At 43.3% G+C, this 72,089-nt stretch overlaps 2 protein-coding genes across 2 annotated transcripts; both read left to right on the top strand.

Moving 5' to 3' along the window:
* Positions 1 to 14,732: 14,732 nt before the first annotated feature.
* LOC120438780 lies at positions 14,733 to 28,974 on the top strand. Its single transcript, XM_039609208.1, has 3 exons — positions 14,733 to 15,025; positions 15,146 to 16,229; positions 26,854 to 28,974. Exons 2-3 carry the CDS (start codon positions 15,148 to 15,150, stop codon positions 28,112 to 28,114), a joined length of 2,343 nt encoding a protein of 780 aa, XP_039465142.1. The 5' UTR covers positions 14,733 to 15,025; positions 15,146 to 15,147; the 3' UTR covers positions 28,115 to 28,974.
* A 29,806-nt stretch (positions 28,975 to 58,780) lies between these two features.
* LOC120435003 (protein NLRC3-like) lies at positions 58,781 to 66,410 on the top strand. Its single transcript, XM_039603704.1, has 3 exons — positions 58,781 to 58,810; positions 63,740 to 65,514; positions 66,026 to 66,410. The coding sequence occupies exons 1-3, from the start codon at positions 58,781 to 58,783 to the stop codon at positions 66,408 to 66,410; spliced, it is 2,190 nt and encodes a 729-aa protein (XP_039459638.1).
* The last annotated feature ends 5,679 nt before the right edge of the window (positions 66,411 to 72,089 follow it).

The raw sequence follows: 72,089 nt of genomic DNA on the forward strand, positions 1-72,089 counted from the left end.
CTAGCAAGATACTAATTACATACTACGTTGAGTCTAGTTGCAGCCCACTTTACCTTCCACATTTAACTTTGTCTAAGACTGGCTTCTGTAGCAATAGACATTAGAATTTTTCGTTGATGCGGCCATAATTCCAGTACATTGAATAGAGGTTTTGAAGTGGTTTATGGTGTCGGTGAGTCCCCGTTGATGCGGCCATGAAATTAGTATAAGATTAAGGGTAAGCAGATGCTGGCTTACGGTGTCGGTTAAGCGCCAGCTACGCAGGATGCGTAACGCATCCGCAGGTTTTGGTTTATGATGCGGCGTGTTCTGGTGATGCGGTCGTAAGTGCAGTAGTGAAGGGTTGCTGGTTTCAGCACATTGAATAGAGGCTAGACGGTGGTTTGTGGTGTCGGTTAAGCCTCGAGGGCTGCGGTCATAAAATTATAAGTAAAATATTTACTTCACCCCGATTAAAGGTAAAGCAGACCTGGCTTATGGTGTCGGTTTTGAGCATTGGGGACGTATGCATCACTTTTGTTTTATGATGCGATTTTGCCCCATTGTGGCGGTCATAAGCGCAGAGAAAGGGGTACTTGGTCTATGGTGCGGTGGTGCTTCGGAATAGTTCTAACAGTTGAGCTCAGAGGTTTCTGTGTAAATTTCCGCTGGTGAAGCGCGCTCTGGGTGTTGTTCTGTGTCTGAGAAGCGCTCTGGGTGTGTTTCTGTGTGTGAAGCGTGAACACCGTAACAGTGACGGTTGATGTGTGATTAGGAGGACACTAGAGTAAAGACACATTTTAGGATCAAAGGTTGATACCTAGTGTACCTGTGGAAATTAATTTTGTTCATGGTGTGGCGACCCCCCTGTCTGTGGACGCACAGGCCGGTCCAGCGTCGTCTGGGTGCCGAGGTGGTGACTTGGGAACTGAGGACTCCCGCATAGCTACAGAATAACACTGGAACAGCCGTGTAAACACGGGTTCACATTTATTCTGGACTAGACCAAGACACATTTTGCGATCAAAGGTTGAGCTCTAGAGTAGTCGAAAATAAAAAGGTTGAATTCCTCGTTTCAGTGGTTGAAATTGTTGTGTGCCTGTCCCCTGACGAGTGTGAAATTAAACAAAGAGGGAATTTGGAGCCACATAGAGATAGACGGGCTTAATTGGGTGTATTACTCTGTGGTGTAATAAAAATAAAAAATAAAAAAAAGGAGAGAGAGGAATGTGTTCGGAGACTGGCGTGCAGTTTGCGCTGTCAAGGTGGGCATGTTGCCTGCTTATCTGTTTAACAATGATGACAATGATATTAAATAAATCTCTTAGTGTGTTAATACAGGAAGCTACGGACCTGGACCAACTGCCCCCACAAGCACAGCGGCCGAAGCAAAATTATAGTAATGGGAACCACACCCAGCACGAATCAGCAGCTGTGAAACCAACAGCAGCGAGGTGAGAATTAGAGGAGAAATTAAATCTGTAAGAGTACACAAAATTGGGTTGAAATTTGGGGCCAACGGACTTGTGGAGGTTGGGAAGGCGTCCGGAGCATCACAACAAAAGGTGAAACAAAAACACACACAAGTAGAGAAATGTGAGAGAAAGGCTCCTTTTAAGGTAACGCCCTGTTGAAGAAAAAGTTAAAAATAACCTGCCTACAAATGCACACTCACGCAATGAAGAAACAGCTTACACTCATGAACACGTGAAGATTTTCCAGCAAGGTTAAAGCAGCAAAAATTAACATACACCTGTTGTTAAATGATGAAGTTTATGTATTACTAACAAATAAACCCTCTGGGTTGCAGGACAACAATTAAACTTCAAAAAGAAAATAAAGAGACTGGTATGATCAACCAGTGATTAAACAACAAATTTAGTGGTTAAGAGTCAAATTGTGAGATGTTTTCTGCTGATTGAACAACACAAGTGATTACTGACGGAAGGAAAATTCTCCTTTGTGAATTTAAAAATTTTGAACATGTGCATGTTGTCCTGTCAACTTGGTGGGTTATGAGTTGATTATATCGTGAGGAAAAGAAGAAGAAAAAAAGGGGGAGAGAAGGCTGACACAGGGCCTGACCCGGTGTTTCTCCCCTCTCTTTGTAACACAGCCAACACAACATCATTTTCCTGTTCGTACACTTCTGTTTGTTTTTGTTTTGTTTTGTTTTTGTTTTTTCTTCTCTTTATGTTTGATTACAGGCTGCTTTGCCGGCCCTGAAAGCCGAGGCTGACCTGGACTCCTGCTCTCCCCTCTACCATCTTCGACGTGACCCTGACCAAATGCTGCAGCAGCTGGACCCACAACAACAACCTGAAAATGTCAACAGTGCTGCAGGAAAGCGATCTCATGCAGCAGAGACGGAGAGCACTAAACCTAAGGCCCGTTTCACTACACGGGGGAAAATTCCCAAACAGCTTCAGCTGACAGAGCTGTGACGAGACGCCCGCCAAGCCCGAATGACAAGTAAGGCCGAGCAAAAGAATGCTGACCTTAACAATTCTGCATTAACACTGTGCAGGACAGTGATGGACCAACACGGCGGCAAAAAGGGCGTGACCGAGACAGGAGGAGCAACTGAGGTCAGAAGGCACCTCAGAATGGACAAAAACACAGAAGAAGATGCAGGTTTCACCTGCGGTGAGCATGGACACTGGAGAAAAGGACTGCCCCAATTGGGGTCAGAACAAGGATGGACAGAACTTTGAACAGCAGCAGCAGCAATGGTCGCAAACAGACTGAAAAGGAGGAGGGCAGGACCCCAGGACATGCTTCAGGCTGTGGTTTACCCAAAACACCAGAACAGGAAAGTGATGAACACAAACACAAACACACACACACACACACACACACACACACCTAAGTCGAAATGCTGAATCACTGAGAAGTGATCCACACACCTACATACACACGCTGATGCAATGAAGAATGCTTTGCTAACAAATGCTTATGCTGATATGCAAAATGCTGCACACAAACATCCAAATACATAATTTTTAGAAGAAGCCATTGATTACTTAGAATGTGTTTTATCTCACCCAGAGGGCATTTATGTAGATTTAAGGAACAAGGACTAAAATTGTCTGGTTATGACAACAACAACAATGTCTGTGCGTGATGTCTGTTTATGGCTCAAGGCCTCGACTGAATTGTTTATTGTGCTTCACACAGCCCTGGTAAGGAACAGTGGCACAGAGTGAAAATGATGAATTAATAGAGTAAGTTTTAAGTCGGAGTACCGCATTTTCTGTGATTGAGATTTAATTGAAGGAGGAACAAAAGGTGTTACGGCACCTGAGCTTCTCATTCCCACACAATATTGTCCCAGGAGAAGCAAAAACTTTCCTGTGAATTTCTGGCTGATTTTTGGGTTTTGCTTAGCACTAGTTTGATTTTATTAGTGAGTTTTGGCTTGTGTTCTTTCTCTAAGAGAGAGAGAGATGGTTTTATGCTTGGACATGTCTGCAATGGGCCCTAGTATGTGTTATTTTATTAGTATTTTGTTGGTTATGTCTGTCTTCGTTTTTGTTACAGTGCACTGAGATAAGAACATCTGAGAGGTGTGATCCACCGGTGGTGAGATTTTGATATTTGGTGAGTTTATGATTTAATAATCAGCTCTTTAAACCAGGCCTGAAAGATTGAAATTTAAAGCGCTATAAAATATTATTACTGTAAACAGTCGCAGAGTGTGCTTCTCCATGATTGTAATTGGCTTGGGAGAAATTCACTTATATGGGACACTGATTGCGTGGTAAGTCCTGAGTCTAAAAGGATTGCAGCGAGTCAATCCAGTTCAAAAAAACAAGGAACTGTTTTCCTTTAAAATGATGACGTCATCTTGCTGGTGATGGATGCTCGAATAGGTCGCGCGTGAGACTTCACTATCAGCAAAATCTGGTAAGAATGGGTGTGAAAGAATGCATGTGACTGGACTGTGATGGACTGACTTGATACTGAGACAAAGACTGCACGGACTTTAGGATTAGTAAATGCCGACCAACAATTCACCCAGCCAGCAAGAGAAGGGTGGATGCTTCGCTTTGTTTTGTTTTATTTTTCCAGGAGCAGGAGGATAAGAGAGACTGGAGGAGGAGACTGTAGCTTCACATGAGAGTGTGGAACTGCAGATTTAACCCGTTGGTTGCTAATTTTGAGTTACTGATGGTTGCATTAAGAAAATTGTGCTTTATTAGCTGTGTTTTGATTAAGGCATCATATTATATTATTGGGAATGCCAAATGCTACAGTGGAGAAAACTTTTGATATGACTCATGACTGGAATATGCTACTATTAGCCACAGCAGGCCACTGTAAAAAAGTCAATTAAGGTTTATAGAGGAAAATCGCCAAAACTTTAACAATATTTATGAATAACAGGGGAATGGTAGACTTGTCACATTCAAAATAGAGATATATAATAACAAAAACTGGTCCACGAAATTTAGGTTCTTTCTTGAAATAGTCAATAATTCAAAACCGACAGGGGCATTTGATAGGATGTGGTACTGCAAAAGAATAAGATCAAAGTAAAGAAAGAAAATATTGTGTTCAGCTTTGACAAATTCAAATTAAAATGTACCATTAAACTCTGAGGATCAATATGAAATAAAAACATATGCAAACTTTGTATGAAGCACATGACTGATAACTGTTCTGTCCTGAGTTTTTGTTTCCTATAGCACCCGCTTGACCACACCAACAGTTTTCCGCCACCAAAGGAGGGTAATTGCGAATATTCGAGGGAAGAGTATCACCAAAAGTGGGAAAGGTAAGCCCCGATGGGGGTGATAACACCATAAATTTCGTTTATGGTCAAAATTTTTCAAATTTTGACAACAAGCATAAAATTTTCCAAAACTTAGAGACAGAACAGAGTTCTGGATAGACATAATTTGGCAAACCACATAAGGATGGAGTTGGACATCCACAGGGTGGAAATGGGTTGGTGTGACCAAGGTGTGGTTTGGCTTGTTGTATGTACATTTCAAAATGTTACAGCTCTGGATGGATCAGTTACCAGGGCATGGAAGGATGACAGACTTTATTACATAAGGAGAAGGGAATTTTCTGGGATTGAAGATCCTCAGGGTGAGTGGTTGACTAAAGTATGCATAAAATAATCATTTTGTTATTGAATGTTAATTGATTGATAATTGGCCACATTTACAGCTGTGTTGACTTGTTGTGGACGCAGTCTACTTCATGTTTAAGGATTCTAATTAACAGATTGAAAACAGTGACACTAAGAGAATAATATGCAGTGCCACACTATCAGATGCCAGTGATGGTTGGGCTTTGTGATGAATTAGGATGATGAATTCGACAATGAGGGAAAAACAGTGGGTAAAAAGGGAGTGACAAATGTGTAGTGCATATTAACACACAGGTTTTGTTTTCAGGTAGTTCTGCGGATGCAGCCTCTGGGCGGAGCCAGGAGTTTAACAGATCTAACATGATAATTAAATTGATTTTATTCCCTAACACAGGATGACAAGGCTGGAGCAATAATACTGGGGAGGAGAATTTCTGATACTTTCGGAAATATGATGTCACTAACCTTTTTAATTTTCTAGCTCCGGTGAATTGACACATGGGAGTGTGTCAAAAAGGGGGAAGTTGAGAAGTTGAGTTTTAACATCAAACAATGGTTATATGAAAATTTTTATGACTTTATTTGTGTGGTTAATAATTTAGGTATGGTAAAACTTAAGCTTATAATGTGTTAGACTTAGAAATGGTTCATTAATCTTTGATTTCTTTTACTAAATACACACATTGCAAATGTGCTCATAATGAGCTGGCACTCAGTCTTTTGAAGGTCGTAAGCTTCATTCGGCGTTATTGTTCGGATTGATATATTGCAGGTATTGACTTTGAGTGCAGAGGGGTAAATGCAAACACGCTTACACACATAGACTATGATTAGAATAAGTCCCTGGGTCAGAGAGTCCTGAACATGATATGCTAAACCAAACCAAATTTGCATCACTAGATGAACAATGGATAACAACAGTAGATATTAAGGCTAGGCAGAGAGGTGTTTTAGTTTTTTGCTTTACAGAGAAAGGAACGGACACCAGACGAGGTCACGGAGATACGAGGATCCTTTGCAGCAGAGACAGACGTGGGGACTGCCGAGACAGCAACTGGGGTCAAGTGTCATGGTGGTTGGGCTCGAGAACATGGATCCCATAAACACAGCAATAACCATGAAGGGGTTGGCGAAAATCTAGGAACACCAGACCAACGAGGTTCGGGAGGCTCTTGGTAAAAAGGGGGACACGGCTGTGACCCCAGAATACACAGATCACTGTTTGAAAATCGGGGCAGAATAATCCCCTGATCTGTGCACCAACTAAAGGGTGGTCGAACCCCTGAGGTCGAAGAAAGAAGAGAAGTAGTGAATCACCCAATTGGAAGATACTGGTAGCTGCAGCAATAAAATAAAAGTTCACCAAAATAAAGCTGTGGGAGAACTGGGGAATGATGGGAGTGTCATCTGTAACTGCTGTTATTGTTGTAAATCTAGTTTTTCGTGCATCTGAACTGCGCAAACACAGAGGTCATCCTATATATGGTCCACCCGTTAAAGGGGGATAGAGGGCCTCAGGACCAAGAAGAACTGGACCTTGCAACGCTGGAGTGTATGTTATAAGTGATCTCTTAAAAAAGAGATCAAAAGGGGGAATTGTGAGATTATTCTGTTATCATATGTTACCTTATATATGTAATCAAAGTAGTTGAATTATGATACTGCTGTAGGTCATATTATACCCCTTAATATAGAGTGTGTGATCAGTATGTAGTTTTAGTTTGCATTATACTTCTGACTTAAAAGAGTGTGAAAATCATTAGATCTATTGGATTGACCTGTACTACTCGACACTGTTGAATGTGTTACACTGTTTCTTGACATATTATACTGCTGAATCATGAAGAGAATGTTGGGTGCAGAAGGCCTTGTTGTTCTGATAGCAGAAGAGACTGACCACATTCCATACCCCCACCTTTGCTGAGAGTGTAAAGACAAGGAGCCGAGGTCATAACTTAGACAGAAAGAATGTGAATGTTTAGGCTTTTACGAGTAGGTGGGGGCCACTAGAGAGTATAAGAAGCTGAGTAACCCGTCACCATTTTGAGACTTGCTGTGACCCTCTGCAGGCAGGTCTCCCCATCATGATGGTTTATGCTCAAAAGTGTTGAATTGTATGAAAATAAATAATGGTTGATTGAGCATTTATACACCGAGCATTGTCCTTCCTTCAGCCCAAAGATTAAAACAACTGGGAGATTTTAACACTATGTAGCTTTAATTTAAACTGGATGAAAACTTTAGGAGTTACAGCTCTATTTTGAGTACCACGTCCCCTGCCCCCCAAAATTAGTTAAAGACGCCAAGATTTTTTACTTTTTTTACTCATTTCATATTTAGAAATGAGTATATCGGATGGAGAACTGAATCACTGTTAAATATATATGTAAACATGAAACAATCTTTTAAAAACCTCCACTACATCATAACTCTTCTTTCAGCAGATGGTTTTAAAGTATCTGAGTAATAAGGAGTAATATGATGGTTGAAAGAAACTCTCATGCTGTCATCCAAAATCACATGCTGTCACATCCAAAATACAGCACTATTGTTCTACAAGAACTATTTTTACTTTGACTCTAACAAAGCTTTTGTTTTTAAATAACTTCTTTCATTGATATCATCATATTTTAATGGCTTCCTTAAACATATACTGTATTTTCTCAAAGTTGCACACAAGACCTTGAAGTTGGGCCTTATCAAACAATCAGACTCCCCACCATGAAAAAGGCTCCGACTGGAAGGCTCAGGCTACAGCTGAAGATGTTACTGAGATTTTATCACAGAGAGACAGCACTATAATCTTAAACTGAAATCTGTGGGAGATTTCCCTGAAAGTAAAGATGGGTGTAAAAGAAGAACTCCCAAAAAACTTTAGAACTTACTGTGTGGCAGACAGCAGATTCTTGAAGTATTTTAAATCAGTGTTTTTCCATACACGCAGTTTTTAGTACCATTAAAATTAATGTTAATTTAGGTCATGCTTCAGAAAGCTGCCCAAATAAGCACCCAGAGGGGTTTTAAGATGGCTGCCACGCTGCTGCACTTCCTTCTAGAAGGACTTTGGTTTGAGCTAGTGAGGTTCAAACTGTCGGCGGCTTTTTCATGAGCACATCACATCAATGACAACTTTCCATTGGTGTTATTCCCACTATTACAGCACACAGTCAGAACGCAGTGAAGCGGTTATTTAAGGGAACAGGAAGTTACGTCATATGTCTCATATGTCACATTAATTATTATCAGCATCAATGACACAATCTATTTTGCTCAATACGGCTCAGTTTTTATGACTCTGTGCAGCTTTGGAGACAAATCTTGAACTGTGACTTCATGTGTGAGCTGTCAGTATCAGCAGTCTGACACTGTGTGTTTAAACAGTTTGAATGCTGTGATTTCAAAGTTTCCTGATAAATTGAAAAATTGAAATGATAAAGGAAAAGTGCCAGATTAAGAAATGTTGCTGCACAGATGACACTGAGCTGGAAATTAAAACTGCAAGTGTAGTTGTGTAGCTGTGAGGGACTAACTACAGCGGGATTGCAGTGAATCCCTCAAAGTCTCCATAAATCCATCTACAGGATCACTGGAGACTGACAGCAGCACTCAGAGGCAATCAGCAGGGGGCGCTCACTGAGTCCTGTTACATACTTTCCATGAATTCTGGAGAATATTTAACAGACAAACATGAACTCTGATCCTTCATAAAACAACTTCAGAGTCAAACTGTAGTCCAGCGTCTGAAGCAGGTTCTCATATCAGGACTCCAGTTTGATAGTTTGACTGTGAGCCTGTTCAGGGTCCACATGAACACTGAGTGTGACGAAACATCACAGCACAGTCACACTTCCTCTGTTAAAGAGGATCAAACAGTGGCAGATGTGTGAGAAACGTTTCATGATGTTGGTACTGACCTGCAGCGCAGTCTGATGAAGACGTCCACACAGACTGTTAGTCTGATGTGATGTGAGGAGAACAAATCTCTACCCGCACACTCTGTTTGAAAGGCTCTGAGCTGGATGTTGGAGACTTTGGAGTCTTTATCCAACACCAGACGTCAGAGATGAAACAAGACTGCATGTGTTCTCTGCAGAAACATGCTAACAAACAAACAAGCTGCTCTGTGATGAAGAGGAGACCTCAGAGACTGGAATGAATCAAAGTTGCACTTACTCAGCTTCTTCCCATCAACTTCTTCAGTCTGCAGCTCTCTGCTGTCTGTAGCAGGTCTGTGTAGAAACAGAGAAGATCCTTTGCTTCTTCTCCCTCAGTCTGAAGTTGCAGCTCACAGGACAAAGATCAGCTACCACACTCTAATATAACGCCCACACTGTATATAGCATTTCGCTAATAATTGTCTAGAGTAGATGTGGGTGTCTCTGCAAGCTTAAACAGTTTAAAACAGCCATTAAACAGTAAATCATAAAAGAGTCTTAAGCTGCAGCTCTCAGGTCAAAGCTCAGTTGCTGCACCCTGATATCAGTTTATAGGTTTAAATAAATCATTACCCTGAAACAAAAGTTAATCATGATCTTTTCCCTCTGAATGCATTTCACTTTGGGGTTCTCATCCTTGCAGGAGTTTTCAGGTCCAAAGGGGAATCCACAGACTCCCTGTGGGATGCAGAAACCAGCAAGAACCTTTCCGTGCATCAATGTCTCTGGAAAACTTCCACAAAATTTCCAGGATTATCCGTTTTGATAACCGAGACGACAGACCAGCTCGACGGCAGAGAGACAAGCTAGCTGTCTTCAGGACAGTGTGGGATAAGTGGCTGCACCACCTCCCCTTGTTTTACAACCCTGGGCCTAATGTCACCATTTATGAGCAGCTGATCCCATTTAGTTGTGAAACATATTGCTTCACGTGTAAATGTGTTGTGTCTTTCCACTCACTCCACTTGATTATAACTGATATAATTTTTTTATAACATTTTATAAAAAAAAAATAAAAAAAACGAGAAGCACATTAATTCATAAATGTGATCTAACAAAGGTAAAGGGAAAAAATTAACCATGTTTGCTGTTCATATGGCTTGTAATTGGGATGAAGTAAAGATCTGTTGAGTAATTTAACATAAAATTGTTTGATAGTGTTAATTTGGAAAGCCAAAACTCTAGCGGGTCCACCAGACCCATGAACACTGGCTGAGTAACAAAAATATGAACACCACACAAGGGTTAAAAGAGCCAAGAGCCTTTCTTTCCACTTCCTCCATGTAAAGGTTGGCTAGAAATTTGAAGTATGTAGTGGTGAGGCAGAGGTCTAACAGTGTGCAGGTCTGATCGGGTGTGAAGTTGGTCCTGTCTTCCAAGGAGCTGTCTTCTTGTAGTCGTTTTCTGACAGTCTCCACTGCCTTCGTGGTGGGTATGCAAGTGAAGAGAGAGACTACATCAAAGGAAACCATGGTTTCATTTGGATCCAGGGTAAGTTTCTGGACCTTGTCAGTGAAGTCGGTGGAGTTCTTGATGTGATGTGAGGTGTTCCCCAGAAGAGGTGCAAGGATGGTAGCAAGGTGTTTTGAAATGTTGTAAGTGGCTGAGTTTATGCTGCTGACAATGGGTCTGAGTCGGACTCCTTCTTTGGAGTCCCACTCCTTCTCCTTTCTTTGTGGTTCTTAGGAAGTCTGTAAATGCAGGGTATGGCATCCCCTGGATATAGGCAATGATATGTAGGGCAGTCAATGATTTTGTCCTTTTCAAGGTCTTGAAGGGAAGTGTGAGTACAAGAAAATAAATGATTTGAATTGTGTTCAGGTTTCTTTAGATGATAGGGTAGATCAGAGGAATAGGAAAGGATTTGGGTGTGTAATTGTGTAGAGAGAGAGGAAATTTACTGACAGTGGGGGTCTGCCTGTCATAAAAGGAAATAGGCAGCCATAGCTGGGGGTGGATAGGTATGTACAGAATAGGGTAAAAGCAGACAGATGTCATGAGCAATGTTTCAGTAAGATGTTGGTTTCATGAATCGTGTTTCTCATTACTGATCATGTGTCCACCATCCACTTGCACATGCTTACGTAGCACATATACATACACACACCCTAAGTATCAGCACAGGCTGGTACCGGACAGACACACACACACCTCTACACAGTCTGGACATGAGTTGCTGTTGTTGCCATATAAGGGAATCCCCAGGGTTTTATAGCATGTTTTGAAGCTCATGGGGACCACCGCCCCCCGAAGGGTGAGGCTGTATATGTGTAGGACTGAGGGACTGCCCCTCAGATCTGCTTGTTACATTGAATGATCCCCCTCTGCGCAGAATTTTGGTTTAACCCTTAGATGCACACGTGGGGTCAAAAATGACCCCATGGGTTGTTTTTCTTCAAAATCTTTAAAATGCAAAGTTGTAATATATTCATATTCCAGGTATTCCTCATAAAACATGTTTGTAACATGAGACCATTTGCATTTTTATTTATTTTTTCATTAATTTAAAAAAAATGCAGTTTTTGTATCACTACCCCACTCTTCCACAAGTGGGGTCAAAAATGACCCCAAGCAGTTCCTGTGGAATCTTCTATGAAACTTTCATTCTTAGCAACTCTGACTTACCCACTTACACTTCTGATGGATCAAGAATTATTTTTTTACACAGTAACATACATGATTTATAGTCAGGGCTGCACATAAGTGGTATGCAGGTGCGCATTTGCTGTCAAAATAAAAGACGCGTACCAGATAAGAAGTTGGAACGCTCGTTTGCGTACATTAGATGTTCTGGAGGAGGACAGACATTTGTTCAGAACTCTTAAAGATGTCGAAGAAGCAAGCTCCATAAGCAATTACTTTGGTGTTCCTCCACCGCAAAAGAAGTGCGTATTCTCTGAATTTCCAGGAATACTTTTATTTTGACAGCGAATGCGCACCTGCATACCACTTATGTGCAGCCCTGACTATAAACATATCATGTATGTTACTGTGTAAAAAAATAATTCATTTTGTGTGATTTCTATTGCTGTTATAAACCAACATTTAAAAATGTGTGCAGTTATAACAGTTTTTATATAATATTATTCCACTTGCCACAAATGCCAGTGCGATGGGGAAACAGCGACTGACACCAGTTTTATGTACTATTAATATTTATTAATATTGTGTAAAACTGTGTAAAACTTGTTCTGCTGTAGGATGCTGTGCAGAGTGGTGTGTGGCGAGCCATTTGCACTGTCCTGACACCATTATGTTTCCATTCAGGAAATAAATCTGCAATGATCAACCAGAGACTCTGTCTTCTTAAAAAAAATACAACACAACACAGAGTGGAGGAGTTTATTTGGGCCAGCCTGTTACAGCATGGTGAAGCAGAAACTGGTTACACAGTGATTTGTGTGTAGCTTTGGAGACAAGACTCAGTTTACATTGCTGATGAAACTATGCAAACATCTCTCAGGTTTTTAAACAAGAAAATTATCTGAGTAAGGACAGCATGGGAACAATGATCAGGTCTCCAGAGTGTTTCTAAACTGAGAAGTTTCACTGTGGATCCACTTCATGTGAACATCAGGTGAACTCCTCTGCTGTGGATCAGAGTTACATGTCCTCTAATTCAACAAAGCAGAGTTTGAGCAGCAGACTGTGAATGAGTCTCAGAGTCAAACACCATGAGCTCTGACAGCTGATTGGTGCTGATTACAGCTGTCAGGTGATGTTTTAGTTTCACTCATAATTAAACAACTTCAATTCAAACTGAGGAGACAAAACAGTCCAAATGTGGATTAAACATGTGATTCATGCGTCTCCAGGAATAAAGTCAGACTGTTTAAAAATCAGACTGTCAGAGAAACAGAAACATGGAGGTGTGCTCATGACAGCGTCTGATTCCTGATGTCACAGAAACTTTGGATTATTCAGCAGAGCTGATGTGGAGCTGAGATCTGCATCAACATCAATGTTACATATTAAACTGAGACAGTCACAGATATCATGTGTGAACATCATGTGATCCTAAAGTGTCTGAGTGACCATAAAAGAGCTTTAATACATACTGAGGTTGGAGTTTGCAGAGAGCTGACTGTATCAGACTGATTGCTGTTCCTAATGTTCTGTCAGTTTCTTGCTTTTTGTGTTTTGTTATTGGAAGGTCTTAAATGTCAGAGTCAGCAGGTGAGATCAGGTTTCTGTGATTCCTGATGTAGATCATGTGACCTGGTTTCTAGGTTACCTGACAGGTCAGAGGTCAGCGACTGTAACTCAGTTACTTCTGTTAATGTGAACTCACTGAGTGTTTGTGGTTTACCTCTCAGACTGACTGAAGTCCACAAGAAGATGATGATGGAGGAAGAGGAGGACAGAGCAGAGTCTGCAGGATCCAGCTGTCCGTCTGTGAGGAGTGACCGGTCCAAAGATCGAAATCCAGACTTCAGTGGTGAACCTGGACCAACGAGGTCAGAGAGCTGAACTCACTGAGTAACAGAAATAATTCTGCACTGACATTATAATCAGTGTTGATTCTGGTTGATTTTCTGTGTTTGTGAGCTGAGAGGAAACGAAAATGAATTTGTAACAAAAATCAGTTTTGTCCAGTTTTCCTGTAAAAAGCTGAACTCTAATCTAAGAGGATGTTACTGACAGGAAACAGCTGCATTATCTGCAGTCTGTGTGATCACAGCTGCTTCAATCATGTTTGTGTCTGCAGAGGTCAGAGGTCACAGTCTGCAGGGTCCAGCTGTCCGTCTGTGAGGAGTGACCGGTCCAAAGGTCTACCTCCACAGTTCAGTGGTGAACCTGGACCAACGAGGTCAGAGAGCTGTGATGACTCCTTTACATGTTTGTGTTTCCTGGATAAATCTGACCTGAAACATCCTCAGATTGTTACAAAGATTCATTAAAAAGAAAACAATGAAAGAGAAAAGATCCAAATGTTAGACTTGGTCATTTGCTGTTTGAGGACAGTGATGCTCATATCTGTGGGGAAAGTGTGACCTGAGTGGGTTCATGTTTGTCTTTAAAGAGCTGCTCTGATTCTCTTTGTGTCTGATCTGTTAAACAGTCTGAGAGGTCACACAGAGACCCAGCAGCTAAAGCCTGGATCATACTGGCTGCTGTTGATGAGACTCCATCAGGACAACACTGAACCACAGTGGTGTGGATGTAGTGGATAAATCCCACCATACTGTTCATGGAAATCAATCAGTGCAACTTTACACTGTATTACCAAAAGTACTGACTCGTCTGCCTTCAAACATGTAAACTTGAGTGACATCATACTCTGAATCCACAGCACTTAATATGATGTCAGCCAAGAGTTCAACATATAACAGCTTAAACTGTTCTAAAAAGGTTTTTCACAGGTTTAAAAGTGTTTACGGGCATTTTTAACATTTGGACTGTGCTCATGATATCAGGCTAACACAGGAGTACCCAGTTTAGTTTCATTTTGTGGCTTTTAGTTTCTACTTTTCTTTTCAATATAGGCCGTGTTAAGCATTTGTTCTTGAATGTTCATGAGAAAAAAAGCCTCAAGCTGTGAACTCAGTGATGATGAAATTACTGTAATGTTGTGAAGGATTTGACATGTAGCTGATATCAGTACAGCAGTGTACTCACTTCAGTTCCTGGGCTCAGAGCCTCATGCCAGAGATAAAGATCACAGATGCAGGAACAAACTGCAAGTCTCAGTGGGCGGAGTCAGAACTCCCCTTTGTTCGTTCCTCTTAACTCGTTCCTCTGAGCACGTTCAAACTTTTATCCACTTTGTTTTTCTTTAAGGTGGAGGTTTGAATCCAGGAGTTCATTCTGAGCTGTTGTCGTCATGCTGATCAGATTCCCAGTGAACCTGTTTAACCTGTGAGGGTTTCATGGGCTGTTTTCTAAAGAGTTGATTTGTTCTACTCAAATGAGGAAGTGGTTGGAGACGATGTGGTCAGTGCTTCAGTAGAAAGTAAAAAAAAGAAGAGACTGTTTCTTTCATTTACACCGCTCAGTCTTCATACAGAAGGTACAGTTGCATTTTTTCAGTATCATTGTTGCTTTTTTGTATATTGAACTCTGATAATGATAAATGAGGATTATATTGACTTTATACTGTGGTAATATTAGCTCTCCTTGTATACTGCAGACATGGCTGCAGCATCGGCTCTGGTGACGGAGGACAGTCTTCTTTGTCCGGTCTGTCTGAGTGTGTTCACTAAACCTGTGTCGATTCCCTGTGGACACAACTTCTGTTTGGACTGTATAACAGACTACTGGAGCACTCTGTCTGTACTGCAATGTCCACTGTGCAAAGAGAAGTTTTACACTAGGCCATTGCTTCGGGTTAACCCTGTCATTGCTGAAATGGCAGAAAAGGTTAAAAAATCTGTTCAAGAAATGTTTTTGAGTTCAGCTGAAGAAGCAGGAAATGAGGACGTGCTCTGTGATTACTGCACAGGGTCCAAGGTCAGCGCCCAGAAGTCCTGTTTAATTTGTTTAGTGTCCTACTGTCAAAAACATCTGGAGCCTCATCAGAGGATTTCAGCTTTGAAGAAACACAAGCTGATCGATCCAGTTAAGGACCTGGAGAGCAGAATATGTCGGGATCACGGTGAGCCTTTGGAGCTAATCTGCAGACTGGATCAAATGTTTCTGTGCCAGTCCTGTAAATGCGGTGACCATAAAACACATGAAACAGTGACTCTGGAGGACGAGGCTGAAATGAGGAAAACCCAGCTGAGATTAGAAAATAACACCATGGATCAGATGATCCAGGAACGTGAGCAGAAAATCCAGGAGGTTCAACAGTCAGTGAAGACCAGCAGAAGTAAAGCTGAGGAGGCATTACTGTACAGCAGGAAGGTGATGACTGCTTTGGTGGAGTACATAAAGACAGAGTTCACCAGACTGTCTGAGGCGATCGAGATGAAGCAGAAAATAAATGAGACGGAGGCAGAAAGCTTTATTAATGAGCTGGAGGGAGAAATTACACACATGAAGAAGAAGAAACTGCAGTTTCATGAAGCTTTGCTCATCAGAGACGACTTCAGGTTCCTGGAGAACGTCCTCCCTCTTACCTACAATAAACCCCAGCTGAAGGACTGGTCTGCTGTGACTGTAACCAGTGACCAGTTTATGATTCAGGAGACCCTGGCTGAGCTGGAGACAGCAGTCAGAGAACAAGTCAGCACGCTGTGTGATATAAACTTCAGAGATGGAAAAAAACAGAGGTATGATCTGAATTTTTTGATGACTTGATCCAGATACGGGTTCTCCTCGAAACACGGTGAGGTCACTCAATCAAAATCAGTCAGTCCCTTCATCTTGCAACCCCTTTTTGTATATGAACTTTTGTTTATTCAGTAAAAATAAAGAATAGTTTATCTCATATCTGAAAAATAAGTGGTAAACTTTATAAGTATTATAAAGAGGTATTACATAATAAAGGGACTGTAGAGAATTATTGTGTTTGTCTGTTAGAGAAGGAGCTCCGCTGGCTGGTTGTTAAATAGTGAAGAGGGTGGTCAGGTTTATGGACTGGTTCTTATACAGCGCTTTTCGATTTGACCACTTTAAGTGCTTTATACAACGTTCCTCTTTCACCTATTTTTACAAGCTTTGTTGTTTTTGCTACCTAAGAGCTCACTCTGATTGTAACATCGGAGAGCAACCTGCGGTTCAGATATTTTTTGGAGTCCAAATCCTTCTCTGAATTATAATCCAACACATCAATTACGATGATGATTATCATGATGATGAGGAGGAATAGAGTCAAATCCAAGTCCAACATGGATGATTTCCCCTCAGTGCTGCTGCTGAAATTTCCAACAGTGAATTTTTGGAATCCTTTGAACTGCTCATCTTGCAGGGCGCTGGAGACTGACCCAGAACGCCTTCATATTATGGTTTCAATGTTTTTACTGTATGAGTAGTCTGTTAAATTAAGTAATCTACGTGTATTTGTTGATGAGTGCCTACCTTTTATGAAACCAGTTTGGTCAGGATGAATTAAAAGGGGGGTTGTTTTCTCTAATCTCTTTGAGAGAGCTTTGCAGATTATTTTAAGGTCTACATTAATAAGAGATATTGGACGATAGCTTGAGGCAAATACAGGGTCTTTGCCTGGTTTTAGTAAGAGACTGATATTTGCAGAGTTCATATTTGGTGGTAGTCTACCATTTTCTTTGGTTTCCTGCAACATTCTGTAAAAAACTGGTGCCAGAATCGTCCAGAATTCTTTGTAGAATTCTGCAGGAAAGCCGTCTGGACCTGGAGCCTTATTATTGGGCATACTTATCAGGGCTTCCTGGAGTTCACCTGGCGTCAGTGGCGAATCCAGTGCCATTGCTTGGGTGTCTAATAATTTTGGAAGAGTTATGTTGTCCAGAAACTGATCAATTTCGTTTTTAGATGGGTTTATTTGTGGTGTATATAAAGTTTCATAGAAATCCCTAAAAAGTTTTGTTTATTTTTTTAAGATCATATATTGTATTCCCAGATAAATCTTTAACAGCACATATGGTTGTTTTTTCTTTATTGATTTTTAACTGGTTAGCAAGAAATTGTCCGGATTTGTTACCGTGTTCATAATTTTGCAGGCAAAGTCTTTGTACTAAGAATTTAGTCTTTTTATTAATAATTTCATTTAATTCTAGTACTGTGAAATTAATATTTTTATGTATTAGAATTGCTACTCCTCTTTGTCTAGAATTATAACAGGCTGAGAACACATCAGGAAACTCAGGTGTTTTAAGTTTATTCAAACCTGTGACAGGCATGTAGGTTTCTTGTAATAAAACAACGTCTGCCTGTAGTTTTTTAAGTTGGTTAAGTATTTTTAAGCTTTTTTCCCTAGAGCCAGCTCCATGCACATTCCATGAGACAAACCTTAGCGTGCCCATAGTTGTGTGTTTGTGGCTAATGACATACGCTGTGTGTCTTGCTTAGACGGGTGAGGAAAATGGAAACACATCATATTTTTTTGTAAATAAAGAGAAGAAAATGCGCAGCGAGAAGCTCCATAGGTCTGACTATGTGTGTGCATAATAACTAATATGAGCAAATGTGTGCGTGTGTCCTATATCTGTGTGCGCTGTGTGGCTGTTGTAAATGTGTTGCCTTTAAACGCATGTGTGTGCGTGATCGTGCAGAGTGAGCATGTAGAGATAGAGGGTGTTGTTTGTGGATGGATAGGGAAACAGGCGATCGCCGCAGTGATGGAAAAGAGAGGCAAGGAAACCAAAGAGCAAGGTGAGCGACAAGAGAGAGAAAGAGGGAGAAAAGAAATAAAAATGGAAACATTCCAATTAAGGCATTGGCGGAGAGTGACGGTGACGTTATACTAGATTAGCAAACTGATATTACAAAGTTAAACAGATGTTAATGCAAGAGAGTGTGAGCGAAAAGAATAATGTAGCGGATTCTTATCTGGTGTGCGGTCAATACAGCCATGGAGTGGTGCCGGGGTCGCGGTAGAGCTGTCTGTCCACGTAGAGCTGGTCCACGGCGATGACAGCCCGGGAGCCTTTCTGGATAAAACTACGTCGGACTGGGAAGAGGACCCTGCGTCGTTCTAGGATCTCTCTGGGGAACTGGTCGTTCACGCTGAAGTCCGTTCCTTTCAGCTCTCTGCTGCGACTCTTCACCTGCTCTTTCTGCTTAAAGTGGCCGAATTTGGCAACAATAGGACGCGGTCTCCCGCTTCCTGTCTTCGAAGCCCCGATGCGATGCACTCTTTCAAACCCTATGTTTTTCACCGTGTCCTCCGGCAGCTTCAGGTGGGTTTTAATAAAGCTTCTCACAGTCGTTTCCGGGTCCTCTCCGGCAGACTCTGGAATGCCAGAAAACACAAGATTATCTCTCATGCTACGGGCTTGTAGATCGATAACGGTCTCTTTTATTTTTTTATTTTCTATGTTTAATTGGGTCACATTTTCGGTTAGAGATTTGACCGAGTCCCGTAGCGTGGCATTTTCCGCAGCAAGTGTTTCCACCTGCTGCTGGCTGAATTCCAGGAATTCTCTCAGAGATTTAAATTCCCGGTGTAAGATCTCCACCAGGGACAGCCTAGCATCAAAACTGGACAATCGCTTATCGATTGACTCCAGGATGTCTATGATGTCTTTGCCGGCAGGCGATTTTGTGCCGGGGGAGTCTGCCGGGCGACATCTTTTAGATGACGACGTCTCAACTTTGGCCGGGGAAGACGCACTCTGAGCCTTCTTCATGACCAGGTGGTGGAAGCACCGGTCGATGTAATCTTGGAGAGCGTCCAAACTCTCCATGATAGAACAGATGTTGTTAGTTATATGACAATTGATTAGTATATTTGGTAATACTGAAGCTTAAAGAAACTTTGTTCAATTCTAAACTACCATTCGCTTTAATTTTCCGCCAAAATCTCCGGCGTCTGACGTCAGTTACAACATGAGTCGCTTACCTTACCTTGTTCGTCACTTCCGTCACTTACCTCCTCCCCGTCCTCACTTACCTCCTCCCCGTCTTGCGGGGTCTTGCGGTCCGATATGGCACAGTTCCCAAACCAGACAGTGATACAGCCACTCAGGATACTCTCGATAGTTCCTCTATAGAAGGTGGTCAGGATCGGTGGTGGAAGCTGGGCCCTTCTCAGTCTTCTCAGAAAGAAGAGACGCTGAGATTGAAGAGTTCACTTGGATGAGTGACGAAATGTTTCTCCCACTGAAAACTCTACAGGGAGTGCAGAATTATTAGGCAAATGAGTATTTTGTCCACATCATCCTCTTCATGCATGTTGTCTTACTCCAAGCTTGGAAAAGATGGCGCCGGTGTGTGTGGCTTGCCGTCTGTCACTGCCAGTGTTATGTTTGTTTGTTTTGATTTTATTGACTATTGTAATAAATGCCAACTCTCTCTTGGTGTATGATCGCCTAACCCTATTGGATCTCCGACCTTCTGCCAAAGGCTGGGCAAAGTGGAACCAAGCTGGACATAAAACTTTGCCCCCGCTAATATCGGAGATCCCGGCTCACCTGTGCCGTGTTCCAGATCCACCACTCCGGCATAAGTGCCGTCGCCGGGGTCGCCGGGGTCGCCGGGCTGGCTTCCTGGTGAAGCTGAAAGCTTCTTTAAGGTATTCTCTTAAGCCCTTATCCAGAAAACAAGGAGCGGTGCCAAACCTCCGTTTCTCTCGGCGATCGTTGGATCCTGTCTGTACCTGGCTGGTACCTGTCCTCGGCCTGGATGGGACGTCCCAGTCCCGAAAACCCTGCTCTCCTCGTCCCCGCCGGCGTGGTGTGAATCTGCGGAACCTGCGGCCTCTGTGTCGGGCTTCTGGGGACGGCTAGCGGCGGGATCCGCCGCTCACCGCCAGGATTGGCCTGGTAAATGCTAGGTCCCTAGCGAATAAAGCGTTTATTCTGAAGGATTTTTTCACATCCCGAGGACTGGATTTTCTCTGTGTGTGCGAGGCGTGGCTGGCGCCGGTGAGTGCAGCATCTTCTCAGATCTTCTACCTGGCGATTGCTGCTATTTTAATTCCCGCGTATGTTGGGCGAGGAGGAGGAATAGCTACGATCTTTAAAAGTCATTTTAAATGTAAGCAGCTATCAACCCCGTCGTTCACCAGCTTTGAACTGTCTGTGTTTGAGTTGGGCTGCTCTCACACAGTGTTGTGTGTGGTGGTTTATCGGCCTCCAAAATACAATAAGGACTTTGTGGGTGATTTTGCTGACTTCTTGGCTGAATTCATGCCAAAATATGATCGTGTTCTTATTGTTGGGGATTTTAATATTCACGTGTGTTGTCCTGATATGCCCATGGCGAAGGGCTTTTTAAACCTTATTGATTCGTTTAATCTGGTGCAATGTGTGACAGGTCCCACACATGAACGTGGACACACACTTGATCTTGTTTTATCTCATGGCTTTTCTGTTTTTAACATAGAGATTTGTGATGCTGTGTTTTCTGACCACAGTCCTGTGATGTTTGAAGTTCCTCTTGCCTGTGCCACAGTTAAACCTCGCGCTGCTGCTCAGCGCTGTCGTGTTTTTAACTCCTCCAGTGCTGAACACTTTTCAACAGTCTTTGACCACATCTGTCAGATCCCGGATTTTTTGTGCAGCCAGACTGAGGAACTGAGCTCATGGTTTTATTCCACCTGTCGGACTGCTTTGGACACTGTGGCTCCATTAAAAACCAGGCTGCCTAAAACTAAATCTGAGCCCTGGCTGAACAACATGACCCGAGCTGTCAGATGCGATTGCCGTCGAGCTGAGCGCAAGTGGAAAAAGGACAAACTACAGGTGTCATTCCAGATGCTGAAGGACTGTTGGCGTCAATATCAAAGAACTGTAAAAGATGCCAAAAGAAAACACTTATCTGACATTATTTTGTCAAACTGCCACAACCCTCGTGTTTTATTTAAAACTATTAACTCTGTTCTTAGTGCACCATATACTGACTGTATCGAGCCCTCATCAGAAGCCTGTGAAAATTTTTTACACTTTTTTATTGAGAAGGTCTCCTCTACAAGGGCTCAAATCTGTCCTTGTGCTCATGACCTCTCAGTCTCTGTTTCCTGCTCTGCTGTCTTTGACAGGTTTGAGCCTGTGACTCTGTCCTTTCTAAAGGAGACTGTTGGTCGTCTTAAACCTGCAGGGTCTCCAAATGATGCTGTCCCTCCTCGACTTTTAAAAGAGGTGTTACCTACAGTTGGTCCTTTGGTTCTTGAGCTGGTAAACCATAGTCTGATGTCAGGCGTTGTCCCTAAAGATTTTAAGCATGCAGTAGTCAAACCCTGATTAAAAACCTGCTCTTGATCCTACGGTTCTTGCAAATTACAGGCCTATCTCCCAACTACCTTTTCTTTCTAAAATTCTTGAAAAGGTAGTTTACAGCCAAATAATGGCCTTCCTGGAAAAGCAAAATGTGTTAGAGGTTTTCCAATCTGGTTTTAAACCCTTTCATAGCACTGAATCAGCCCTTTTAAAAGTTTTTAATGACATATTTTTAGCAACTGATGCTGGGGACTGTGTTGTTCTTGTGCTTTTAGATTTGACAGCTGCGTTTGATACTGTGGATCATGCCATTTTATTCTCTCGTTTGGAGCACTGGGTGGGCATTAGGGGCACAGCACTGGAGTGGTTTAGGTCCTACTTGGCGGGGCAAACTTTTTGTGTCAGTCTCGGTGACTATGTGTCGTCCTCCGCTCCTCTCTTGTGTGGTGTCCCACAGGGCTCAGTTCTAGGCCCCCTCCTCTTCTCTTTATATCTGCTTCCTCTTGGTTCTGTACTGAGAAAGCACGGCATTGCTTTCCAGTTTTATGCTGATGACTGTCAGATCTATGTCCCTCTAAAGAAAAAAGGCAGATACCTTACACAGCCATTACTTCAGTGTCTCGACGACATTAAGGCTTGGATGTCTGTTAACTTTTTAAAATTCAATGATAAAAAGACAGAGGTGATGGTTTTTGGTAGCCCCACTGAGACCCCCAATGTGTATGTAGATTCCTTGGCCCAGTATGTTAAGCCAACTGTCACAAACCTGGGGGTCAAAGTGGACTGTGATCTGAAGTTTGAAAATCAGATTAAGGCAGTGGTAAAATCTAGCTTCTTTCACCTGAGGCAGTTGGCAAAAATAAAGCCAATTCTTTCACGGCAGCACTTTGAGACAGTGATCCACGCCTTTGTTAGCACTCGGCTGGATTACTGTAATGCACTTTATATTGGGGTCAGTGCATCATATATTAGCTATCTACAGAGGGTGCAAAATGCCGCAGCTCGTCTTTTAACTGGCACTCGAAAGTTTGAGCACATTTCCCCTGTTTTAGCTTCACTTCACTGGCTGCCTATTTCTTTTAGGATTCATTTTAAAATTCTTTTATTTGCTTTTAAAGCTCTCCATGGCCTCGCCCCATCTTATCTCTCTGAGCTGCTACAGCCTTATACACCCACCCGCTCTCTCAGGTCAGCTGATCAGCTGCTCCTGAATGTACCCAGGACTGGGCGTAAACTTAGAGGAGATCGTGCTTTTGCTGTAGCAGCTCCAAAACTGTGGAACGAGCTTCCTTTAGAGATTAGACAGGCCACTTCTTTACCTGTTTTTAAGTCACTCTTGAAAACCCACCTCTTTACCCTGGCCTTTGACACCACGTGAGATGTTGGTTTTTATTTTTATTTTTATTTTATTTTTATTTCAGTTGTTTTTAGGTGATTCGATGCTGTTTAATCTTGTTTTTTATTTTAATATAGGGCTGTTTTAATTTTATTTATTATGTGTTTTATCTATTTATCTTTGCTGTTTTCTGTTATTCAATTGTTTTAATGTATTTTCTGTACAGCACTTTGTTCCTGTGCTGGGTATTTTAAAGTGCTTTATAAATAAAACTGGATTGGATTGGATTGGAAGCTGTATAGGCTCGAAAGCCTAGTACCAATTAAGCATATTAGGTGATGTGCATCTCTGTAATGAGAAGGGGTGTGGTCTAATGACATCAACACCCAATATCAGGTGTGCATAATTATTAGGCAACCTCGTTTCCTTTGGCAAAATGGGTCAAAAGAAGGACTTGACAGGCTCAGAAAAGTCAAAAATAGTGAGATATCTTGCAGAGGGATGCAGCAGTCTTAAAATTGCAAAGCTTCTGAAGCGTGATCATCGAACAATCAAGCGTTTCATTCAAAATAGTCAACAGGGTCGCAAAAAGCGTGTGGAAAAACCAAGGCGCAAAATAACTGCCCATGAACTGAGAAAAGTCAAGCGTGCAGCTGCCAAGATGCCACTTGCCACCAGTTTGGCCATATTTCAGAGCTGCAACATCACTGGGTGCCCAAAAGCACAAGGTGTGCAATACTCAGAGACATGGGCAAGGTAAGAAAGGCTGAAAGGCGACCACCACTGAACAAGACACACAAGCTGAAACGTCAAGACTGGGCCAAGAAATATCTCAAGACTGATTTTTCTAAGGTTTTATGGACTGATGAAATGAGAGTGAGTCTTGATGGGCCAGATGGATGGGCCCGTGGCTGGATTGGTAAAGGGCAGAGAGCTCCAGTCCGACTCAGATGCCAGCAAGGTGGAGGTGGAGTACTGGTTTGGGCTGGTATCATCAAAGATGAGCTTGTGGGGCCTTTTCGAGTTGAGGATGGAGTCAAGCTCAACTCCCAGTCCTACTGCCAGTTTCTGGAAGACACCTTCTTCAAGCAGTGGTACAGGGACGAAGTCTGCATCCTTCAAGAAAAACATGATTTTCATGCAGGACAATGCTCCATCACACGCGTCCAAGTACTCCACAGCGTGGCTGGCAAGAAAGGGTATAAAAGAAAGAAAAACTAATGACATGGCCTCCTTGTTCACCTGATCTGAACCCCATTGAGAACCTGTGGTCCATCAAATGTGAGATTTACAAGGAGGGAAAACAGTACACCTCTCTGAACAGTGTCTGGGAGGCTGTGGTTGCTGCTGCACGCAATGTTGATGGTGAACAGATCAAAACACTGACAGAATCCATGGATGGCAGGCTTTTGAGTGTCCTTGCAAAGAAAGGTGGCTATATTGGTCGCTGATTTGTTTTGTTTTGTTTTGTTTTGAATGTTAGAAATGTATATTTGTGAATGTGGAGATGTTATATTGGTTTCACTGGTAAAAATAAATAATTGAAATGGGTATATATTTGTTTTTTGTTAAGTTGCCTAATAATTATGCACAGTAATAGTCACCTGCACACACAGATGTCCCCCTAAAATAGCTAAAACTAAAAAAAAAAAAAAAAAAACTACTTCCAAAAACATTCAGCTTTGATATTAATGAGTTTTTTGGGTTCATTGAGAACATGGTTGTTGTTTAATAATAAAATTATTCCTCAAAAATACAACTTGCCTAATAATTCTGCACTCCCTGTATGTCAAGGTGAACAGAATCAACTTTGGGTAATAAATCTATGTTTGAATATCAGTTTCTCTTTGAATAAGTAGATAGTGAAGATGATTGATCTCTAACTCAGTCTAAGGAGCCTGGAAAGTTGAGTTCAGTTTGGAACTGAAGAAGCTTCACAGATGAGAGGAAAAACGTCTTCAAGCAACTTAAACAAGTCCAGATGCTTTTATTTCCAAGCTTCTTAGACTACGATGACCCTGATGACTGAGAACCTTGACAGACAGTGATCAAAACTTGACCGCTTGAGCGGTCAGCAAAACTTGACTTCCACCATCACCTACTCACTCAAAAATTATCTCTGTAAGCAAACAGTTGATATAACAGTCACTACTACTACTACCACCACCAACACCATGTGACCAAAAGCTACGCCTATCCACCAGAGACACTTTACCCTACTGGTGTCAGAGGGGCCGATGACGCGATATGGCAGCCTCGCTTCTGTCACTCTGTCCCAGGGCAGCTGTGGCTACTACTGTAGCTGCCTCCACCAGTGTGTGAATGTGAGAGTGAATGAATAGTGGAATTGTAAAGCGCTTTGGGTGCCTTGAAAACCGCTATAGAAATCCAATCCATTATTATTATTACTACACATCATTTATGGATGTCTGTGTTTGTTTTCTTTGCATGTTGGAGGGTTGTTACCACCATCTGGTGAGAAATTTATGTTAATATCACCTTCAGTTTATGAACTATAGACTCTTCAGTTTGCATGTATTTAATGTTAAATTGTGTTTTCTTGAGTTAATGTGTATTATTTTAGTTTTACATCATGAGGTGAAAAGATGTTCACTGGTGTTTAAATTAATAAATCAGTGTTTGAATATTAGTTTCTCTAGACAGTGAAGCCGAGTGATCTCTGACTCAGTTTCCTGTGAAACAAAGGTGCGACCTAAAATAGATTATTTATTGATTTCTAACAAGCGGAGAGGAAAACTTGTTGAACACTGACAGGATGGCGGGGGTGATGGATATTAAAGTTTTGATTTATTTGTTATCGCTTTGTTTATGTGAAGGTCAACCATTTTTTCTGTTTTCATATTTTATTCAGTTTTGTTATTGAAGCTTCCCTGTGATTTACCTGTTCATTTTATATTCCTTCTGACACGAATAACATGCAGTATTACTATTATTAAACTTAATAACATGTCTGGCTTCATCTGGTTTCTGTATTCTGTATTTGTCTCCACATACATTGTTGTGTCTGCAGATTTTATTTCATTTATAATGTCACAGTATTTGTAAAAAAAAATAAAGTCTGAGCTGTACAGCAGCTGCATTACAGACATCAGTACTCATAAAGACTTCTGCACTCACTCTGCCCTCTGTTACGAACTTGTGTTTTCATGTGTTTGTTCTGGGCAGGTATTATCTGTTTATGTTAATTCAGCTGTGCCAGGGCTCTGCTCCGATTGGTGCGTGGATACACCGGCCCGACGCGACTGGTTCCAGCTGGAGGACCCGCCCATTAAAAGGAGGCTGGAGCGCTACGGCTTGAGAGGTCCTCGCGTCTCTCCTCATTACCCAGCAGCGTAACTGTGGCAGCCGCTGGCTGCAGTGCGGCTTGAAAGTGTTGGACTTGGAGTGGGTAGGGGTGAGCTGCCGTTTCTTTTGATCACCCGTTTTTTCTCCTGTTTTGAATTAGTTAAGGAGGTCAGACTCTGTCTTTACTTTTGACTTTGTTTTGGTAAGGTCAGGGGTGCGGGATTTGTGTAGATTTGTTTTGTTTATTATTTTGGCCTTGGCTCACCCTGAAGTGTTGACACTCCCGTTTTGTTGTTCCTCTTTTATTTATCACTTTGTAAATAAATCACTATAACGAACGGATTTGTTTCCTGTGGCTGCTTGGGTCTTGGGGGGGAAGCGAGTGCCTCGCTCATGTTATGGCCTGGCCCTAGACGGGTCGTAACACCTCTGATTGAAATTCTGCTTTTTCTCCAGGACGAGTCACATCTCACTGAAAGACATCATCTTAAACAGTTTTCCCATCAGCTCAGGACCTCCTGTTGTCTACCAGCTGAGACCAAAAAAACAGAAGATTGGATCTCTGACCAGAATGACTGTTGGAGAAAAAAGTTCATACAGGCCAAATAAAACCATCTTACTTGTTGGAGAAACAGGAGCAGGAAAATCTTCTCTGATCAACGCTCTGGTCAACTACACCATGGGAGTGAAGTGGGAGGATGGAGTCTGGTTTCAGATCATAGAGGAGGAGAAGAAGAGTCAAATAGAAGGACAGACATCAGATGTGATCGTGTACGAGATCTTTGGCTTTGAAGATAAAACTCTGCCCTACTCTCTGACCATCATCAATATTCCTAGATATGGAGACACCAGAGGGACTGAACATGATGACATCATCAGTCAGAGATTATTAGACTTGTTTCGATCAGAGGATGGAGTTCATGAAATTAGTGCAGTGGGTTTGGTGATGAAGGCGACTGATTGTCGACTGAGTGACCGACTGCTGTATATCTTTGATTCAGTGATGTCTCTGTTTGGAAAGGACATGGAGAAAAACATTGTAGCTCTGATGACACACTCAAATGGAAGAAGACCTAGAAACTCTCTTCAAGTTCTAGAAGTTGCAAACATTAAATGTGCCAAAAATGAGAAGAATCAGCCTGTTCACTTCCTGTTTGATAACCAACAGCATGAAGATCGAACAGAAGAAAATGAATATTTAAAACATTCATGGGAACTTACACAGGAAAACATTAATCAGTTGTCAGACTTCATGAGAAATTGTAGTTCTAAAAACCTGAAGAACACAGTCGAAGTGTTAAATGAAAGAATCGGACTGAAAGCCTGCATCAAAAACCTGCAAGAGAGAATTGAGTATATTCAACTGAAACAGACAGAAATCAGACAGATGCGAGAAGCTCTGAAGAAACAGACAAATTACAGAAATAAAACTGAAAGTGAGAAAATGTTGAGTCTTTTGGAAAATCTTGATAAGGAAATGAAACAGCTGACAGTAGAGAATTCCCAGTTCCTGGACGAGTCCTACCAACATGTTGTCAGACTGGAGCAGATTGCTCTGAAAGCTGAATCAGCATCCACTATTGTCCACTTGGACTTCCTGATTGAGAAGATGAAGCAGAAAGGAGACACAGAGAAGGTCCAGAAACTGGAGGAGATGAAAAGAGTGGAGGAAAAAAACAGAGCAGCATATTGGTACAAGTTTACTCAAACATCATGAGCTATCAAAAACATTGGTAGATCCTCGGCCTGGTATAAATGAAACATGTATAGAAGCATCAGGCAGCTGTGTAGATGGCTTTTTTACAGATACAGCTCTATGCTACATGTTCAGATATACACCATGTTTTTTTGTTTAGCTGACAGATGGCTTATTACCATTTAAAAAAGCCTATTAGAAATTAATTACTTATTGATTATTGATCAGCACTGACATCTCTACTTAGAGAGCAGGTAGTTTGTTTAGCAGTGTTTTGGTCCTAAGGAGAAGTTACTGTGGCTCAGTGTTTGTTTTATACATCTGACATCAAATCTGTACCAAATACAACATGTGCCTCCACGTGCTTTGGTGATGCCTGAAGAAAAAAGTCGATTACTTCCAAATTTATTTTCGTCTCAATAAAAAAATTTTTATTTAAAAATCCCCCAAATATGTGAGAAATGTCATTGAATTCACAGAATATAAACATAGCAGAAAAATATAAAAACATGAAAATGATTAATCAGTGAAAGATGATGACCTTTCCTTCAAAGGTCTCATGTACAGAGCTTTTAATCATGTCGTAATATTATTTTGTATTTTTATGGCGGCTGATAGATAATTTAATGCAAGGGATTGATTTGTGATGCGGACATAAGGTCCTCCTTCTAAGACGGGAACATCATGTATGTTTTCATATTTTATCCAGTTATTAAAAAAAATATAAATTCTTATTTATAGAAAATACTTTGAGTTATTGATTTTTCTTTATTAATATACATGCATTTCACACAGATATTTGTACTTATGTATCAGCACATGACTAATATTACGACATAGACCCCACAGTGAGTTATTATGCAGAGCAGAACAGGTCTGAGCTGCCAGCTTTGCTGTAAATGCGGTGAGGATGCCCCCTGCTGTTTGATGATCAGTACAACAGTCTGTGAGAACAGCTCCCTGCCCCTCTGATGTCACAAACTAAACTCTGTGTTCTCCACAAGTACATGTGTTTCTTTCACGTTATTCTAATGTTGTTCTAATGTTGTCAGTGTGAGCTTTATTCTGCTTCTCCTCTCATGGTGGCTCAGTAAAGTGGTTGTGGGACAGTAACATGTTACTGACATGATCCAGAGACAGTCCAACACGTTGTTGTGTTTCTAATCAGTGAGTATAGAGGATGTTGGACACATTGAACTGAATCCAGTCCTGAAATCTGATCTTCTTCCATCTGATCGATGCCTTGGATTCTTCATGTATCTTCATGCTGGAAATATTTCTGATGACTCAGGCCGAGTGGAAACATTTGGATCCTTTCATGTTGGACTTGATCTGTTCGAATTCTCTACATTCTGTTTTTCCACATGAAATCATCTCCTGCTCAATGCACTTTTCTGTCAGTCCTCAATGAAATCTGTGCTTCATTCAGTCATTTTGCTCAGAATGTCTTCACTGGATCATCAAATGGTTTTCTCTGTTCTCTTTGTTCCTCAGACACTTTCAGTTTATTGTTTGCAGCAGAGAGACAGGAACATGCCTATTAAACCATTTAACACAAACAAACACTACAACAATATAAACTAGAAAAAGTTGCATTTCCTGCAAAAATGCAGTGTGAATGTAGTGGAATCTGAAACCATCAGAAGGAGAACTATCTGCTGAAAACACTGTGTACAAGCTGAACTGTTTGCTGAAAACTGCTTTATTTGAAAGACTACACTGAAGAGTGTCAAGAATGCAGGGAGAGTGCAAGGAGGGAAGGTGTGCAGCAAATGTCACAAGTTGGATTCGAACCTTTGCCACTAGATCTCACGGCGGCTGTTCATCTCAATGAGCCAAACCAGTTCTGGTTTCCTGTAGTTTATTACTAACTACCTACTACTAACTACCTCATCCAGATGTCTTCCATGATAAAAAGTAACCGCAGTAGCCTTATAGGTCAAATCAGTTTCACCTGTTAAAGTTAGCTCCACTATTAATGGTGTCACTTGTTATTTCTGGGACGAGTTTAGTAGCCTGAACAGCTGCTCAAAGGAAAGGTTATTTTTATTATTATTATCATTTTAACTATTAAGTCTGGGGTAACCTGCAAGAGCTGTTTGCACAAAGAATAATACTCAGACTTTTAGGTTTTATCGTTTTACACAAGGTTTAAAAGTGAATGTCCACAATTGAACTGCAGGAATTGTTATTGAGCTAATACTGATGTAGTTGTTATCTTTGGTAAGGAGAGGCTGGAGGAAGGATGAGCACAGTCAGGCCTAAAGATGCTCTTAATAATAATAATGGATTGCATTTGTATAGTGCTTATCAAGACCCTCAAAGACCCTTTACAATTCCACTATTCATTCACTCTCACATTCACACACTGGTGGAGGCAGCTACAGTTGTAGCCACAGCTGCCCTGGGACAGACTGACAGAAGCGAGGCTGCCATATTCCACCATCGGCCCCTCTGGCCATCACCATCACAAGTAGGCGGTAGGTGAAGTGTCTTGCCCAAACGACCAGGACAGAGAGCCCGGGGATCGTACCGCTCCCGCGGACGGCAATCACTTTCTGGCAGACGATCACTTTTTGGCACAACACCTGGAGCTAAGGGGGCAAAACAATCGCATGAGTGCTGCTGTTTGACTGAGGAAGAATAAAGTAGTTGTGGTAATCCAATCACATGACCACTTCAAGATGACAAAGCAACAAGGTGCCAGTTTTTAAATTGTGTTGATAGGCCACGTAAAACCAGAGTCATGATAAACATTGTATACGCGGCGTTTTTTCCTCAATAGTTTCGTCACGTTTACTGTCTAAGGACAGCGCAGCGAGACCTCTCTGCTTATGAGCAAACAATAAAAGAAAACAAAACAAACAGCCCTTTCGTGTTGGTGGAAAAATGCACCATGTCAACCAATCAAAAATGATATGTCAACATGACATTTGGTTGTTGAGGAAGAGGGGGAAGATTTAGGACTGACGGCGAGAGAGAGAGAGAGAGAGAGAGAGAGAGAGAGATAGAAAGAGAGAGAGAGAGAGAGTTTTGAGATGTGAGAGATTTGTGACGTTTAGCTTATTTGGAGTGTGTGGATAGTATGTTGTGTTGTGTAGTTAGTGTGTAGGGGGAAAAAAGAACAAAATAAGGAAGAAAAAAGTTAGTGTGTAGTGTAGTGGATAGTTTTATGTTGTGTGTCAGAATAATGAGGCAACTGCTGAATGTTAAGTGCCTTGAGGCGACTGTTGTGATTTGGCGCTATATAAACAGAGTTGAATTGAATTGTTACAGGTGCTGCCACAAAACCAGCAAAGGCAGATTACAGTGTGAACGGTGTCTCCAGGTAGAAAACAGGAGGAGTGATACACCTCCTGTTGTCAGGCTGTGATGTTCTCCTTTATAGTGGACAGAAATTATTTTTTTGGAGTGGCACAGATAATTTGTGTGGCATCTTATTGAAGAACAGCTGATTGTTCTGTAAATAGTTTGAAATGGTTATTTAAAAAAAATCAAGGTAAAAGGTAAATGGGTGCAAATAACTTTGTTTGCAAAACTTGTGCATCTTTAAAATTGACAATTTATATTTGCATTTAAAGTTATGAAATATGATTCATTGTTTGTGGCTGTTACAGTAAAAAATATAACTTTCTACTGTAATTTTATGTTTTTTGTATGATTTTAGATCAATTGTGTTAGTACAATATGTCAAAATGAAAACATGACTGTAAATTCAGACACGTGAGGTTGTGCTGAAAAGGATGATACCAAACAAGGCAAAGCAATTAGTTTTTAAAGGTAAAATGTGGAGGAAACGTCAAAAGTAGTTAAAAATGGCCAATTATACCCTGGACCCCAGAGGGTTAAACGTTCAAGTAATTAATTACTTTTAGAATCTTGTAACTCAGTCACTAACTCAGTTATATTTTTGAAGAAGTAACTAGTAATTATAATTAATTACTTTTTCAAAGTAACTTGCCCAACACTGATGGTGACACGAGATCAAATGTGACCCTGAGCTTTGTTTTGACCTACAAAGTTCACATCCTGCTTCTTCTTCCAGTTCAAAACATGCAAAAGTTCATTGTCATATTGATTCATTAAAATCCTGAATCGATGTTTAAATATAAATGTATTTGAGCTGAAACGCCTGAATCTCAGGTTAAAGCTCCCACAGTTTCAACAACCATCAAACAGCTGAAACAGTAACTGAGAGCAGGAACACGGATTCTGCACAAAGACGCATCAGAATCAGTTTCATCTAAAAATCTCTGTTTTCTGCATTATTGGCTTGTTGTTACCCACCAGTCTGCCGTTGTTGACAGCGCTGTCAGCCGCTGGGTTTGTTGTTGTTTTTGACTTTGTCTCATTTCTGCTGCTCAAAACTGAACAAACTTTGTAAAATGATGCAAAACTCTCAGCTGTGTCTGTAATCAAACCTCTGTAACTTTGCTCTGCTTCACTTCATCAGGTCATGTTCACATGTGTTTTTGTTCTACTGCAGAATATTTTTAAGGTCATCTGCTATAAAAAGCCAGGCCAGGAAAATCTGCTTCATGTTCTTCTGTTTTATCCTCAGTGACTTTGACACAAAGGCCTCTGCTGTGATGCTCACACCTCTGATGAAGTCTCACAGTGTCAGCTTTCTTTTATAGATATAAAAATATGGAAATGAATGATAATATTTCTGACTGTCTGAGGCAAACTTCGGCGATTAAAAGTGAATGGATTGTAGAAATGAGTGAGGATACCCAGCCCTGTTAGCAGGTGTCCTCTGGTGGCTCCTTGACTGTCACACAATCATGTGCTGACAGGAAATGTTGCAGCAGCTTCAGTAAATGTTCCTCCTCAGTTGTGCTCAGTCATGTGGTGGAGAGCTTCAGATGTTCAGAGCAGGAGAGCTCCAACAAGACCAGGACTGTGTATTTTCCACCATCTGCTGACATCACAATATAACTGCTTACTGTTAGTAGTGCAGTGTCAGTGGATGCATTTGACCCAAACCAGAGTGGAAACGCTCATAGATGTGGTGTTTCTTCAAGCAGGCTGTGAGGTGGGCAGCAAGCGGCTTCTCAACAAGCTTTGACCTGAAAGAGAAACTGATCTATAATGTTGATGTAATGTTGGATCTAAGCTGGGTTTGCTGAGCTTTGCTTCCACAACGGCATGTTTGAAAAAGCTGGAACACTCCAGTCTGAAGAAAAGCCTTAAAAAGGTTTACAAGGCAAAAAGCTTTGTGGGGAGAATCTCTGAGGGAGCTGAAGACGGCTGATTCTCATCAAATGTCACAGGTGTAAAAGTAGAGCAGCAGTGAGCTGCCACAACAAGAACGCTCTGGGGGGGTTTGTCATTGATGTCTGTGATCTACAGAAAATCAGACTTTTGTTGCTGTCTGCTTTAGAGCGCACATTTATAGGTGAGGCAGCTCGAGACGCAACAGCTGATTGTGTCAAACAAAACTTTGAATTTCTCCCATTTTCTGATCTGAGTTTTGTTTCTGAAGTTTCAAATAGACTCATTTATCCAATGGCATGTCCTCAAGTGAAGGTCAACAAAGACGCAGTTGTGGTCACTCAAAGCTACATCCTCCGCAGACACGTTGCTGATGCTGAGGCCCAAAGAAAGGAAGCGTGTGAGACATGGCCGACTGTGGAGGCTCAGTCTGTCTGTTCTTCTTCATCCAACATGTCTGCAGCACTTTACAGGACGCTGCAGACTAGTTACCAAAGAACGAGTCAGGAACACATCAGGAACAAACTGAGACACACAAGTTTTACAGAGACCCAACGAAGACGAAGAGAAAGCTGCTGTAACCTGGAGACCTCAGTCTGACCCTGAAATACCCCACAGATGGAGACACAAACACCTCCACCTGCACCGTCTGCAGCAGGGAGGGAAACATCCTGCTGAAGAAACAAGTGCTGCTCACTGTCAGGGCTCAGTGCTGTAGATGCAGGTCAGAGGTCAGAGGTCATGGTGGGACCAGTTTACTCCATTGAATCCATTCAGCCTGTGGCTGATAATGTTTCTAATAATGACAAACTGGAAACACAACTTTACGATTGTTTCTTTAACATCATATTTCCTGAAGTATTCAGACACTTATTTGAAGCCCCTTCAGCAGGAATCACAGCAGCAGCTGTTTTTGATGCAACGAGCCTCGTCCACACCTGGAGTTTCTGTCCTTCTACTTTCTAAATACTCACAGGCTCAGGCAGTGGGGTCACAAAGAGGTGGCTCTGAGCCCGTTTGCAGTGCTGATGAACACTCTGATGTTTGCAGACAAAGTTCTGATCTGTAGTGAGAGTGAGGAGGAGAGTCTGGAGAGAAGAGAAAGTCCAAACAAGGAGAGATGAGGAGGAGGTCAGGGCTGATTTATGACAGGAGGAGAGCAGTAAGAGTGAAGAGGAGGAGATGGCAGTGAGACCTGCTGTGATGGAGACACACAGACAGGAGGAGCTGCAGGTGGCAGAGCTGAAGATGCTGAGAGTTTGGTTGGAGGTGAGCAGGATGGACAGGATTAGAAAGAAGAAGATCAGAGGGATCACTCAGGTCCAGCAGAGCTGCAGTCAGACTGTGTGCTGGATGCTCCACTCCAGAAACTGACTCAGTGTGTGTGTCAAGTTCACACAGTGCAGAAACAAACTCACTTTACAACATGATCACAGGTTTATTGATCCATCAGAGCAGGTGGAAGGAAGAGACGAGCTCCTGAACATTTCCTGACGCTGCTGCACAAACAAAGTGATTCATTATTAGTTTGATTAGATCTCTGATGTCACAGCTGTCTGAAACATGCTGATGTCACACAGTTTGATCAGACTGTGCATTGGTGCATAGTGTTGATTTTACTTGCATGATTTTATTGTCATATTTATATGTTTGTTTATTTAAATATCAGGTTTTATCCTGATATTGTGTGTTTTAGTGTTGTTGCACAATATTCTTTTAATCCGCTGTGGACTAAGCGCACAATAGTAGCACCTGTGGAGGTGGGGGCGTTCCCCGAGGCGGCCTATCAGCCGCCAGGCTGACCTGTTAAAGGGGATGGTGAGCGCAGAGATGGGAAGGCGACGCATGAAAGGCGAGCAGGAGGAAAAGAAACGCGCGCAGCCAGCATAGTGGGAGGCGATGCAATCCACAGCAGGGCAGGGGTGTCCCTCTGCCTGCATCTGGCGGTGCTACGACGGAGGCCGTGTTCAGGTGTGGAGTGGGGCGGGACTGTCAGGAGGAGACAGGTCTGCGACAGGAGCCCCGCCCCTTTGTTCTTCTGGCCGGCGTGGTTTCCATCCTGGAAGAGAAATTCCTCTCCTGTTTCAGATAAGGAACATCTGCCCGCGTGTGGCTGGACTGTGGGATTATGGGAATTATGGGAATTTTAGCATATGGAAACATTTGTTCAGCCTTTGTGTTGACAGTGTAGAGTTATTTCTGCAGCAGGGTTTTTAGCGTGTTGAGACTCTTTTTATTGTATAGGGGGATTTAACCTGTAACTCTGGTTGTGTCTGTTTCCATGGAAATAAAGCAGACAATAGCAGCACCTGTGGAGGTGCAATCAAAAAGGTATATCAATCAATAAATGGTGTGTTTAAGGCCAACTTAGTGTCTGTGCCCTGAGCGCTGACCCACTCACTCCCCTTCTACTTGTATGTGAACGCACTTTGAGGTGCAGATTTAGATCCACCACTTTTAGCGGCTCCACTAACACTGAAGCCTCACACAGGAAGTCATTTCTATGTGCCGTTTATTTACTTTCAGCTCTTTGAAGCTTTGCTGCCAAATGTGGAGGAAAAGTTTTATCTGGAGCTCTGCAGCATGTATAAACTGATATTAATCTTTAACAGGGCTGTCAAAACTGAGAGCAAACAAAAGAACTGCTGTATGATGCCGTCCACCCACTTAGTTTCATTGGTCACATGACTGCATCATATGACTAAAATGCGTCATTGTTTTCAAAGGGCTCAGTTTTTGCAGTCCAGATTGCAACATGAAAACTGTGTTTTCAAAAAGCTCAGTTTTCCTTGACCAAAAACGCCATCTCAGTGTGGAGGCCAAAACGGAGAGAAAAAGAAGCTTTTAGAAGGAAAACGTATCAGTGTGGAGTCTGTCCGGCTGCCTGAGGACACTCAGGTGGAGTGGTGGCACCGTCCTGAGAAGCCTGACAAACAGGAGCAGCATCACAGAGTGAAAGAAAGACGAGCGTGTGAAAAGCGGACAGTTCAGCCTGACCCTTAAACGCCCCACAGACAGATACAGCTGTGTGGCCTGGAGCCAGGGAAACATCATGGATGGAGAATCGTGCTGCTCACAGTTACAGCTGTTTGTTCACTTTCACTTGGTTCTCTTTCACTTATTATTTTATTGTGTTTCTGTGTGAAGCTGTCGTGTCTCCTCTGCAGGGACGCTTCAGGTCCAGGATCAAACATCAGGAACAGAAGCAGCTCCGTTGATCCGACTCCTCTGATGGCTGATCAATCAGTTTGATCTGATTATTGATCAGTGATGTCAGAGTGGAGTCAGTGTGATGTACAAAATATATCTTAAACTATCATAAACATGTTTTTATCATATAACTCATTTTTCTACATTTTCTTCTACAGATCAGTTGATGTCAGTATGTCCATGAAGGTTCTCCATCATCCAGGTCATCGTAGTCGAAGGAGCTTGCAAAGAAAAGCGTCTGGACTTCTTTAAGTTGCTTGAAGACGTTTCACCTTCATATGAGAAGCTTCTTCAGTTCTAGGGCTTAAATCTGGGACTCTTCAAATGGTGAAGAGTCCCAGATTTAAGCCCTGTTGGAGTGTCCCCCTAAGATCCCTTCCCAGACGCCTTAACGCCCACTCACATCCTGGGCCATCTGACCTCAGGAAATCACATGATAGGGTATAGCTTGTAGACAAACAGCTTTTTACATTATAATTACCTGTTTGGGTCCAGTGAGTGTCAATGACAGGGAATCCTCACCTGGTGGTGAGTGAGAGAAACCACAGCAGAGACCTCTGTGTTTAAGAAATGGATGGTTATGGTCGCTGATGCTCTCAGCTGGCTCAGTTTTCACACCAGCACACAGGTACGAGTGCACAAGCTCCCACTGTGGAGTAGACACTACAGGGACTACATCTGAACACCTGTGGAGCTGTTACACAGACTGTGTAGTTACAGGAAGCTGCCAGCAGGTGGCAGCATATCACCGCAGCGTCAGCCTGCAACTAAAGCCTCCGCAGAGACTCTGACGGGTGTCAAACAGGCAGCAAGTTTGACATAAAAGCTGCTTCAGGATCAAACTCATTAGGATGTGATAATAGGATTATTCCTTTGTGACGTCATAATTAATCTTTACTTAACATAAGAAATGCTTTATTTATCTCGCAAGTTTGAAAATGAGGCTAAATAAGGTGAAAAACATGTCAGTGTAATATATAAAATATGACAGGAAATGGCTTGGATAATTAACAGCTGGAAAGTCCGTTGAAGCTGGAGATGTTGGAGGGCAGCAGGAGCAGTCAGGGAGATGGTCACCCTGGCTGAAAACAAAAAAAAAAAAACATCAAGTTCACCAGGGAAGACACAAAGGACAACTGTTTGCCTTTCCTGGACTCCCCTGGAGGAAGAAGGAAAATCCACAGTTAGCCACACGCTAGCCGACTACCAATAACACACGTCTCGCACAGACTATACCAGTCAGGAGTAATAATCCCATGTCGACTGTCGCCGTGAGTCCAGGTTAAATACCTCCATCTAGCCCGGGAGATGATTACCAACCGCTGACCAGGTAATCAGGTGAGCCGGTAACAGCGAGGAGGGACTCCCAATGATGACAGTCGCCAAGTCATGCCTTTCCCACGGCTCACACTTCCGTAAACAGCCCCCGAGGACCGGGGGGAGAGAGACAGAGAAGCAGACACACACACTCTACATACAAATTTGGACAGAACAGTAGACGACAGACCCCAAATAGTAATAATAATCATAATAATAATAATAATAATATTAATCCCCACTGCTCACGGACCCCCGAGTCCTCCAGAGCCGGGTCCGTGACAAAAATGATTCAATAACTTGCTGCTAATACACAACATTTCATCATATTTCCTCATAAGCCTCATTTGTCTGACCATTTGATCCCATTTGAATTTGCAATAAAGGATCCACAGAGTTTGGTGACAATAATGACAGTAGATGTTTGTGTGAAAGTGCTGGAAGCAAATGAGTGTGTGTTGTTCTTTCAGTGTTGCACTTTGTAGACACTCCCTGAGTCTCACAGCCAGCTGCACATAGAGACCAGTGTTGTTAGTCCAGGTCAGAAGATGACTTGTTGGAATGAAAATGAGCTTGTAGTTTGTCTGCTTTAATCATGTGACTGGAAAAAGGTGTTGGACTTCAAATATGTCCATTTCTTTCACACTTCACCTTTAAAAGTGAAGCCTTGTGGTTCCTGGAAGGAAAAACACGACTTTTTCAAGTCTCTTTGCAGTTTATATGATAAATCTACGATTTTAATGTGAAAGTTTGAGTTTTTTCTCTTGTTGTGTTTGTTTGAAGCTGCTTCCTGTTGGCTTCAGCTGTTTGGAGTTTCCATTTTCTAAACTTCTACATTCTGAACCTTCTTCAGCTCTGAACAGATTATGAAACGCTGAATGATTTCAAGCACTTTGTCTAATAAACTTACATCTTTCATTCTTTATACAGATTGGTGGACTGTGGTTTGTCAGAGATCAGCTGTGATTATCTGGCAGCAGCTCTGAAGTCCAACCCCTCCCATCTGAGAGAGCTGGACCTGTGTGGGAACAAGCTGCAGGATTCAGGAGTGAAGCATCTGTGCGGTTTCCTGGAGAGTCCAGGATGTGGACTTGAAACTCTGAGTTCAGTCACCAGGTTTTAGTTGTGCTGAGATGAATATGATGTGAAAGTTGTGCTGACACTAAACTACAGACATCAGGCTGATATTATACTGATCCACACTGAGGATTTTCATGGTAAAGTCTGTTTTCTTCTTCTCTGGTTTAGTCCATTGACTGCAGCAGAACAATGTTCACATTTGAAACAGTGATACTCACCATATGGCCCGCGGCCCACACTCGGGCCATACGGTGAGAGGGGACACTGATTAACTGTGTACCGTTCTTCCTCAAAGTATCATACACAACAATGAATGATCCACAGCTGACTCTCTTTGGCAGGTCAAAGGTCACAGCACACAGCAATCTGTGCAACAGAAACAGTTTGGAGCAGGAATTATTGCACATTTAATTCAATTTTCAATTCAATTCAATTTTATTTATATAGCGCCAAATCACAACAAAAGTCGCCTCAAGGCGCTTTATATTGTACAGTATTTATGTCATGGCCTGGGTCTAGGGACCCAGGGCTCATGTATTTTCAGTGTATGTTTATGTTTATATTTTCCGTGTGGTGCTTTGGTTTTCTCTCCGTTTCTCCATGTGTCTCCGTGTGAGCTTCCGGAGGTGTGGGTTCGCTGAGGAGACTGCGAACCCGGAAGTGTTTCTGCTCCAGAGACAGCCACACCTGCCGCTCGTCGTCCTCTGCCAGCTGCAGCAGATTACGCTCATCAAGAGAACGGCATTTAAGACTGCAGCTGAGCTGAGGCCGACGCTGGATCCTTGAGTCAGAACTCGTCAGTACTGCCGTGGGCTTTTGGTATTACCTCCGAGGAAGTAGATCTCCTGCTAACCTTATGTTTTTATGTTACCAGGAATCTGGAGCGGAGTGTGCTTCGAAGTCACGGTGTGGGAATTGGAGTTTTTTGGAGTCGCCACTTTTCACGTTCACGGACATCTGCACTGTGTGGGATTCAGGGAGAATCGCCACGGGACCACAGTGCTTGGATTTTGTATATAGTTGTGTGTTTTTCACCTCCTGTAAATAAATCCACTGTCCTTCACTAAGAGTCTCGCGTTTGGGCCCTACTTTCACTGCCACTCCACGGTCTGCCATCGCAGCCCGTGACAGAAGGATCCAGCCATTATGGGCCCAGCGGACACAGGGACCGTCTCACAGGAGGAGTTGCTTGCCCAGCTCTGGAGTTACTGTCGGAGCATTCTCCAGAGGGCAGATCCTCATCAGAGACACTTACAGGTCCTATTTTTTGATTCCTTCCTATCATCAACCACCTTATCTGTAAGCTTTTTGGACATTAAGAGACTAATTTCAATTATAACCACGCTGAGGGCAAGTTCCTGCTTTAAGCTGTTTGGTTTGGGCTGTCTGGGCGAGATGGATGTGGCGACCTCCCTGGGAGCCCTTGCGGCCTATTTCTTTTTTTATAGGCAGATAGCCTCCGCACCGTCGCTTGCAGCTCACTTGTTGGACCCTCCATTGCAGGGGAAACGTTTCACACACCCTCTGCACCTCACCACCTCTCCACTCACCTCCGCGGCATGTGCTGAGTCAGCAGACCAAGGACCAGCAGCTCAAAACCACACAGCTGCTCTCCTGTCCGGCCTGCTGGTGGAACCTCAGCCTGACACGCTGGCCCCGGCATCGTTAAGGAAGCGACTCTTGTGCCGCCGGCGCGCCTCACCGCAGCCAGACTCTAAAACTTTCCAACAACCGGCTGTGGTGAGTCCTATGGACAATTCATCTTCACTCACCTCATCTGTTTATTCACTGGACTGTGTGAAAGCTAACCTTGTAGCACAGCCAGCCGCCAAGCCTGTAGCCGTAGCACAGCAAGCCGCCCAGCTAGTAACTCAGTCTTCAGACCAGTCAGCCTCTCATCCTTGTCCTCAGTTTGAGGTCGATATGCCTGCTGGACCAACTCTGCCATTATTTCACCCGCCTGTTGTTTCTGCATCGCTGTCCAGTCTACCACGAGTAGCTGCCACACCATCATCACCTCCGCCCTCTGCAGCTACTTCTCCACCAGCGTCTCATCAGACTGCAGCGACCGCAGCACTCTCGGCTTCACCATCCACATCACCTACTCAACCATCATCTTCACCACCTGCAGCTACCGCATCACCATCTTCACCTCCGGATCAACCTTCTGTAGCCGCACCGCAGCCGGAGGAGCTCAGCGAGCCCGAGCTGAAGCTCAGCGAGCGGGAGGAGCCCGCGTCGCTAGCTGTGGAGCTCGGCGAGCCGGAGGAGCTCAGCGAGCCGGAGGAGCCAGCGCCGCTGCCGGAGAAGCTCAGCGAGCGGGAGGAGCCCGCGTCGCCAGCTGTGGAGCTCGGCGAGCCGGAGGAGCTCAGCGAGCCGGAGGAGCCAGCGCCGCTGCCGGAGGAGCTCAGCGAGCCCGAGCTGAAGCTCAGCAAGCGGGAGGAGCCCGCGTCACCAGCTGTGGAGCTAGGCGAGCCGGAGGAGCTCGCGCCGCAGCCGGAGGAGCAGCTCAGCGAACTGCAGCAGGAGCTCCCGCCGCAGCCGGAGGAGCTCTGTGACCTGGAGCGGGAATTCGGCGAGCAGGAGGAGTGGCCACCATCAAGAGAGGGGCTCGGCGGGCCGGAGAAGCGCGCACCGCCATCGGAGGTCGACGTGCAGGATGCATCTTTACATCCACGTCCAGCGCGCCGTCCGCGCCTTCCACGTCCAGCGCGCCGTCCTCGCCTTCCACGTCCAGCGCGTCGGGGATCCTGGGCCTTTCAACTCTGTCGCCTGCCGGAGCTGCAACGCCACCGGACCCGTGGCAGGCCGCCGGAGCTGCAACGCCGCCGCCACCGGACCCGTGGCAGGCCGCCTGAAGTGTTCTACTTCCATCACAGGGTCGGAGGTAGGCCGCCTGAACTGTTTTCCCACCACTGCCTGACCCATGGCGGGTTTTGCCTGTTTTGCGGTCCACTGGGTCGGCCGCCAGAACTGATGCTGCCACCATGGCAGTGGTTGGACTATTGAACTGGGTTTTTCTTTTTTGTCGTCTGGTGTTGACGGGGAGGTTTTGGGGCCCTCCGTCCTTGTCAGAAGATAATTATGTTTTGATCAGTTACATGAAATGTATTCTTTATATTTATCAGTGAAGCATATTTCTACATGACCTTTTGCCTAGTAACTTGTGTGCTGAACTTCTGCAGATACTAACCGCATCCTGTTGTTCTGAACATTTAGATGTAGAAGAAGACAAAGCTCAGCTCTTTTACGAGAACATACAGATGTAGAAAAGGGAAAGTCCCGCTACTGGAGTGATGATGTTATCTATGTAACACACACACACACACACACAACACAGACAATCTTGTATAAATAAAGGTCGCAGACAGTCGGTAGGCGCAGATTCGTGCGTTCCATGACTGCCCTCATGAGTGAAAAACTTCTGCAGTGTTGTGTTTTCTGACTCAGACGTCTCAGCTGAAGAACGGCAGGGTGATTTAAAGAAATCCCCTGTCATTTAAATTGGTCCTTCGAGCCTAGAGATGGGAAAAGCAGACACGTTTCTGTGACTCCAATAAGGTCTGACTTCTGCATCCTGACGCCGTGGGTAAACCAGCACCGAAGTCTGTCGACAGCCCTCTCCAGGTAGAGGTGAAAGACCTGGGACGTAAGAAAAATTCGGGTCCAGGCCGGTGGAATAATTCTGGTTCACGACGTTGGGATCCAGAAGACCAGAACAACCAGCAAAAGACAGCTGAGGGTGAGAAAACACTGTCTGGTCTTAAACCGCCGGAAGGGTTTAGAAGAATGCGCATAAAATGGGTTGCTGTAGCGGAATTACTTCGTGAAATGCATAAAATAGGTTGCTGTAGCGAATTACTTCGTGAAATGCGCATAAAATAGGTTGCTGTACCTGGAATTACTTCGTGAAATGCGCATAAAATGGGTTGCTGTAGCCGGAATTACTTCGTGAAATCGCAAAAATAGGTTGCTGTAGCCGGAATTACCGTGAAATGCGCAAAATGGGTTGCTGTAGCGGAATTGCCGTGAAATGCATAAAATGGGTTGCTGTAGCCGGAATTACTTCGTGAAATGCGCAAAATAGGTTGCTGTAGCCGGAATTACTTCGTGAAATGCGCAAAATAGGTTGCTGTAGCCGGAAATACTTCATGATACGCGTAAAATAAGGTTAGAAGTAGCCGGAATTACTTCGAAAACGCGTGAAATAGGTTGAGTTCGCCGGAAGGAACTAAGTTTAGATTGGTTTTAGAAGGCCGTGAAATACTTAGTGACAAATTAGCGCGCAAGTGTCTATCTGTCTGTATGTATGTGTGTTTTGTGTATGTGTTTTGGAAGTAAGTTGATTTTACAGCACAATACGCTGCTGAACTACTGCCATTGTTTTTATTGTTTTGTTTGCTGAGGCTCACGTACTGGTGACAAAAGAGAACGGTTGAGTTTTATCTCGTAAAACTGATACAGGTTCATTTTTTTTAGAAGTGAAGTAGAAGGCCGTATCAGTAAACCACTCTGAAGTCAAGCGTGCCAGTGACGGCCCAGGAAAATCCTTGAGAATGGAGAATAAACATACAAAATTAAGACCTGATGAGAAATGTTTAGAAAAACAACAAACCAGAGTAGGACTAATGCAAAAGAAAGACAGAGGAATGCATAGTGGAACAGCAAGAGGTAGAGGTAGGCCTACACACACACCAAAAAATGGCTTTAGCACTGCATGCTGGAGATGTGGAAAAGAGGGACATTTTGTACGTGACTGTAAGACACAGAGACACAAACCACACAGTGACTCTATCACTGCATGCTGGAGGTGTGGAAAAGAGACACATTTTGTATGTGACTGTAAGAAACAAAGAAGCAGTTCAGACTAGGAAGAACATAATAATCCCTGGTTAAATAAAAGATTGGAGATCAAAGTTTAAAAAGGGTTGGATACAGACCCAACTGAATATATGTAAATACTCTTAGGAATAAAGTGTAATAAAATCAGAGCTTATCTAAATGTATTCAAACTAATAATAGGAAGGATAACAACCTGTAAACTGGTATTAACAATAAAACAAAATTGGGAAGACAACCAAGCTGAACGAATAGAATAAATGAAAGCAGATAATTCACACAAAACATATTAAATAAATTAGAGAAATGCATAAGGTATATTAAGGCTGTGTCATTGTTGAGCCAAGGAAAGAGTGTGAAAAAGCAAATGTCTCCAGCTTGGGAAGGTGTGAAGCTGCAGATCACACAGACCCATGATGGATACATAATAACATATAAAAATAATATACTATTGCTGTTATAAAAAAAGGAAAAATAAAACAATAATAATATTAATAATGAAATACTATTAATAAGAAGAGGCACCTCAGTCAGTTATGATGTGAGGTGGATGATTGTTAAAAGTACTCTGATTCAAGCTTAAGATTTGCTCAAACTCAGTACAATGATATATGACATGAAGCAAATAAGGAAATAAGGAAAATACCTAAACTAATCAAGTGCATAGAGACACTTGACCTGTTTGTAAACCTGTCATCCTGGATGAGACTTTGTTGGGATGAAGAGCAAACCTATACTAACAAATAATAAGCCAAACCCTGTATACAACAGCTAAAGCTACAGGTTTGAAAAGCTGAATTAAATATGTGGACACTACTAAGCTAATGAGCAAGTTACACGTTATTTTTTTTTATTTGTTTTTTAGAGCAGAAGCTGCATATTAAAGCTCACACATGCAGCTGTCTGTGAGCTCAGTTTTTCTTCACACTTCTGCTTTGTTTCTGGAAGCAGCTTTTTCTTTTTCTTTTTGTGTCCTGACTCATTTGTGTAAAGCCTTTATGCCATCGGCAATTTGTATTTTGTTTTTGTTTGTTTGTTTTGTTGGTTTGGACAACAAACTTGTGATCATACTTGTGGATCACAATGACAAATAATGATTAGGCATATGATTTACTAATACCTAGTTTTAGAGCTGTGAGCTATGAGCTGTAGACAATGCCAAGTTTTCTTTTCTAACTTAAAGGTTTGAGAATGATTAGAGGTTTCAATTGTTTTTCTTTGACTTGCTCTTTCTGATTATGAAAAGCATGTCCAAAATACTTATATTTTGAGTGATTTTAACTGTGTGAATGCTGTCAGTATTTGATTTGAGTGATTCTGTGTGATTTGTACCATAATAAATAAGTAATAATAATACTAGGGAGGTTGATAGTAGAGTGAGTGAAAAAAGAGGAAGTTTGAGAAGGAAAGGCAGTGTGTGATAATTCCTGATGTCTGAAAGAGCTCTATTCAAAAGTGTGTGCGTGAAATAAAGGTGTATTGTTTTTAGATAAAGATTTAGTAGAATTAAAGGGGGTTTGTAGACTATAAATACAAAATACAAAGAAAGACAAAGAGTTTGATTAGTCTGCAGAAACAGGAAATATGTGTGCCTGTGGTGTGTCTATGACAGGAAATCGTGTGTGTAACAGGAACTACATGCCCATAAAAGGAAGCAGACAGAGAGACACACAGACGGGTTAAGCTCTAGGCATATGAAGCAAATGGAGCGTTTTAAAAAAAAAAAAAAAAAAGTAATGAAATGATATTAATTACATGTTTTAGTGTGTCAATACAGGTGGACTCTCCTCAACCTGAAAACATGAATACAGCGGTACAAATGATAAATTAACAGAATTGGGAAAAACAGGCCAGGTTTTGGCTAAAATTTTAAGAGCTTGACCTATTACTTTGTCCCAAATCCTGAGAAGAAGCTTAAAGGACAGTTAATGTCCTGATGAAGACCGATAAGAACATCATGGACTTGAATACTTAACAGCAGGCAAAAGACAGTGCAAGTGAACCATTAACACTGACGACAACTGACGAGACCAGCAGAAGCATGTAAGAAAAGCATGAGATGCAACATGTACCGTGAATTACAGGCTGGGCAGTTGAACAGTGGGATAAAGAACTGTGGGAAAGCACTGGACATTGATTTTAATATTTGCCATGCTTGGAAGAGAAGACTTAAAGGATGAATGGAGAAGAAAAACAGAGAAGAAACGGACTGTGTTTTTCCTGGAGATTTGAAGGCCAAACAGGGGACCGGTGACAGGTCAAGCCTGGACGAGTTTGAGTGTGAAAGTACAGGATATAATTGGATCAAAAATGGAAGCTAAATCATGGAGGTTTAGGATTGTCCACCACATTAAAAAAGAAAAGAGAAAGATCGGGGAAAATAAATACATGAACTACCAGAGAATGTATATTCTTCAGAATGACTTTTGTAAAGTGCACAACAACATCATGAACATCCTCATCCATGAAGAAGCGCTCAACTTTAACAAGTTTTAAAGAGACTGTTGATCGTCATTGGACTTTTCATGGTTTTATTTTAATTTTATTTTACTTTTCTTTACTTATGTTATTCCTTGTTTAAAAAGCTGTAATTTCACAGATGATAAGTTTATCATTCACAGCATGCACAGATGTACTGAAATCTATGAAAATGATGAAGACTTCTTTTCTGTTTGTATCATGAAGGTGAAGTATAACAAATGATGTACTAACTGAGAATGTGAAAGACAAGTAGTTACTTATTGTACATTTCATTTCTCTGATAAACAGGGCCGGATGTCAGAAGATAATTATGTTTTGATCAGTTACATGAAATGTATTCTTTATATTTATCAGTGAAGCATATTTCTACATGACCTTTTGCCTAGTAACTTGTGTGCTGAACTTCTGCAGATACTAACCGCATCCTGTTGTTCTGAACATTTAGATGTAGAAGAAGACAAAGCTCAGCTCTTTTACGAGAACATACAGATGTAGAAAAGGGAAAGTCCCGCTACTGGAGTGATGATGTTATCTATGTAACACACACACACACACACAACACAGACAATCTTGTATAAATAAAGGTCGCAGACAGTCGTGGGGCGCAGATTCGTGCGTTCCATGACTGCCCCTCGCGAGTGAAAAACTTCTGCAGTGTTGTGTTTTCTGACTCAGACGTCTCAGCTGAAGAACGGCAGGGTGATTTAAAGAAATCCCCTGTCAGTCCTGGACCCCCCACCACCCGCCAGGGGTTGGTTGTACTGTGGTTTTTGTTTTGTGTTTGGTTTCTTTTGGGTCGTCGGGAGCCGACCCTTGGAGGGGGGGTACTGTCATGGCCTGGGTCTAGGGACCCAGGGCTCATGTATTTTCAGTGTATGTTTATGTTTATATTTTCCGTGTGGTGTTTTGGTGTGCTCTCCGTTTCTCCATGTGTCTCCGTGTGAGCTTCCGGAGGTGTGGGTTCGCTGAGGAGACTGCGAACCCGGAAGTGTTTCTGCTCCAGAGACAGCCACACCTGCCGCTCGTCGTCCTCTGCCAGCTGCAGCAGATTACGCTCATCAAGAGAACGGCATTTAAGACTGCAGCTGAGCTGAGGCCGACGCTGGATCCTTGAGTCAGAACTCGTCAGTACTGCCGTGGGCTTTTGGTATTACCTCCGAGGAAGTAGATCTCCTGCTAACCTTATGTTTTTATGTTACCAGGAATCTGGAGCGGAGTGTGCTTCGAAGTCACGGTGTGGGAATTGGAGTTTTTTGGAGTTGCCACTTTTCACGTTCACGGACATCTGCACTGTGTGGGATTCAGGGAGAATCGCCACGGGACCACAGTGCTTGGATTTTGTATATAGTTGTGTGTTTTTCACCTCCTGTAAATAAATCCACTGTCCTTCACTAAGAGTCTCGCGTTTGGGCCTTACTTTCACTGCCACTCCACGGTCTGCCATCGCAGCCCGTGACAATTTAGATATTGGCACTGCTGCACGGCATGCTGGATGATGTTAGCTGGTCAGGTATGGCTCTGAGAGGCTCCATGGCTGCAGAACACTGAAGAAGAGAAAATACAGATAGAGATGAAGAAAAGAAGCAGAGATGAAGCAGAAGTTTAGCTCCAGGGAGGAGCTGTGTCTGTGTGGGTGGGACTCAGGCAGCTCTGCCCACACAGTAACAGTGAAGCAGGTGAAGTGTAATAAATAAAGACTTTAACAGCAGACAGTATTTCATAAGCTGATGTACAAACATGTAGAATGATGATGGCTACAGAAACAGGTCCATACAGACTGAAGTGTGTTCACGACTATAGCAGTTTACAGTCAGCAGGGGGCGCTGTCACAGCCATGCGGTCAGTGGGCTGCTTTGCTTGTGCTGTTGTTGGTAAAGTTGAAATGAAGGCGAGTGTTAAAACAATGAAAAGTGTCCACTGCAGCCTTGATCTGAGCTTATCATGCTCTTCGATCCTCCATGTTTGTGCTGAACGCTGCTGTCGCTCGCTTCCCTGTTCCCTCCCACTTTCCAACCAATCAGCATTGGAGCGTGCACAGCGTCATCCACACTGAGCTTTGTTGTGAGCGTGTGGACTTGTCTGCAGAACATTTCCAGTGCAAGAACCAGCTGTGCATGCGCCCCAAGCAGCAGCTTCAATCTCACCTCAAAGAAGAAAGGAGTACTCGGCCAGCACACATCCAGCTGTCCGTGACTGTGTCCACAGCAGAGTGTGACCGAGGCTTAATGCTAATGAGCTTGGAAAGAAAAGCGTCTGGACTTCTTTAAGTTGCTTGAAGACGTTTTCACATCTCATCCGAGAAGCTTCTTCAGTTCGAAAGTCAAATGGTGGAGAGTCCCAGATTTAAACCCCTTGGGAGTAGTCTCTCTCTTCACTTGCATACCCACCACGGAGGCAGTGGAGACTGTCAGAAAACGACTACAAGAAGGCAGCTCCTTGGAAGACAGGACCAACTTCACACCCGATCAGATTTGCACACTGTTAGACCTCTGCCTCACCACTACATACTTCAAGTACAACGAGGGTTTCTACAGACAAAAACATGGCTGCGCCATGGGCTCCCCCGTGTCACCTATTGTAGCCAACCTTTACATGGAGGAAGTGGAAAGAAAGGCTCTTGGTTCTTTTAAAGGGAGAGTACCCAGCCACTGGTACAGATATGTAGAGCGACACCTGGGTCAAAATCAAAACACAAGAAGTGGAATCCTTCACTGCGCATTATTAACGCCGTGGATAAAAACATCAAGTTCACCAGGGAAGACACAAAGGATAACTGTTTGCCTTTCCTGGACTGCGCTGTGCACATTGAAGAGAATGGCAACCTCAACATCGAAGTTTACCAGAAGCCCACACACACGGACCAGTACCTCCTCTTTGACTCCCATCACCCTCTGGAACACAAACTTGGAGTAATTAGGACCCTACACCACCGGGCAGAACATGTTCCCTCTAAGCCTGAAGGGAAAAAGAAGGAACACACACATATAAAGGAAGCACTTAAAACATGCGGTTATCCTAATTGGGCGTTTATAAAGTCAGCAAAGATGCACAGAAAAGAAGATCAGACACCAGCGAGGGACGATAAGAAAGACAGACGCAACAACATTGTCATCCCCTATGTAGCCGGTGTATCAGAGAAACTCAGGAGAGTTTTCTCCAAACACGACATCCCAGTGTACTTCAGACCCAGCAACACACTCAGACAGAAACTGGTTCACCCGAAAGACAAAACTCCAAAACACAGACTTAACAACGTGGTGTATGCTGTACAGTGCAGCGAGGAATGCCCAGACCTCTACATTGGAGAGACCAAACAGCCACTTCACAAGCGCATGGCACAACATAGAAGAGCCACCTCCACAGGACAAGACTCAGCAGTCCATCTGCATCTTAAGGTCAAAGGTCACTCTTTCGAGGATGCCAACATTCACATTTTGTACAGAGAGGACAGATGGTTTGAAAGAGGAGTGAAAGAAGCCATTTATGTCCACTGTGAGCGACCATCTTTGAACAGAGGCGGTGGTTTACGACACCAACTGTCTGCCATCTATAATCCAGTTTTGAGTTCCCTCCCCAGACGCCTTAACGCCCACTCACATCCTGGGCCATCTGACCTCAGGAAATCACATGATAGGGTGGGGCCAGGTTTCACAATGAGCTCATCCGAATCCCTGGCTGATTGGGACCCACACCCGCTTTCACACCTTGGCTCATGTGATTAGGTAACAAACGACAAACGGGGTTTATCGGGGCTGTACTGACAAGAGTAAGTCCACCACCCAGCAAAGAAGCCTTCTGAGCCTCAGCTTAAATAGCCTAGGAGTCCAGGTCATCAGGTAGATTCACGGCAGGTGCGCGGGCCAAGGGCGGAGCTCAGCTGGGCTCCGCCCAGGCAGACAGGTGAGAGACAGGAGAGAGAGACATATAACCATAGTATGCTAATAGCAAATTCTTTTGTCAGGTTTAAAGTGAGATCCTGCTTTAAGGGCAGCTTCATCTGCTGGTAATGACAGATGTTTCTAGTATATCAGGCTTGGCCAACATTACAGGGACTTACTTGCAGAGACCCACGAGCTCCAAACTTGGTGCTTTATGATTGGTGCAGATGCTCTAAGCTACTATTAACCAATAAGAACCACGGGGTCAGGTGTCACTACAAGAACTTATCAGCCACCAACTTGTATATATAACTTTACTCACACTTGTAAAACTCTGTAAGTAGAATTCAATGGGGCAGAGTGACCTGAGCACAGGCCCACTCTGTGACACTCAGAGCTTTGTGGATATCATCTGCAGGTGCACGTACTGGGAGTACTGGACACAGTGCATGTACAGCCAGCTTGCAGCCACTTTGCCACCACTTTAGGACAATGTTTCCAGTAGACTGAGCCACACTGACTTTGAGCAGTCATTGTGCTGCTGCATGGCTGATGGCACTGTCCCTGCAGCTGTCAGGGACAACAAGAACCACTCAACTACCTCAGCCAAGCCAAGACTGTGCTGATGTTGTGACCTGAGACCAAGACACTAACCCAGGATGGTGATATGATGGAGTGAGAGTGGGTGGATGAGCCCATCCACCTTAAATATGGATCATATAAATATCTGCAATGCAACACATGTTTTATGCAACATGAACATATTTCCCAGCTGTTTCATGTTGTGTTTCCAAGATTTCAGTTTCCTGTAACTTTCATTTGTATTTCCTTCAGTCTGTTAATCTTGGAGCTGTGAGCAGCTTCTTATTACCAGGTGAGAACATGTAACAGTCTGTAGATGTGATGACACTATGGAGCGGATCTCCTGTCTAGTTCTGCACAGAAAGCTGATGTCACTGCAGCTGCTAATATGTGCTGCAGCCAAGCCTACATGAGAGGGCTGTGCTGTGGAACAGGGTGGTGCAGGTGGTGTTATCTATCTATCTCAGAGAGATTTCACTGTTAAATGTCACATATTTCTGATATATGTATAATACATAATCATGCTCTGTTACACACATTCATATTTGACTGTTACTGTATCATATTCAGTCCTCGTCTTACACTCAGGTGTTCATCGCAGTCACAGACGTGTCTGTAGTTGTTGTTGTCAGTGTGTGTGTGTGTGTGTGTGTGTGTGTGTGTGTGTGTGTGTGACTTTTACTGCTACCTTTCATTACATAATTACCAACAAGAATAAACTGGTAATTACCACCAAAGAACAGCTCACTTCCAGATGTTATTATCAACTTATTTTTTTTTCCAACCTAAATATCACCTGCTTTAAAGCAGCCTGGTTGTCTAGCAGTACTAGTTTCTGTCACTAGATGGCAGTGTAGGCTTTGGTATGTGTTTGATCACTTTGTGCTTGTGTGTTTCTCGTGTGATCACAGCTGAGACGTGTTTGGTTCTGTGGGCCTTTCAGTTTCATCTAAAACCTCCTGACAGTCTGAATAATCGTCGCCTTCGTTGAGATCAGACAAAAGCACCGTAACCGTAAAAGCACGTGTAACCGGCGTGTCCCTACGTTGTGTCTGACAATGAAAGGTCAAAGAAACAAAGAGCTCCAAGTCACTAACTTGCTCGCTGCAGCTCCTACAACCAAATGCAAACAGGAGGGAAGAGGGTTAGCTCCACCCACCACAACTTCCAAGCTAGCAAGAATGATCTATTCATGCTAGCATAGACTGTGCCTGTAACACATCTGTGGCACACACGTACTACACATTTACAGCATCTAGCAAAGACACAGTTATGACAATAACTGAACAAAAAACACAATCAGAAACATCAGGGTGGCTAAATATACATTATATGTGTGTTGTACAGTGTTGGGAAAGAAATGACACCGACCCCTCCCACAGGGGAATTGTAGCAAAGGGGAGGGGCCAAAGGGGTACCCCAAAATTTACAGGGTTGCACCAAAGAAGAAGAATGAGGAGGGGCTCCAACTGATAATAAACATAAGTGCAGACTTGGAGGTCCTGCAAGTATAAAAGGACCAGTTTGGGTCTGGTTCCATTAATAAACCACATACTAATGCTCACTATTGTGTAGTTATTATAAAGTGCGACTAAATCCTCCCTCTGGATGGAAGAGTCCATGTGTCAGTATTCAGACACCTGGCTTGGGTTTCTGCAGCTAATGTGTCACCTGTGAGGACTCTGAGACAAACCCACAGCATGCAGGTCATTCCTACATCTGTTGCTGTGTCCTCAGTTTCCCAGCATGCCTTGGCTGTGCTCATGGAAGTGAATGAGGGGGAAAGATCTGTCCTGCTGCCCTGTCAGTACTCGGATTTCATACCTGGTGATCTCAGAGGACAAAAGCAGCGTTACATCGGCGCACATCGATGAGAGCTGATGCTCTCAACACTTCAGACCTCCGCCTGTCTCTGAGAAAACCAACAATGGCTGTCAGCAGCAACTACACCTGCTCCACCAGTGCTGGGAGAGAAGAGCTGAGACTGACAGCTCTTTGTACAGGTCAGTACTGTAGAGGTCAGAGGTCAGTTTGCTGACAAACCATTTAAAAACATTTTTGAGCTAAAATCCATGGAAGTCACAGAGGAAAGAAGAGACACTGCAGAGAGGATCCAGAATATTTGATGTTTCCTGATGACAGTTAAAGTTTCCAGCTATCAAAAAGTGTAACAGCGCAGCCTTCATGATCTTTCAGTTCTCCGTCATTAGTGATGACTGTCCGTTATAAATCATGTTGGCTAGTTTTCTAACTCAGTCCATGTCTCCAAAGCAAACTTCTGTCCCACACTTTCTGTGCTGAGTCTTCAGGGATTCTTTTCACTTGGTGCTGAACTAACTTTAATGAATTGGGGCTCCAAAGAAACCCCAGCCCTCCCTAAACAAGGCTAACAATGCAACAACTCTTTGGGCTCTCTGTAGTGTAGCTATTAATCACAATCAGCTTTACTGACCACAGATATGCACACATGACACCTTCATGACAGACACTTACTATATGCACAGCATATGCATGAGGACTGACTATAAACATCTACAGAGCCACTTCCTCTATCTGCTGCTGGTACATACCTGTCCTTTCATCATGGCTGCTCTCCTTGCTCCTCCTCTTTCTCTGCTTTCTGCTGTCTGAGGTTTTCACTAAGTACACGGTCAGTTGTGGCTGATGTCTGTGGTCTCGTCCTGAACAGTGGTTCTGCTGACACTCACTGGTCCTCTGACTCGTTCCTTCCTCGTGTCAGTGCTTTCAGTCTTCTCCTTTGGCGAGCTCATTATCCCAGCTGGGTATCTGAATGGGCGGCAAGGCGCAGGTGTTGATTGGCCACAGTCAGATCCACCTACAAGCATCTTTGAGGGAAACATCCTGGTGGCAAAAGAAGCTGAAAGTCCGTGTAGAGTGTAGCTAGCATACAGCTAAAGCTAAGTCAAAGAGTTCTGTTCAATTCTAGTTATCAGTCACGTCTGAGCAACAACAGGAAGTGCTGTGGACTTTTGGAGGAAACAGAAAGTTCATGTTGATGTCACAGCTCATTGCTCGCCCAGATCTTTGCACATCTGTAGAACTTTGCTGCAGAATGCAAAGCACATGTGGCTACAGGAAGATTCAGAGGAAGATACATGAGATAGAGAACATGACCCTGTGACTGTGGCAGATCACTGTTTTAATGGATGCACCGCTACATTTACCCACTTAGCCCGCTGGCTTTTCACACAAACACACTTGTTTTCATGTTTTAGGGAGGACAACTAATTAAGATGATGCTTTTTCTCGCCACTTATTCTCCAAACTGAAGCCTAAACCTGACACACACACACACAGTAGCTGCAGCTGTATGATACGACTTTCACCTGCTGCAGGTACAACAAACACTCACTGACTTCTTAAAGGAAGCAGGTGTCACATATTGTAAAAACAAGCATGTAGTCACTTCTAAAGCTTTAGTTGTCCCCATGATGGACAGCACCTCCACCCCCTGCAGGAGGCTGTGGAGGCCCTGAGAGCTCCTTCATCCCCACAGTCACACTGTGACACAGAATCAAATGTACACTCTGAAGATCATGAGTGGGTTTGTTTTCTTTGTTTTTCCACAGAAAGTAGTGAGAAACAAGTCTGAGCTGTTTGTGCTCGTTCAGCCGTGACTCAGCAGCTAAAGCAGGGGTGTCCAACATACGGCCAGTGGGCCACATCAGGCCCTGATACACTTTCATATGTCAGTTATTATTAATGATTAATGTGGAGCTGAATCTTCAGCCCTGCTGGTCTCCACGCAGACAGGGGTGGGACCATGCTGCCAATCACATGCAGAGACAGACTAGGTCATACCATTATTTAAATGGTAAATGGACTGATTCTTATATGTTGTATATCTTGTATAGAGCGCTTTTCTACTCTACCGGAGTACTCAAAGCGCTCTATACAACATGCCTCATTCACCCATTCACACCCACTCATACAAGCACTTCTAAACCCAAGTGCAAAGTAAACTACATTCACACACATTCATACTCCGATGAACACATCGGAGGGCAACTTGGGGTTAGTATTTTGCCCAAGGATATTTGGCATGCAGACTGGGGAAGCCAAGGATCAAACCACCAACCTTCCGATCAGTAGCTGATCTGCTCTACCACCTGAGCCACAGCCACCCCCTTCTTTATGTCAAAGAAGGACAGCAAGTGTAATGGTACAGGCCGGGTCCACAGAGAGACGGCAGCAGATTTAAATACAAGCGTGTCAAGAAAATGTAAAATGAGCAGCTTGTGAATAATAATTGAATATTAGATAAAATAAAGTTTATACAAAGTGTGTTTGAATAGCAGAGATGCAGAAATGTGAGCATGTAGCACAGAGTCACGGCTCAGAGTCTAAATGAGTCTCACAGGCTGAATGTGTGTTTTGCTCCTTATAATCATTATAAATTATAAATTACATTTATAATTTATCATTCTTAATGCATTATTGTGGGGTCTACCTTACAATATAAAGCACCTTGAGGTGACTGTTGTTGTGATTTGGTGCTATATAAATAAAATTGAATTGAAATTGAACTGTTTGATCTGCTGCTCACCACAAACAACCACAAGCAGACATTTTCGATTTTTATAGTTTCCAGCTTTTCCTGCTAATACAAACCTCCCTTATGCACATTTAAATGACACAAAGTTCAGTAATAGTTTCAGCAATAAACATAATAATATTAAAGACAAAAAGTTTCTTTTTTTCACTTCCTATTATAGAAATCTTCAGTTTTTTTACGACTACAGTTAAAGCTGGACAGAGTGGGCGATGAGCTATCAGAACTTTTTATTTCTGACAGTTCAAAGAGTCGCGCTGACAGATTTCTGTCATCACAGCAGCTTTATCTTCATCATGTAGAACAGGGATGTCAAAGTCCAGGCCTCGAGGGCCGGTGTCCTGCAGGTTTTAGGTAACGACCTGGGTGAACACACCTGAATCAAATGAGTAGCCTCTGGAGAACTTCCAGACATGTTGAGGAGGTCATTTAGCCATTTGAATCTGTGTTGGGTCAAGGACACATCCAAAACCTGTAGGACACCGGCCCTCGAGGCCTGGAGTTCGACACCTGTGATGTAGAAAAACAGTTGAATATGTAAATCCTTCACAGTTACAGGGACTTTCACTGGTCCGGCCCATTAAAGTCAAAGGGGGCTGGATGTGGCCCCCATGTAAAGTCAGTGTGACACCCCTGCTCTAAATCATGGACTACAGGAACCATTAACATTCTAGCATAGCATCAGTATAGCACAGCAAGCATGCCCAGTCAATGACGACACACATTAGCTGTTCCTGCATTAGCAGTTAACGTTAGCAATGCTAGCTTCCCGTTACTGACTGTGTTCATGTGCAACGTGCTGGCTGTGTGCGACCGCACACAGCCAGCGACCGCACGCTTCGTAGTACGCGCAGTTCACGGACTACGTGGGGCATTACAAAGTGCGGAACAGAGAGGCTTGTGTAATGGGATGGTTTGGCCTTCCCAACCCTGCTCAGGTTGCCTAGCAACCATAATACTAACCAAAAGAAATGTTTCATACAGCATTGTTTGACAGTTTTTTTGTTTGTTCATTTTTTTAATGACATCACTTTGATTAGTTGAGTATCTGAGGCTGAGACCACAGGACTGTAAAACACGATTGTTGGGCTTCATTTCCGTACTGAACAGTCATTTTAAGATTAGTTAGTAAATAACAATTAGCTAATGTTGTTCATGAGACTGAAGTCATCTCACTTTAGTAATGTAAATATAATATGGCTAATATCATAGTTATTATAGTAATCTCTGGCAGTGTTGCTGAATCTGCCGGAGAAAGATCAGATGTGGATGGGTTGCTGCCACTGAGACCTGCGGTTTGTCTTTTTTGGTCGGCGAGTAGAGAATCACGCAGGGTGGTCTGCAAAGAGCTTTAGAATGCTTCCTCCCACCGTCCACTGCATCGTCCATCCACATGGTTTGCAGGGCTGGCTCACTTGTGGCTGCCACACCACTAAGATATTTTCAGAAATATGCAAGCAGGAGATGGTGGATGCTATATTACTACTAGTATAACACTTGTAACTCTGTAGAAGACAATAATTTGATAAAGTGCTATGTAAAACAAAAATAAACCAAAAGATTAGATTCTATTAGTTTGAAAAACATTTAGTTTACATATTTTATATAATACAGTAAATGAGTATGAATGACCTGCATTCATTCAGTCAGTCACTGATATTATCCATGAAACTAGCTAAGTAATTTCTAAATGTGTGTAGATTAACAACAATTATTTTACCAGGAAATGATCGTCTCTAAGGTACCAAAAATGCCGGCGACTTTGATAAAGGTTTTGTAGCTCCTCGAAATTAAAAGAGTACACAACACACAAAGCAATATTTCTCCATCCATTTTAAAGTTTCCGCGCTGTGAGGTTAGTGAGCGGAAAAAAATGGAAGTCAGGGTGGACATGAAGAAAGGCTAGAAGGCTGTCCAATTTAACAGTCGCTCACATCCTTCCTACCTGGTCGTCAAAGGATCCTTCGAAGCATACTTACTTCCTCATCCAGGCAGTCCAAAGCATGTCACACATCAGAATGCAGATGAGCTTTTTCAGCAAACTCTTATCTTCAATCTGTCTTAAGTTCTACACAAAGACAGTAATCTGTTGGTTCATCAGCTCTGAATGGAACTTGAACAGTATCATACTCTTTGGAATTTAAAGGATTTGTCAGTCTGATAAACACTGTTAGCATCAGTATAATCGGTATGAATTTTTAGACCCATCAGATATTGATCAGTAATCAGTCATCACTGATGGAACATTGTTCTGTCTTTTAACTGAAAACAGCCAAAGGGAGCAGATAAAACCAGTTTATTCAACAGAAGTCAACATTCAGGTTTAAGTGAAGTGACGTGGAAAAAACAAGAAGAAAAGCAACTCCAGTACAGTTTACTGTAAGTGTAAGCAAAGTCGGTGAGATATAAAAATTATGTTAGTTAAAAACAGTAAAGGTAAGACTGACTTTGTCTATGAGAGATGTGCAAATTGCATTAATAAATAATATGTACATGCTATAAAGTTGCATTGCAGCTTTAATATTGCCATTTTTTTATGTTACTTTTCAAGTGCCTTCATCATTTCAAATGTTAATAACCAAAGACAGTTTAGGAAACAACTTAGGAAAGGACAAAATACATACAGCATACATAAATTTTATTGTAAAAAAAATAATTTATTCAAAACCGATGTCTGTCGGGATTTAGGATGTGAGAGCGTCTGTCTGAATGGAAATATTCACTCTGACTCCTCTGTCTTTCTAAATGGAGGGACAGTAACTGCGTGTGAGCGTGTAAAAACTCCACACATAAATGCAAAAAAAATTAGTTTCCGAAAATCTTCACCCTGGTAAAGTTTTTTTTAAAAATCTCATCGAAAACACGTCGATGAAAGGTGCAAACGCATAGAAAGATCTGCATTTTCAAGAATACCTGTCTATGTGTGGATATAGCCTTAGTCATCCAGGTCATGCTAGTCATAGATGAATAGGATAAAATAGTCATCCAGGAAAAAAATGAATCAGGTTGTTAATAATTGATATAATAATTGCTTTTATCTTTCATAGAAAGTGTGACTGGATTTATAGACTATAAACAGAGAAACATGCTGTGAATGTTTGCAGTGTATATATATATATATATATATATATATTTATGCTCCAAACAAAGTCAGCAATCTTGATGCGGCTGTATTAGATGTCTGTTCACACTGGTAGATACAATAAATTTTTGTGTTAACCGGTGACTTTTAGTCTGAACCAGTCTGAAGTCAAACACACTGATGTAGGATCAGAAGCTGCAGTCAGACTAATATTAAATTATAAAACCAAAGATCTGTTTCTACACAGTAAAGTCTGTGACACAAACCACATCATGTTTGTCTGGTAGGGAGAGAAGAGAGAAAATGTTTGCAGGCTATGTTTGGAGAGACGTGTTTCCTGTTTCACATTTGCCTGTTTTCTACATAAAACCAGAAAGACGAAGAACATGTTAGACCTGAAAAGGGGATAAAGTAATAACGACGCTTAGAACATGATGCTCCTCTTCCAGCAGCTTCATGAGGTACTTAGGTCAGAGCCAGTGTTGCCAACTCCTCAGTAAGGAAAATCGCTACTGGCTGTCCTAAAAGTTGCTAGAAGTCGCTAAATGACATCATCACCTAATTTATGCATAATTGGTCATGCCTATGTATTTGTAACCTACACTGTAGAAGAGAGAAATAACATTGTGGAAAAGACATAAAGTTAGTAAATCACCCTATAAGCATTTAGAATATATTTAGAAGTACAAATTAGATTAGTCATTAGTCACAATTCCAACCCACCACCTTTATCCGGACTTGGTACCGGCAAAGTGACTCAAAATAGCCACTCTGGTGGCTACTGCAGGCATAACTAATCAATCATGATCACTAAATCACATGGTTTATTCCCCAGGCTTAACAAGAAGACCATTGATTGAATTTTAAACAGGTTGTAATAACATTAAGAATTGTTATGCAGTTCAACAAAGAGTTAATAACGTTTTTTATGTTGGATGTTGGATGATGTAGCAGAAACAAACTTACAGGTTATTTCAGTTTCCTTGGTTGTTTACACAGCATGGCTGAAGGACAGCAGGGTGAGGACTACAGTCACATTCTTCACAGTGTGCAAGATAGGTTGCCATGGTGATGTACTTTGGTGAAAAATTATTTCCTTTTATAAACCTGGAAAAAAAACAAGAGTTAACAAGTTAAATCTAAAGACAGTTTGATAACCACAAATACTTGTTCTTAGTACTTCTGGTAAAGAAGTTTAAATATGTCTATCTCCACCAAAGTCAAAGCTCAGTGTGAATGGTGCTCTCTGACTCCTGAGACTCACGCTGGTACTAACAGTGATGTGTTTACTCCAAATAAGTGCTTTCTATTTATTTACAGACACAGAATGACAGAAAAACTCTGATTTGATTTCTTTATGGTGTTGTGTCTGTACTAGAGGTCAGAGGAGGCTTTGTGAAGTAAAACTGTGTCTGTTTCCTGAAAAAGTTGGTTTGTGAGAAGTTAAATGGCAGAATAAATGGAAATGAAGCAAGACAGTATAAACAAAAGGATCCTGTGTCTCATGGAAGGGTGGAGGAAATTCAGAGCAAATGGGGGGGAAAGGAAAGAAAAGGGGGAAAGAGATCCCAAGGAAGCTCAACTTTTCACAGTGAAGTCTGCCATTCAGGAATTTGAAGGATGTTGTTAAATGAACTCAACTGTGTCTGTTAAGGCCCTCCCACCTGTGCTCAGCTTCAACTGGAGTCCCGCCTCCTTCCAAGAAGCAGCTCACCTGTGTGTCCGTGTTTAGTGTCCAGCTGTGGAGTGGAGCTTGTTGTTGGTGTCTCTGTGTGAAGAAACTGTAAGTTTTCTTTGTTGTCACAAGAGACACACCATAGTGCGTGTCTTGCGTTAAACACTTTGAATTTTGTCGCTTGCTTTAACTTATTTCAGTCAGTTTTCCTGGATTTGGTTATAAACCTATGCCAAGTAATAGCAATAATTTTATGTTAAATAAATCCAGATAGCTTCTTAATGGTACGTTAAGATAAGTGCAGAATCAAACCCTGATAGTTTTTAAATTTGTTTAAAAGTAGATACACATTAACTGTTCATGAAGGTTTTTTACTTGTTTTGTGTCACTTTGAGAATCTTTATTGCATGGGTGCTCTGTATCAACTTCATTATTCTGTAAAAAGACTGTTTTAGAGCAAGTATACTCATCTAAAAGTTAACATCAACACACAAGACTCAATGAGAAGCACAAATAATCACAAAATGAACATTATTCAGTCCTGATTATCTGATATCAGAGCCTTTTTATATAAGGCAATCTGCGAACTCAGTCTGACAGCTGATGATTAGGGTGTCACAGAAACTGAAGAAGCTGATTGAGCAGAACAGGAAGTCATGCATTTATTTCTTTTACATCTAGTAAATCTGATATATAATCTCAATTAATTTATAGATCAAACAACCTGATATGTGTTAGTCTTCATACAGTGTTGTCAAACAACATGTTGTTACTGTTGATGCTTGTGTGCTGCAAACTGAAACTATGCTTGTAGTTACTAGATTTTCTAGTTTAAACTTCCATGAAGAGTGGAAAAAAACTCCTAACATTATACAAAGCATTTTTGTTTCTCACGAATATGATGGAAAACAGATGGCAGAAGAAGAGATGGTGCAGAGATTATTAGTTGTGAAAATGCAACGCAGTATCACAGTGTAAATATATATAAAAATCTATTCTGTGCTTTGTCCTCAATAATATTGTTTTGTGTACTGAGGGAAGAAATGGTAAAAATTGTGTTTTCTAGGGAAAGCGCTCGAAAGCACTCTCTGCTTGCAAGCAAAAACAAAAGCACCGCCCTTTCCTATTTCGGGAAAAATTTACCATGTCAAAATTATATGGCAACATGGCATTTATTTTTTGCTTTTTTAGGAAGAGGCGGAAGTTTTAGGAGTGGCAGTGGTGAGAGAGAGTTTTGATATGTCAGAGATTTGTGACATTTAGCTTGTTTGGAGTGTATATCAGAGCATTGAGGCAACTGCTAAATGTCACAGTTGCTGCCAAAAACCCACGAAAGGCAGATTATAGTGTAAACACTATCTCCAGGTGGAAAACAGGAGGAGTGATACACCTGTCAGGCCTGCAGGTATCAGGCTTGTGATTATCTCCTTTATCTTACTGTAGACAGAAATATTTTTTTGCAGTCGCACAAATAATTTGTGTGGTATCTTATTTTATGCAGAACAGCTGATTGTTCTGTAAATAGTTTGAAATGTTTTTTTTAAACGCCTCCCCTGCATTTTTAGGTAAATATCTGCATATACCTTGTGCATAGGTTTTAAAAATTTACAATTGATTGGTGATTCAAGTTATGAAAATGATTTGTTAATGGTTGTATTTGTTACAGTAGAAATAACTATTTTCTACTCTGATTTTTTTTTTTTTGGTGTAATTTTAGATTTTGTGTTAGTACAGTATGTCAAGATGAAACAAATAACAGTAAATTCAGACATGTGAGGTTGTTCTAAAAAGAATGATACCAAATAAGGCAAAATAAAAATAAACTGTTTTGGCCCATTGACCAGTTTATTAAGTTTCCCCCTGTCCCCTTCTGCAGATTCCACCAGCAGACCATAAAAGATAGCTATACAGATAAACAACAACAGAAGGCCTCTGGCTGGACTGAAACTTCTGTGTTTCCTGTGATTTAAATGACCACTTTTCTTCTGATAGCCCTGAGCAGCTAAATTAGCAGCAGGTGTTTAACCGCTTACAGCAGGGGTGTCAAACTCAAATAAAATTCAAAACTGGAACAAAGTCGCAGGCTAACATTAATATTTATTGAAATCTTTGTCCAGATATAAGAATGAATCTTTTCTTATGGACTCAAACAAGTCAAACAAGTTTTGCTGATATGGAACAAGCAAAGCTTAATACTAATCTCTATGTATGTGTATGTTGTGTATGTATATGATGTATATGTATATATATTAGCTGTATAATACCAGTAGGCCAGCTCTAATAGTAATTTGGTATGGCTTCGCGGGCCAAATGTAATTAGCGGGCCAGAGTTTCACACCAATGGCAGTTATCACCATGTTTGACGGTAAAATTACGTCTCAAATAAGCTGCTCAACCGTGTCAAAAAGAAAAGGACTCTGAGTCTGGCTGGAGAATTTGCCCTTCTATTTTAAGTTTATTAAAATATGTTAAATCAGCATAATTAAAATATTCATCTGAATATAATATGAACACTTGAATCGTTTGCAAGAACTGGAGAATTTTTTTTTCTTTTTAGGGACTTTAATCTTCTGAAAATTTGACATAATCCATTTAGAAAAACTGAAGAATCTGCAGGCGCAACATCTGAAACATGTAAACGTATCTAATTACTTAACATTAAAACCAGTTAACTTGGAACACAGAGGTGCTTGTTACTGACATAAAGCTGCTCTCTGCAGCCATGTTTAACCTGCTGCTTTGTAGGACTACAGTAATGGAGGATTAGGGGGCTGAACTTGACCTGTGACACTTTTTGTAGTGAACTGATGAAAGCTGTGTCTCTGATGGATGTTAGTCCAACACATCAGACACGACCTCTGCAGCTCTCAGTTGATGTGCACATGAATGATTTGTGTTTCCTCTGCAGGTGAAGGTAGAAAGTGTGTGTGAGCTGAATTGAGCAGCATGGATCAGTGTGAGGACAGAGAGGAGGGAGTCCCTCCCTCTAAAACCACTCTGTGTGGGGAACATGAGAGCCAGACCAAAGCTCAGAGGTGAGATGAAACTCTTTGTCACAGCTACTGGAATTTGTTTATTTGCATATATATCTACTGTAAAGAATGGAGAGGACCAGATTAGAGTGAGTCTCCAGGGAATGAATGTGAGTGAACTGGAAACATGACTGTTTGTGCGAAAGTCTCAAAGTGATGCTTCTTGTGTCAAAACAGCACTTTGATTCCAGACAACATGCTGAATTCAAACAGAAGAAAACTTTTACTCTTCTTTGTGACCATCAGAACTTCTGCATCATCTTTTAAATTTGGATAATTTTAGCCACAGTCAGTAAATTATTTAGTGATGAAGAAATGTGTTCACAGAGAGAGGAAGAGAAGTGGTGTTTGTGAGGAGGAGCAGCTGTCCTGCTGTGCTTTGTGTCAGGACGTCCTGAAGGATCCAGTCTCTACCAGCTGTAGACACTGGTTCTGCAGACAGTGCATCTGGTCATACTGGGACCAGTCTGCTTCATCAGGAGGCTCCTCCTGTCCCCAGTGTGGAGAAAGATCCAGAACCAGAGCTGGACTGCAGACAGCCAGTCAGAGCAGCTGTGTACAAAGTAAGACTGAACATCTGTCTGCTGATGGACTCATTTCTGAAAACTGGACTTCTTGTGTTGTTCAGACATTGAAGAGTTTTCTTTCTCTTTTTCTTTCTTTCAGCAGATGTTGGTCTGCAGGAGGTTTTAGATGAACATAAGATCAGTCTGAGGAGGAGATGTGAACGTGTGACTGAAGGAAGTGATGAAACAGGAAGTAGAACCCTCCTCAACAGGATCTACACTGAGCTCTACATCACAGAGGGACAGAGTGAAGAGGTTCATACCCAACATGAGGTGAGGCAGCTGGAGACAGCTTCCAAGATGGACGCCCTCCATGACACTCCAATTAGGTGCCAGGACATCTTTGAAGCCTTACCTGACCAACAGAGACCCATCAGAGTGGTTCTGACCAACGGCGTGGCTGGTGTTGGAAAAACCTTCTCAGTGCAGAAGTTCACTCTGGACTGGGCAGAGGGCTTGGAGAACCAACATGTCAGTGTGGTGGTTCTGCTTTCATTCAGGGAGCTGAACCTGATCAGAGATGAGCAGTACAGTCTTCTGGAGCTGCTCCATGTTTTCCATCCAACATTACAGAAGGTCACAGCAGAGAAGCTGGCTGTCTCTCAGCTTTTGTTCATCTTTGACGGCCTGGATGAAAGCAGACTTTCATTGGATTTCACCAACAGGAAGCTGCTGACTGATGTCACACAGAAGGCATCAGTCAGCCAGCTGCTCACAAACCTCATCCAGGGGGATCTGCTTCCCTCGGCTCTCGTCTGGATAACTTCCCGACCTGCAGCAGCCAATCAGATCCCTCCTACATGTGTCGACAGGCTAACAGAAGTACGAGGCTTCACTGACGCCCAGAAGGAGGAGTACTTCAGGAGGAGATTCAGTGATGAAGAGCTGTCCAGCAGAATCATCTCCCACATGAAGACATCCAGGAGCCTCCACATCATGTGTAGTATCCCAGTCTTCTGCTGGATCACTGCTACAGTTCTGGAGCACATGTTGACTACAGAGCAGAGAGGAGAGCTGCCCAAGACCCTGACTGACATGTACTCACACTTCCTGCTGGTTCAGACAAAGAGGAAGAAGAACAAGTACCATGAGGGACATGAGACGAGTTCACGGGAACTGACGGAGGCTGACAGGGAAGTTCTTCTGAAGCTGGGGAGGCTGGCGTTTGAACATCTGGAGAAAGGAAACATCATGTTCTACCAAGAAGACCTGGAGCAGTGTGGTCTGGATGTGACAGAGGCCTCGGTGTACTCAGGAGTTTGTACAGAGATCTTCAAAAGAGAGTGTGTGATCTTCCAGAAACCAGTTTACTGCTTTGTTCATCTGAGCATTCAGGAGTTTCTGGCTGCAGTCTACATGTTCCACTGTTTCACCAACAGGAAGACAGAGGTGCTGAAGAACTTCTTTGGGAAAAAATATAAAGAGTCATCGTTGGATGATTTTCTGAAGCAAGTCATGAGAAAATCCCTCCAAAGTAAAAATGGCCACCTGGACCTGTTTGTTCGCTTCCTTCATGGCCTCTGTCTGGAGTCCAACCAGAGACTCTTAGGAGGTCTGCTGGGTCAGACAGAGATCAGTCCAGGAACCATCCAGAGAGTCATCAACAACCTGAAGGAGATGAACAGTGATAAAATCTCTCCTGACAGAAGGATCAACATCTTCCACTGTCTGATGGAGATGAACGACCTCTCATTATTTCAGGAGATCCAAGAGTTCCTGAAGTCAGAGAACAGATCAGAGAAGAAACTCTCTGAGATCCACTGCTCAGCTCTGGCCTTCATGCTGCAGATGTCAGATGAGGTTCTGGATGAGTTGGATGTGCAGAAGTACAAAACTTCAGATCGGGGACGACAGAGACTGATTCCAGCTGTGAGGAACTGCAGAACGGCTCGGTGAGTCCAGATGATCATTAAGATCATTAATTAGTGTATTGTCTTGATCCCAATCATCCTTGTAAGTAAATCCCAAAATTGATTCTGTTCATCTGGATGTAGTGTTTTCAGTGGGGGAAACGTTTCGTCACTCATCCAAGTGACTTCTTCCGTCTCAGCTGACTGCAGGTTTCCCCAATCTTATAAACAGTACATTTGCATAATGACTGTGTGGCGGAGGTGTGGTCCCTGGTGTAGCTGCAGGGGAGGGGTGGAGCGGTGAGCTCAGGGGGCTGGACCGGGACAAGCTGTCATGGCCCATTGTTGTCATAAATAAAACGTGATTGTGAGCAAAAACGGTGTGTGTGTGTGTGTGTGTGTGTGTGTGTGTGTGTGTGTGTGTGTGTGTGTGTGTGTGTGTGTGTGTGTGTGTGTGTGTGTCGTCTACATCACAAGTGGTGCCGAAACCCAGTGTTGGATGTCTGACCCCCACGATGCGTCGCCCGCTCAGCCTTTGCAGTTGTTGGCACAGATGCTGGCGGGACCAGGCCGCGGCCCAGTGGGACCATCTGATGAAGCTCCAGGAACATTCGGACCACCAGACCAAGGTCCTGGAGCAACTGGTCGGGGCTGCTGCGTCGCCGAAGTCGCCTCTTCTGTCGGTGGCGATACACAGGATGTTGGAGGGTGACAACCCCAGGTCTTTTTGGAGGCGTGCCCAGCCCAGGCGTGCTGGTGGCCGCGAGCGGAGTGGGCCCCCGCGACTGATCCCACTGCTATCAGGGGAGGCTCAGACAGCGTCCCTGGGCCTGCCGCCTGCCTCGCGGAGCAGCTTCGACGACGTGTGCCGGGCCATGTTGGACCGGATGGGCCTCGCTCGGAAGACCATTGCCGGCAGTTTCGTGCCTGCAGGCTGACTGGGGAGGATCGGCCGGGAGAACGGACCCCGGCGTGGAGTCCTACTAACCCGTTTTCTTCCACTTTGCTTCCCCAGGGATCGGAGACATCTGGCGCTGCCCCTGAGCCACGGAGAGCAGCACAGATGCCGGGGCAGGTGTGCTGGAAGTGCGGGAAGCCGGGACACCTAAGCTGATGGAAGTGGGGCAGGTGTTCCGTGTCGCCGGCGCCCCAGCACCCTCCCCCGGTCCAGGAGGGACATACAGCATTCCAGTAAGGGGTCAATGGGGTGTACGCCAGTCTTTGGTGGACAGGGGCTGTACGCAGACCCTCGTGCACCAAAGCTTGGTTCGCCCCGGGGCATTGTTGGAGGCGGAGTGGGTGGAGGTGCGGTGTTCATGGTGATCTGCACAGGTATCCCATAGTGTCACTGTTGTTAAAATATAAGGGCAAAACGCATAGAGTTAAGGCTGCGGTTAGCCCACGCCTGTTGCATCCCTTTATCTTAGGCACGAATTGGCCGGGGTTTAATCAGCTGTTGGGACATTATGCGGGGATGCGATCACAACCAGTGGTAGCGTGTAGTGTCTGCGTGGCGCTCAGCACAGCGGTGACGCAGGGTCATCTGACGCTGACTCCGGGGGCCTTAAAGGGAGGACCTGCCGTCTCTGGAAATTACCCCCATGGGGCCCCCACAGGACATTTCCCACTGGAACAGTCTCGTGACGACACCTTACGCTCAGCCTTCGACCAAGTGATTGAGATTGATGCTCACGTGGTGAGCCCTGAAGCCGCGAAGACCTACCTCGTCATTAAAAGATAGGTTATATCGAGTGAGTTGTGACACTCGCACACCCAGTTTTTGGGAAATACTTTTCCAGGCGGCTCATTATAACCAATGCCAACTTGTTAATGATAAATGGACTGGTTCTTATATAAGACTTTTCTACTCATCTGAGCACTCAAAGGACTTGTGCATTCACCCATTCACCATCATTCACACAAGCACATCTTTTTAAGTGCTTCATAGCTAACATTCATACTCTGATGGATGCATCGGAGAGCAATTTGGGGTTAGTATCTTGCCCAAGGATATTTGGCATGTAGACTAGGGGAAGCCAGGAATCGAACCACGAATCTTCTGATCAGTGGATGACCTGCTCTACCACCTGAACTACAACCACCCCATAATCAGCCAGCCAATCCAAAAGATCAGGCCGTTTCACCGGAGTGCACGCAGTTATCGCTTTGTACTAGTGCTGGTGGATTATGCAACGTGATTTCCAGAAGCAGTGCCACTGTGAACCATCTCTGCGACGAGCGTGGCGCAGGCCCTGTTTCAGGTCATCTCCCGAGTCGGTATCCCAAAAAAGCTACTGACTGACCAGGGCATGTCACTCATGTTGCGCAAACTGCGTGAACTGTATGACTAGTTGGGCATTAAATCTATTCGGACCAGCGTCTACCACCCTCAGACTGACAGGCTGGTGGAGCGACTGAAAAAGACTTTAAAGTCCATGATTCCTAAGTTCATTCAAGAGGATGAACGCAATTGGGATCGTTGGTTAGACCCTGTGTTATTTGCAGTGCAGGAGGTGCCCCAGGCCTCCACGGGATTTTCTCCCTTTGAACTGCTGTTCGGCAGGAAGCCGCGTGGGGTGCTCGAACTAATCAAAGGAAGCTGGGAGGATGGTCCGAGCCCCGCAAAAAACGAGATTCAGTATGGGAGAATCTGCTCCAGGCTCAGCAGCGTCAGCAACGTCAGCAGCGCCTGTATAACAGAGGGGCTAGACTCAGGCAATTTTTACCGGGAGACAGAGTGCTTGAATTACTCCCTTCTTCTAGCTCAAAATTACTCGCCAAATGGCAAGGTCCCTTTGTGGTCACACGGCGAGTGGGAGATGTTGACTATGAGGTCGCACGGTCGGACAGGGAAGGGGCCACGCAGATTTATCACTTCAACCTCCTGAAAGCATGGAGGGAGGCTGAGTCTGCTTCTCTGGTGAGCCTGGTTAAGGAGAGAGATGAGTTGGAGCCGGAGGTGCCAAATTCTATCGTTCCCGCTTCCCTCCATTGTGATGACCATCTCACACAGGCCCAGAGAGCGGACGTTGCTGCGTTGCAACACCGCTTTGCAGAAGTGTTCTCCCCCCTGCCTGGCTGAACGTCTCTCATTGAGCATCATTTTGAAACAGCCTGGCGTGACGGTGCGTTCGCGGCCCTACAGGCTGAACACAAAAGGCAAATCATTCAGAGGGACTTGGCTGAAATGCTGAAGATGGGAGTAATAGCCTGGTGTAGCCCCATCGTTCTCGTGGTGAAGAAGGATGGGTCTATACGGTTCTGTGTCGACTATCGCAAAGTGAATGGGGTGTCACAGGGTGCTTTTCCCATGCCCTGGATTGACGAGCTCCTGGACCACTTAGGCACGGCCTGTTTTTTCACGACACTGGATTTAACCAAGGGCTACTGGCAGATTCCCCTGTCTGCAGCGTCCAAGGAGAAAACAGCCTTCTCCACTCCGTACGGTTTGTACCAGTTCATCACGGTTCCATTCGGCTTGTTCGGGGCCCGGCCACCTTTCAGCGCCTCATGGACCGGGTGCTGCATCCACACGCTGCATATGCTGCCGCCTACTTGGATGACGTCATCATCTACAGTGACACCTGGGCGGAGTCCCTGAGGCAGGCGGGGCTCACGGCCAACCCGAAGAAATGTGCGGTTGGACAGAGGGAGGTTCTGTATTTGGGGTACCACTTGGGGGGCAGGTAGATGCGTCCACAGGTAGAGAAAACGGCGGCTCTAGCACCCTGCCCGCGCCCCAAGATGAAAAAGGAGGTGAGACGGTTCCTGGGGCTGGCGGGTTACTACCGCCGTTTTGGGCCAGGGTTTTCAGAGCTGACCAGCCCTTTGACTGATCTCACCCGCAAGGGTGCTCCGGATCTGGTCCAGTGGACGGGGCCGTGCCAGGCAGCGTTTGTGCAGGTGAAGAAAGCTCTCTGTGGAGAGCCGCTGCTCCACACTCCTGACTTTTCCCACCGTTTTGTTCAGCAGACTGATGTGTCACACAGAGGGCTGGGGGCCGTTTTGTCCCAAGAGGTACAGGGGGGTCAAGGTCAAGGTCAAATTTATTTATATAGCACATTTCAAACAGCCGATGCTGCACAAAGTGCTTACCAATATAAAAATGGCATTAAAAAACAACAATGTAATACAGTAATAACAATAAAAAACAATAATAGTACAATAAAAGAGTTAAAGCAGTAACTAAAAGGTCAACCGGCCCGTGCTCTACATTAGCCGGAAGCTGTCTGAGCGGGAGGGCCAGTACAGCACTGTGGAAAAGGAGTGCTTGGCTATCGGTGGGCGGTCGACTCCCTTCTCTATTACCTCCTGGGGCGCTCATTCACCCTCTGCTCGGACCATGCCCTGCTGCAGTGGCTCCACTGCATGAAGGATGCCAACGCCCGGGCTGGACCGGGATGTGCTATCACAGCGCATTGTTGTTATAAATAATACGTGATCGTGAGCAAAAACAGTGTGTGTGTGTGTTTTTGTGTGTGTGTCGCCTACATCGCAGACTGAAACTAGCACCACTGAAGGAACAATGGGCTGGGAGGTCAGTTCATTAATCGTAATTATGCAAAATATCATGCCCACTGATCAACAACCACTGACCAAATACCACTGATCAATGAGGTTGTTTGGTTTCCTTGATGTCTTTGGGGTGGACCAATTTTTGGAACAGCATGTTTTGGGGTTTGAAAGCCACAGAGACGCGGTGTTTAGAAAAAATGTGTCTCAACTGTCTCATATGGGATCACTACAGGTTTTCTCTTAGGCAGCGGTCTTCTTCTCTCCTGGATCGGCTGGAGCTTTCTTTAGGTGTCTTTCCAGCTATGACAAAAGTCCAGCTGGGATAACCACATTTACTCAGGGCCTTCTTGATATGATGTTCTTCTGCTTCCCTGCCACTGTGTCTGTGGGAATGGTGTTCGCTCTGTGTTGTAGCGTCCTGATGACACCCAGTTTGTGCTCCAGTGGATGATGAATACTGATCCATATGTGTAGGTTTACTGTACACGTCAGCTTTTAGATGTCCCCCACTACTGATGAAAATCTAACAGTCTAAGAAGGCTATCTGGCCACTTTTCATATCCTCCCTGGTGAATTTGATGCATCGGTCCACCAAGTTAATGTGATCTGTGAATTGTGGTACGTCCTGAGATTTGATTTTCACCCAGGTGTCATCCACATATCTGAACCAATGGCTTGGTGATGTTCCAGGGTAGGATAGCAAAGCCCTCTTTTCCACTTTTTCCATGTACAAATTGGCCACGATGGGTGAAACTGGGGAGCCCATGGCACACCCATGTTTCTGCCTGTAGAACTGACCCTTGTATGTGAAGTAGGTGGAATTAAGACACAGTTCCAAAAGCAAACACACTTGGTCGATGCTGAGAGTGGTCCTGTTGCTGAGGTTGGGGTCATCCTGTAATCTTTTACAAACCACCTTCAACGCTTCCGTGACTGGGATGCCGTCATGGTTTGTGGGCCTGTGTCTGAGGAGTCTGTGTGTGTGTGGGATGCTCTGGTGGCCACACGCCCGGGCTGGGCCATCACCGGCACACCTGCTTTCCATTAGGGCGATTACCTAAAGGACTATTTAAACCCGTGCTGACGGATGCTCCACGGCAGTCCGTTCATCACCTCTGGATGTGGTGTTGAGAGCTGCCTACCAGTGGGTTTAGGATCGAAGCCAGAAACTTGGAGATGTTATAGGTGACCGAGTTGGTCATGCAGACAATCGGTCTTAAAGGTGCACGCTGTTTATGTATACTCGGTGTAGATTCCCCTGGGTAAAGTCTGTGGTATGAGGACTGGTCGATAGCCTTGTCTTCTTCTAACTTCTTCAGACAGTCACCCCCTTCCTGTAACCACTTCCTGGGTCTCGTTTCAAGGGCTTATAAGTATTATCATCACTGAGAAGTGACAGAATTTTCTCATGACATATACATATATATACATATATATATATGTGTGTGTGTGTGTGTGTGTGTGTGTGCCGGTTGGGAAGGGTCCTCATTTATAGCCGGCCTCTCCCAGCCCTCAACCAATGGTCAGCCTCCACCTGGAACATAGCAGCAATAACACAGGGCACAAACTATGCCACCCTCTGGTGTGGCAGACAAAAAACACAGTACAAAAATATCCATAACACTGAATTATAACACTTTGCAGTCTCCATCTTGCTCTTTCCTTTTTCTCCCTCTCTGTCTTTGTACTGTCACTCAAGTTCAATGGAAACAGTGTTATTTACAAACCAATCAAAGACAAACTGATCCATGTCAGTTTATAACAATATTCAAAGTGAATACAGGCTGCTGCTGGACACAGACAAGTAACATCATCTTGACTTGCTGTCACCTGGATCTGGAGTCATAAACACTGAAGCCCAGAACAGGAATACAAATCTTTTTCTGCCAACTAGTGATATACCAGCAGACTAATGGCTCAGAAAGCTAAAATGAGCCAGTCATTTCTTTGTTTAGTTCCCCTGAAATCAGATCTGATATCAGCAGCTCTGAGTTCATTCATTTTCTGCTTTAATGATAACACATTTTATATTTTTTTATAATCACAGACTGACTCTGTGTCGACTCTCAGAGTCTCACTGTGAAGTTGTGGCCTCAGCTCTG

The sequence above is a fragment of the Oreochromis aureus genome, linkage group 3, assembly GCF_013358895.1.
Source record: "Oreochromis aureus strain Israel breed Guangdong linkage group 3, ZZ_aureus, whole genome shotgun sequence".
NCBI classification, from domain to species: Eukaryota; Metazoa; Chordata; class Actinopteri; order Cichliformes; family Cichlidae; genus Oreochromis; species Oreochromis aureus.

Coding starts and splice junctions, on each gene's coding strand:
- LOC120438780 (XM_039609208.1), top strand. CDS start 15,148: ATGGCTGCAGCATCGGCTCTGGTGACGGAGGACAGTCTTCTTTGTCCG. Junction 16,230..26,853: donor AGAGATGGAAAAAAACAGAG/GTATGATCTGAA, acceptor CTTTTTCTCCAG/GACGAGTCACATCTCACTGA.
- LOC120435003 (XM_039603704.1), top strand. CDS start 58,781: ATGATGCTCCTCTTCCAGCAGCTTCATGAG. Junction 58,811..63,739: donor TCTTCCAGCAGCTTCATGAG/GTACTTAGGTCA, acceptor GTTGGTCTGCAG/GAGGTTTTAGATGAACATAA. Junction 65,515..66,025: donor AGGAACTGCAGAACGGCTCG/GTGAGTCCAGAT, acceptor TTGTTGGCACAG/ATGCTGGCGGGACCAGGCCG.